Source organism: Rosa chinensis, chromosome 1, assembly GCF_002994745.2.
Source record: "Rosa chinensis cultivar Old Blush chromosome 1, RchiOBHm-V2, whole genome shotgun sequence".
Taxonomy (NCBI): Eukaryota; Viridiplantae; Streptophyta; class Magnoliopsida; order Rosales; family Rosaceae; genus Rosa; species Rosa chinensis.
Genome location: NC_037088.1, coordinates 42,035,717 through 42,107,050, shown reverse-complemented (window position 1 = coordinate 42,107,050; position 71,334 = coordinate 42,035,717). Strand labels below are relative to the sequence as shown.

Below are 71,334 nucleotides of genomic sequence, written 5' to 3'. Positions count from 1 at the left end.
CATGATGAGATTGAATTTTTTTGCAAGAAGGTACAATAATGATATATCATCATTATCATAATATTATCCCTTCTTCACCATCACTATTTTTCATTTTTCTTTCTTTCTAAAATTCTCCAATCAGAATGTTTGTCAAACATTTGTAGCTTTGATCGTCTTCAATGTGTTGTTACGTTCTACTGAATGTTTGATATGATGGGTTCAAGGTTGCTACAGAGAATATGTCTCGGAAGCCCTACATCAATTGGGCTGTCAAACGAGTTACACGGTCTCTCCAGGTGCTTTGGCCCAGATCCAGGACAAATATATTTGGTTCAGTTGCAAACGGTTTGTCCCTTCCAACTAGTGATGTGGACCTTGTGGTTTCTCTACCTCCTGTTAGGAATTTGGTAAAATTTTCTCTATATCTAATTTCTCACTTAGATTGATCTCTTTTCCGGTACTTACATAGGAAAAACTTATCTGCTGACATATTTCTAGGAACCCATTAAAGAAGCTGGGATATTGGAGGGTCGAAATGGTATTAAAGAGACATGCCTTCAGGTATGTTGGCAATGCTATATCACTGTTTTAGTGGAAGGTTGATGGCAGTTCATTTGGTTCGTTTATGGGTTGAGATATGTGCACTGAGACTGCTTGGGTGTTTCAATGAATGAGTGGAGTTGTTTTGTACAGTGGATTATCAATGTTTCAAAGGAATGGATGAACAATGTTTTTCTCTGCAATCTGTTTATGGAAGATTTTATAGGGCCTACATGCATTGATACATTAATGTAGACCAGTTCCATGTTGTGGTAGATAAGCTTCATAGAATGGTTGCTAGTATACTAGCTCCCGCTGGTCTACCACTAGATGCAACTGGTCTACCTCTAATTTGAGTTGGTCTACATTAATCTATTGATGCATTAATGTACCCTAAGGGGCACCTGCAGTTTATGTTGTCCATTGAAAGGGGCTACATAAGGTTGGGGACACTGGTGACTTCTTCTGTTGAACCATTTAGAATTTTGCCTCCTGATTAGTTATTGAACTATTTAGTTTGAACTTCCATGTTTTTGGGTACCAAACTTAATTTATTCCTACATGTATCCCATGGACAGATAAGCATTTGTTTTTCGGTCACCTGATTTGTTCTCTCCCTTTGTGTTGCTAAAGTTGCAAACCCCACCCCTTACAGTAATATCTTGATTATTTTTCCTGTTGCTTGTTGAGTAACATTGTCTTGTATTGGTCTTCTAGCATGCTGCCAGGTATCTCGTCAATCAGGATTGGGTTAAAAATGATTCTCTTAAGACCGTGGAAAATACAGCTGTAACTCCTCTTTCTTTCAACTTTTTTCCCCTTTTCTTATTCTAAGCTTCTTTCATTTTCATGCTTCTACTTAATGTTCCCTCTTTGCTTGTAGATACCAATTATAATGCTTGTGGTGGAAGTTCCCAATGATCTAATTGCCTCGTCTTCGTCTAACGTGCAATCACCAAAAGAAGAGGCACCACACAGTACTGGTGAACCAGACTGTAATGTGCACTCCAGTGGGGTTATTTTAGAAGAATCTGCTATGCCTAAGTGCCCCCAGATAACTTGTGATGCTACAAAGGATTCAGTATCAATTCGCATTGACATCAGTTTCAAATCTCCATCTCATACAGGATTTCAAACTACACAGCTGGTAACTCTCTCTCCCTCTCTCAAACTAAACCCTCGCACAGGAATGCAGTTACAAGTGTGACACATAATTGAGGGCTGTTGTGAACTTTAGTTTTTGCAAATCCCTGTTAATTCCATGCCAAAGAATCAAATGTGCTCTTTCAACCATTCTAATTGGGGTTCTTAAGCATTCTGTGCAGAATGTACTGTCTAACAGCCATGGGCTCTCCTACTGTGAATAAAAGTGAAGACTAAATAAAAAAATCATTCTCATAATTTGAAACTTAACCTTTGTTTTAAGAGAGCAATGTTGGATTTGGATTTTCTCTGGACTGCGCTCTTAATACATTTGGTACTATTAGGATCACCCAGTTGGTTTTCTGATATGTGAACTCTTACACTTATGGAAACGGTCATATAGTTTTAGTGCGCAGGAGCATGACACCATTCTCCTCCCAGTAACACTAGTCTTTGCAGTTTATTGGCTTTTACTTGTTGTTTCAAGTTTAACATTTTCCTTCATACATTCTTGCCTCCAATATATAGACATCCATTCTCAGGGAAAAATGACATATTCTACCATACTCATGATATATTCGTTGGATGCTTAACCTTTTTATTTTATTTTTTACTTTTATTTTTTTTATAGATACCTATTCTATATGTTTTAATCTTTTTAGTCTATTTTTCTTGAGACACTTTCATTGACATTTATACTTTAAAGACTAAATTCTTAATGTTTATTTATATTTTTTAAACTGTAGATAGTCATTTGCAGGTTAAAGATTTAACTGAGCAGTTTCCAGCTGCTACACCCCTTGCTTTGGTACTGAAACAGTTCTTGGCGGATCGTAGTCTGGATCAGTCTTATTCTGGTGGCTTGAGTTCCTACTGCTTGGTGAGTAATGCTGGAACACCTCTCATCGGGCTTAATGTAATTAAATTATATTGATGCTTAGTTTTTAAATTTAACCATGTTTCAAAAATGGTATCAAAGGTGATATTGAGCTTTATATATTGACTGAACATTATGCTTCATCAAAGTATACTTTTCTTCCTTTCAAAAGCAAAAAAAAAAAAGAAAAAAAAAACTTTGCTTTAATACTTAATCTTTTGCTGGTCAGTAGTGGACTTGATAGATCAACTCATACAATTAGATATGTAGTGTGGCCACCAAAAGGTACCAAATCATTGAGGGTTTATCTCAGAGATTGTAGCTTTCTGATCAGTCATAGAGACTTTAGATATGGTCATGGTTTGTCAATCACCAATTTTTGACAAAGTTGAGCAAGCTAGTCTATGAACAACTTTCGTGGTTGCAAAGAGGGAAATGATAGTGTGGCTAGATTTCTATTTAAGTCTCTGGTAATGCTTTACAATTGTGACTGAGGATAGGCTCGCAAAGTTCTGTCCATCTTGAGTTGATTTCAAAAGACCAGCGACAAAGGGAACTAAGATTGCTGAAATTTTCATTCTTTATGGAACTGGCAACCTATTTGACTAGGCTGTAAATATTAGATCACGAGTTTGTGCACAACCTAAGCATCGTCTTTGTGATACGTACTTATTCAGTTGGGGATAGGGCATGTTCTAGTCGGAAAGGATGTTTAAGTTCACATATTCTAGTTGAAAAGCAAATGTAACAAAATATGAAGTTGGGGAGCCAAGTGCTACGCATGATTTGGAGAGTTTTTCTTTGGTTTAGAAAGTTGAAGATAAATTAGAACCAGCCCTTGGCTACGCATGAAGTGTCACTTGATCCCCTACTCAATTTTAGGAAGCATGAACATGTCAAATCTACTCGAGCAATTTAAGTAACTTGACAAATGGCTCTACTAACCTGTTGTTCTCTCTTAGTGGAGCATTGCATGATATAGTTTTGCATTTTGAAAGTTTGTTGCTTATTCTTTTAGTCAGGTCTTTGGTTTTATTTTTAGACATATTTGCTGGTAAGAAAAATGCAAATAATTCAACAGGTACTCTATGTTTCTTTAACTTGCTGTTTCACTCTTATTGTAGGTACTACTAATTGTGCGTTTTCTCCAGCATGAGTATCATCTTAGCCGACCTATCAACCAAGTAATTCCATTTGCCACGTTATATATTTGTTTTGTTAGTATGCTATGGTTTCTATTGGATGACCATATATCATACTAGCATTTATAATCTTCTCTTTCGTATGACATAGTAGGATACTTTGTACATATATAGTTTTTCCATGGATCATAATACAATTGTACTGTGGTTTCTAACTCTGTTTTTGTTGTAAAGGGTGTGAAGCTATGTGTGAAAACATTTATTGAACTAAAGAAACAAGAATATAAGTATTGCATATTTAAAACCTTAATTAAAAATTAGAAAGTAATGGATTTATATGCATGGTGTCAACCATTTTCTCTCTGCTGCGTATTTTAACTTGTTTCCCGTCTTGCATTGGGCCATTGCCTTTGCTGCCATGGCATAACTGTAGTTGCCTAGGTGAATGCTTGTTTGATTTAATAGTGGGGAATTTTTTTCACTAAACAAAAGGGATATTTCAGGACTTTAAAATGTTTTGAACTGGCTTTTGCCTCGCCAATGTAAGTAAAAACACCAAATATAGAAATCCACAATTCCTGTAGTGATAGAGTTTTGATGGGCTGTAGACACCCAGACCAGACTGCTTTTATGGACCCTAACCACCCAAAAGAAATTCCATGCTCTTGCAAAGCACTGAGTAAAGATTCCAGATATTTTGTGCAATGCTGGAAATAGTATTCCATGTCCTGATAGTTTTTCTCCTGGCTTATTCTGGTGAATTTCATGTGGCTGGGTTTAGTTTTAAGTTCCATTTCAACTTCAGTACTTTCTGTCCTTTTCTTTTCCACATTTGTGCCAATGATTATTACTAGATTGCTTTTGCTTAACCGCCATACTAATGATCTTGCAGAACTTTGGAAACCTTCTGATGAATTTTCTTTATTTTTTTGGGTAAGCCAATTGCTGATAACGATTTCTTCTGGTTTATTAATTAATTAATTTTTCTATCATTTATAGTGCTTCTTCGATTTAGCTTTACATTGATGATAAGCCTACTTTTTTTTAATTTTTTTAATTTTTTATAAAATAATACAGGCATTAAATGGCTATTGTTTAACATTTGATATTTTTCATCCCTAGGAATGTTTTTGATCCTCGGCAAATGCGTATTTCCGTACAGGGAAGTGGTGTTTATATAAAGAGGGAAAGAGGTTGCAGGTAATGATGGGATCCTTTGCTCTCTTATCTGTGCATGACATATGGATTTCTTGTCTTCCGCTACTTATATCTTGTTCGTCTACTCCATGTAGCATCGACCCCATACACATTGATGATCCCCTTTATCCGACTAATAATGTCGGACGCAATTGCTTTCGGATACATCAGTGTATCAAGGTAAACTGTGTTATTTTTTGGTTGGGTTATCATGATATTTGCTGATCAATTCCCGATTAACTTGTGCAAAAACCTGATGTTTGTTGAGAGAAAACTGCTTAAATAAACAATTGCAGTTGTCAGTAGTCATTACTGATGAATCAGTATATTTCACAAAAGTCCACATGTTGAACTGGGTATCATATATTGAATGTTATCAAATAATGTCAGGATTCTGGAGGAACTCGGTTTCAAGGATGGGGAGGTATACCCCGTCTGGAGACTGGCCCAATTCTTCACATATATGTACATATATATTTTTTATTATTATATAAAAATTACTAAATACTAATGAAACCCAAGTAACACTTCAATTAGCTGCCTTTTCATTTCTCTGTGTCAATATTTTGATCATCAGATTTATAGAATGAAGTATGTATATACGTATGCTTCTCACTTCAAGACTATCATTGGCTGATGTAGGCGTTTTCAGAAGCTTATTCTATTTTGGAGAATGAGCTTGCTTCTCTTCCTAATGATGATGATGCATCTTCAAGTCCCCCATATAGACTGCTTCCTAAAATTATCCCGAGTATTGATCTAACATAGGCGTGCTGTTGTATGGAGGTCATATGTGGCAGAAGGTAATCTTGGATTGAAATGATTCTTTTGCTTAATTGTAATTTTCTCATCTTTTTTCAATGATTTTTTCTTTCCCTCTTTTGCTCCGGCAGGTGGGCGGGAAGTTGACAAAAATTACAGGATAGCATCTACTTCTTTCATCGAGCTGGGGTTACTGTTGGAAAGGGAAAGTGGCATTATAGTAGGTAATTTGGTTATGGTTTTACATCTCTCATCTTTTTGTTTTGTTTACTACGTACTCTCTTTTGCTTATACATGTCTTGCTGGTGATATCAATTTGCACCAATATTGACACTCATTTTACCTATTTAGAAGTTTAATACAACTTTTCTTTCAACCATTACCTTAGAGACTAATTCTTCAAGATGCGAATTGACTTTCCTATGAGATTCAGAAGGGACTTCGATGTAGATTTTGGAACTTTATTGCAGAATAAAGTTTATATATCTAATGAGTTGAAAATTAATAAGATGCTCAAGTGGTATCCATTATAAAATATAAGGTTACAATAATGTAGAAGTACTAGGGATTGTTTCTAGTTACGAATATTGTTGGTTGGTTTTGTAGTTTCAAGGGTGTGCCATTTGATTTTAGAGAAGGTTATTGCATCTTAAAATGTGTATTTCATCTTTGATGGTCCTGACGTAGGTGCTACTGCCAGTCTGCCGCTAAAGATGGATACCATACAAGTGTCCTTACTCATCTACTTTGGCAACTTAACATAATAACAGTAGCAAGAAATGACAGAGCACAATAATCATGATCATTATGTCATGGTCAATTTCTGCAGGGATTGCTTGGTTATTTCCTTCTTCCTGGGTGGAACTTAACCCAAGTTCATATGCCCATTGTGTCTGACCTTTTTTACCCAATTCTCTGAAATGGTGGGGAATTGGGGACCTATTGTTGTGAAATAGTGCTGAACTATTTCCTTTCTCCATAAAAGTACCCTTTTCCAGTCTTCATTCTTACCAAGCTTGGACTGTAGCTTGCTATGGTTGAAAGCCCATTTGTTATTTTTTCTTTTCTCTGGTTATATTAATTATTTGGTTGTGGTCCTTGTGAATTTATTTGGTTTTGGAAGCTATGTTTTGCATGAAAAATGAGAGTGGGTCTTTTCTGACAAATGTGCCAAGAGAATGTCAAAAAGAGGATTTTCACGTTTTCTTTCAACACTGGAGGATTTGGATCATGAGACCCTGATTTTGTTGTACTGTGATTATCATATCTTTTCTTATTATACTCGTTACGTTATTTTCAGTTGAAATGGGGAGTTTGCCAGCTGCAGTCTGTGTACATCTTCGAGTCTGGTTTGACTTGTCAAATACTGTGCCACCTCCCTTAATTAGTAGGTGCAACATCAATTCTGGGCTTTTATTCTTGCTACATTCGAGGACTTAAACTTAAAGACAAGCCAAGTAAACTTGTTTAGATTTTCCCTGACATAAATAAAGTGTTGGGAAAGTGCACTTACTGTTCTCCGGGTTGGACATCTCCACTAGCAGAGTCAATTTTTTCATACACTGGTGAGATGTATGTTTCATTCCTTCGGGTGGAAGAATGATCAATGAAGCAGAATCAGCTTTCTAACCATTTATGGGAGATTGCTTATGGTAATTCTAATATAAATTCCAGAGTCTGCTTATTGTGCTGTAATTTTAGGTTCTCCATGTTTGTGCTATATTTGGGGTGATGGTCAAGTCACTTTTTGATTTTTATGTTGTGTTTACATGGTGTCTTCGGGTTTATATCAAGTTCTGGTTAACCAGCTGCTAACTAATCGTGTCAGATAACTTTTGAAACCTGATGTGGTTTTTGATGGTGTTGCCTGGGGATAACCAAAAACTGGAGATTAAGAGCCGTAATCTCTATACCATTTCACCCATGATTCTCTTCAATGTTCTGAATGCTGGCAAAACCAAGAAAATAAACATTTATATTTCTCCGAATTATACTAGGATTCCTTGAACCTTATACGATACTGAAAAGAATATTAGTTCATCAAGTTTGTCGCGTCACAGTATGTTGTTTATGTGTAGCACCACCAATTCATATTAGTAGTGTGATTTTTCATTTATTATTATTATATCTTCTCAAGTAATAGTCAACCTGCGCATTTCGTGTTGTGTTTGGGGAAGCTGCTCATTCTGTGTTGTGTTTAGGGAAGCTGCTTATTAGGTTGAAAACTGCCTTCCCGAATTTGGGCACAAAGCATGAGTAAATTGTAGTTCATCATCTATTTTGGGAAGATATATACAGTTACAGTGTTGTCCCATGTTTCACCTTTCTTTGGTCAATTCTTTTTCTCACATATGCACATTCTTGCCGCCCCCACCACTTTTCTTTTAATGATTTTTGTTTTTTGTTTTTGTTTTTTGTTGTTGTGTGTGTTTATACAATACTATTCTTACTCTCCCTGTTTAATTTCTGTGTATTGGTTTCTACTCTCTTTTATAGGACCAGGAGATTGAGCCATAATCATCAGTTCATCACTGGGTACATTGCCTCTCAAAGTCTTGGTACGCTTATGAACTCTGCTCATATGGTTCTGCTACAGGAGTCGGCTGCAGAAAGCAAGGTCAGTCAACTGATTGTGCATCCTCTACTGTTCTTGAACCTTTTATGCACTTTTGATTAGGACGTAAGTGTAACTAACCATTCTGTACTCTTTACTTTTTTGCTTGCAGGTTAGGTACAGTCGATGTATTTAAAAGATGGACGTCATTCGTTGTGTGGTATACTAGAAAGCTCGAATTTCTGCCAATTACATTCCTAGCCGAATGTGTTGCTCAAATGATCTTACAGCGTAGTTTTGTCAGATTGTTTTGCCATTCTACAAAATGGTAGGATGGTTATAATGTTGGCCGCCGCAGAAAACAGGTTCACATTGCATCATGCAGGTCCGACATCAGAAGTTCAGAACCAGCTCTGGAGGCCACCACACTGAATACTGTTCATCTAGGCAGAACATCAAAAATAGCTGTTTAACTATGTCAAAATCAGACTGATTGATCAGCTCATTAGCAAATAGGTTCTGTATACTGAAGTGAAAACTGTAGTTTTATGTAGATTTGATCTGTGGAGGCAGTTGGATGTCCTTTTAGATTTTAATTGAAGCGAGGTCGCAAATCAAGAGGGGAACGTCAAACCTCCTAGCTCTGAATCAGAGAAACTTGCTCGCATATTCCGGTTGCCTGGAATATTGTACTGAAATACATAGCAGAACGATGAAATCTTACTTGTAAATAAAAATATATTAGTGTTCATAACATACAAGTGCACTTTGAATATATGGTGATGATTAATTTTTTTTTTCTTTTCTTTCTGCACCTTCTATACCTTCTTGAACCTGGAACGTGAAGATATATCTTCACTTTCTGTAACTCCATCTAAATTCACCGAATTGTTCAAATCCAAATTACTGATTACTTGCCATAGGTAGCAGGCCACTAGTTATAGTCAATAGAAGTAATCATCGTTTTATGGTAATACAAAGGTGTTGGGGAAAGGTAGTGCGTAAAAAGGCCAATAGTGAAAAAAGTGAGTGAGACGAGAAAAATGTACATCAATTAGAAAATTACTACATATATAATGCAATATTTGCAACCAGGTTTTCATATTTGCATACTGTTCAATTGATCACTGCTAATGATTTCTCGCAACTGCGGTGCATCCAAGTGATTGCTTCTTTTGAACTAACATGGTGGACCGAGCCTCAATTAATAAACAAAAAAATCCTTGCAACCAAGTTTGCAAAATGATTGCCCCGTCAATCCTCATTATCTTCAGAGAAGTAATCAACGTCTTTGGGTGGACCTCTTCTAAGTCTGTCTTGCAGATCCAAGTTCTTGGGCAGTACAAGCTCAGTTCCTTCACCTGACATGGAGAAATATCGCTCCAGCACCATCTGCAACCAGATAGGTATTAAGACAAGATATATTTACTGCTTCGCTTTATATATATGGACTATGGATCAGCGAGTTTACTAAGCCTAAAGTACTTATGATGAAAGAGTGTACCAGAGACGGTAGATTTTATTGCATACCATGGGCCAGTAGTTGTAGGCTGCGTAGATGATCTGTTAGTAGCCCCATAAGAAGAGTACTGTAGGTGCCATTCCCCTGCTGCATGAATAAGCTCTTCCGGTCCCAAAACTCTCTCTCACCATGTCTGTGTAGGTTACGATTCCTCCAAAGCCACCACACTAGAAAGCCAAAAGTTTCTAGCTCACTTCCAATTGTAATGCTACTGACATGAGAGAATAAATCAAGAAAAGAAGGCTCCTTCCATGTTTTATATACTTCACTCAAGAAAGAAAGCTTCCAAATACTCTCTGCTTTTGGGCAGTCCCAAAAGACATGAATCACTAATTCGATAGGAGCTCCGCATTGCCAACAGGAAGCATCAGAGGCAATCTTCCTTTTGACTAAAGTTTGCGCACAAGGAAGAAAATTATGGCAGATCTCCAGACTAGAAGTTTAACCTTTTGTGGGATATTCAAATTCCATATTTTCTTCCAAAGTTCCGAAGCAGTAGAACTAGAGCTGGCCATAGTGGGGCATTTCCTTGCTTGCAGTTCACCACCCAGTAGCCTGACTTGACTGTAAATGTTCCATTCTTTGTGAAATGCCAGACCAGCTTGGCCGGGACTCTGTGCAACCCCATTGGCATGCTAAGAATCATCTCCGCTTCGTGTGAAAGAAATAAGGACCTAACCAAAGGCTCCTGAGTCCGTAAACCTTACAATCCATAGGAACACTCAAAGGAGAAACGACTTTCAAGCTAGTTGGACACGGCATCCACCTATCACCTTTAATAATGACTCTTTTCCCATTACCAATCCGCCATATAGTGCCACCATCAATAACCTGTTTACCCCACAATAAACCTCTCCAAACCGCCGAAGGATTAGTCCCCAAAGTAGCATTTAGAAAACATGTTTCTGGAAAGTACCTTGCTTCCAACAATTAACTCACCAAAGAATGTTTTCCCCAGAAAATTCTCCAAACCGTCTTCGCAAGCATAGCCTGATTAAAAGCTCGTAGGTAGAATCCCAAGCCTCCATCCTCCCTCCTACAGTCTCTCCCAGATACCTTCCATATCTTCACTTTCAGTAACTCCATCTAAATTCGCTGAATTGTTCAAATCCAATTTACTGATTACTTGCCATAGAGCAGGCCACTAATTATAGTCAAGAGAAGCAATAATGTTTATGGTCATACTAAGGTGTTGGGGAAAGGTGGTGTGTAAAGAAGAAAACATAAAAAGGTCGAGGGTGAAAAAAGCGAGTAAGACAAGAAAAATGAACATCAAGTAGACAATTACTACATGCATAATGCAATATTTACAACCAGGTTTCCATATTTGCATACTGCTAAGCTTCAGGCTTAATCAACGAATCATTCAGACCAAAAGAGAGTATTATTTGCATACTGCTCAATTGATCACTGCTACTGATTTCTTGCAACTGCGGCGCATCCAAGTGATTGCTTCTTTTGAACTCACATGGTAGACCGAGCGTCAATTAATAAACAAAAGACTCTTTGCAACCTGGTTTGCAAAATGATTGCCACTTCTCTCTTGTATATGCTCCTTTTGACTGAATACACCAAAGACATTAAAAAGACTCGGCGTTTTACAGTTACAGTGAATAGTCAATCCTCATCGTCTTCAGAGAAGTAATCAACGTCTTTGGGTGGACCTCTTCGAAGTCTGTCTTGCAGATCCAAATTCCTGGGCAGTACAAGCTCAGTTCCTTCACCTGACATGGAAAAATATCGCTCCAGCACCATCTGCAACCAGATAGGGATTAAGACAAGATACACTTTCAATTATTTACTGCCTTGCATATATGTGCACTGTAGATCAGCAAGTTTTTTAAGCCTAATGTACTTATGATGAAAGAGTATACCAGAGACAATAGATTTTATTGCATACCATGGCAGCGTAGGCATCAATTTTGCTTTGACGATCAGACCTGCTGAGGCCCCTGGAAAGAGACTAGAGCAAGTTATACCCAGGCATACGGAGGTACCCTTCATTGGATGCATCTTGTTTAATGTCACATATTCATATCTTATGCCATAGAATAAAAACATTTACGCACTTCCTCTATCAAACATGTTTTTGATAACATGGCATGTCAACTAGAAACCACTTAAGAAATGACAACAGGTTCTCTAATTTGGTGCAAAGATTGATTAACAGACTAAGCGTATGGAATCTGTATTAAGTATATGCAACACTCCCAACCAACAATTTCCTCAGTTTAAATGAAGCATTTATTGTTGCATAGTGAAGTAGATGATCCTGATGCAACACGCTTCGTGGTTGACCCAATGGTTTATCTAAAGTTGAAGTCTCATACTAATTCAAAGTCAACGCACAAATTACACGAAGAAAATGACCAATATTTTAATATCCTAATGAGTTCAGAGTGGTGTTTAGCTTTATTTCCACTGAAATTCAAAACACCGTTTTTAAGGTTCAAATATTAGATGAAAAGCCACCCAAGATGAAAATCCAGAACCATTGTCAAGCAATGCAAAGAAATACTCAATCATCAGCAAAGGCGGGTTTGGTTTAAGGAATTACATGTTAATCATTCGATCCATGGCTTCGATGGATGTCCCATTTTCATCTTGCAGGTATACTCTCCAACCCCTGAAATGAAACACTTCGATTAACATTCCATTTTCTAAAAGAAATAAAAGTCATAGTGCTTATAATAAGGAATAATGAGAAAGAAATGTCATAGCAGTAAACTTTTGTTTCAACCATTCAAATGCAATCCAAAGAGATTGTACATACACACAAGCATTCAACAACCACAATGCAAGTAAAAAATCACACGCAACAAAAAACCACCATTGACACTTCTTTGAAGCGAAACTACTCATACCGACACGATCAAAATCTTCAAATCTATTTTCTCATGCTAATTCTCATTTGCAAACTAGATAAACAAATCAATATATATCAGTACTAAAAAAACCTCTCAGCAGCAGTAGCAGCAAGTCTGCCGGCGACACTACGAACTTTGTTAGACTGAGGTGTCTCTTTCCCATCACTCGATTTCGGAAGCCCGATTATAAACTCATCAGCCTCCTACACTATCTTTCCTCCTCTCATTATTCAATTCTATCATACACAAAAATAAAACAATTTATTTTTCTTTTCAAAAATTAAAACTTATCAGTACCTCTTGCTTTGCAATCTCAAGGATTTTAACCTCAAGCTTCTGCCCTCTCAAATTCAACACCTGCAATTCAAAAAAGTTGAAGTCTTTAGTATTTCAAAGCTGATAGAATGAAAACGGGCAATTAAGAATTGGCGGGAAAATTACGGTGAGGGGACGGACGGAGAAGCCTTTGCTGAGGGCGAGGCCGGTGCGGGACAATCCCAAGTCTACCCCTACGCTAAAGCCTCCTCTCCAGTTGGAGTCGCGCTTCCGGCGGAGGGCATTTGGGGGAATTTCATCGATGGAGACTGCCCTTATTGCAGGGCAGGGTTTACGGGTTTGGGTGAGAGAGAGTTGAGGAGAGGTGGGGGCGGTTTTGAGGTTCAGAACGGCGGCGTTTTTGATCGGAATGAGGAGTTCGGTGTGCGCCGGGAGAGCAGCTCCGAGTGGGTGACGAGACATTTTCTGAGGACCCAAGTGAGGTGGGATAGGCTTTGTAGTTTGAAATCGTTTATTCCCATCCTTGTGTTTACCCGACGAACGTTTGTCGTTAAAATCTGCCCATAAAAAATTAAAACATAAAAAATATGGTTCCAGTCCTTGTTTATTTGTTCTTTGTTGTAATTCCTGGTTGGATGCTGTGATTGCGATGTAATTACAGTTTATTTGAATGAAGCTATTTCCAATCCTAAAAAAAAAAAATTATTCTTAGTAAAAGCCTCCTTGAAAAAATAGAGTAAAAGAGATGGACTCCTAGCTAGAGTGATAAAAATGAACACACCTTGACAACGGCATATTCGTCGGCAAAATTCTTCTTTAAGAAGAAAAAATAAAAATGAGTAGTCAACGAATTATTAGTACTTAAAAGTCTCTCCATAAAAAAATAAAAGGGATGGACTCCCATCTAGAGTTATTGCTTTCCCACAACTCTATTTTCAAAGTTTGGATTGTAAATTCATGAATGGAAGAGAAGCAGTAAGCCTAGTTTGAAATCCAATTTTTTCGATCCTCTATTCTAAATTAGTTGATATTGAAGTTTAAGCTCTAATTTTGCCGGGATATGAGAGAGAGAAGCAAATCCTGAACGGATATCCATATCCAAAACATTTGTAAGAGAAATCCAAAACAAAAGGCATACCTTTTCTTTCATTTGGGGGCAGAGTTGCAGAATGATGCGAGTTCAATGGCCAATATAAAACTGTACTATGGCTTAAATGAATACATCTTACTGGGGTCATTGAAAGAATGAAAGGTCTAGCTTAGAACCTTGCTAGTCCAGTGGTTTCTCCAAAATAAAATATGCAACTGGATCTATTCAGTTGGCTACTCTTTCTTGGACTCTGGCCCTTGCATTTGGAATTCAGGTTCTGGCTGAACTGGAGGCCGAGGCAACTTCACATTCTTCAAGTGATGCTTTTTCAGAAACTTGCTTGCTTGGGCCTGCGTTCTCTGCTGGCGCCACAACTGAATCATTTTTAGGAACACTTTCCTCCTTTGCATGAATCTGCAAAGTTCCGTTCCCAGTGTTTGTGTCTCTGTTTCCGGCTGCTGGGGCTTCAGAATTCAAGGTGCCAGATTGCGGCTGACTTTTGGCGCCCACCATAACTGCATTTTGGAACCCATTTTGACACATCGCTAGTAATCCTTGGATATGTGACTGCAGTTGATTTTGAGTTGCAATATTTGTTCCTGGAGCTGTGGCCACGGTAGATGTAGGCCCTGGAGCGGGTGCTATTTCTTGTGCTTGGGTTTTAGAGAGCATATAAGACATCAATAGTTTGCCCAACAGGACCTCAGGATCATTGCCACCTTGCTGGACTTGCGCCAAGAAGACCTGCGGATCAATGACACCTTGCTGTACACGAGGAGGGCTAACTTGCTGTACATGAGGAGGGGCGACTTGCTCTACATGTGGGGTGGCTTGCTCTACATGAGGGGTGACTGAAGTTGACGCAGCAGTTAAGTTAGGTGGGTAAAGTGCTTGAAGTCCCTGTTCTCCATACAAAGCTCGGTGGCTTTGAAACCTCTTGAGGGTTGCTAGGTGCTTTTTACCACTCAAATGACTATCAAAAACCACCTGTGACTCACACTTGACATTGCACAATTCACATATGAAAGGAATCACTTTGGGTTTAGGAGGCTCAACTAGTCTTCTTGATCCTTCATATGTCCTCATATACTTAGCCCCTCGACCCCCTCGCATCCTACGCTTGAATCCACGTCCCCGAGCTGCAAAGTGATCCCTGGACTTGTTCTCAGGTTCTTCAGAAGCTTCAGAATTTCCCACTGCTTCTCTTTGATCTGTTTCATTTCTATTATCATCAGTAACTTCTTCTGAGGTCAGTTTTTCTTCTGAGGGTTGCTTTTCCTCAGATCCGTCAACTTTCTCAGTCTGACCAACTTCTGGTTTTAATTCATTGTTGGGCATTTGTGCATTCTGCTGTTCAGTATTGACTTTGTTGTGTTTCTGCAACTCCTCATGAACCTGCAGAATTTTTTTATGCCGCTTTCCATTTTTATGCTGCTCAAGGGTTTCAAGAGTGTTGCAGTCAACCCTACAAAGTTCACACCAAGCCATACGAGGAAGTCGCCAGAATGAAGCAGAAGACACTTGTGTTGGTACAGGTAATGGTGCCTGCAAAGGGACCAATGCTGAAGGCGACTGCTTTAAAGAAGCTGCGCCTTCAGCTGGTACAGATGCTGAATTTGGATTGCTCGATGCAGCACCATACAGTTGAAAGTGCCTACCACCACCCTGGCCACGTCCCCTACCATGCAAAGGTGGTGCCGAGCCATCTGGTCCATGACCATGGTAACCCAAATGGCCCCGACCACCCCCTCGGAAGGGCCTATTGCCCCTCCTTCCTCCACCTCTATATGGAGTTTGCCCAATCTGCAGAATAGAATTTAAGGATAAAGCAATCCATGTAATGATATTATTACTAATGGTTGCAGAAGAGGAAAAAAGAACCTAATAGTGACAACTTTGAAACAAGATGCACAAAAAAAAAAAAAAAATCAAAAAGATAAAAATCAGGTAAAATCACGATACGAGTTTATTAAAGACTGAAGGGAAACATGTAAAGCAAAAGTCAAACAAGACTGACAATCTTCAAATTCACTTTGAGGAGACAACATGCAAATTTACATATGAAAAGTAAACCGTTCAACAACGGGGTTAAAACAAGAAGCTACAAACAATGCCTCAAGTCATAAAGCATTAAAAGAGAAGGATTTTTTCAATTACTATTATATAGAAAGAATCAAAATAGGTATTGACCAGTAATCTTTGGGTCCGTTACAACCACAAAAAGTCAGATGTCATTAAAGATTTTCTCAAAAAATGAAAAACAATGAACTCTTGTCCAAAAATTAGAATTATGTATGCACACAGTACAATCCTTCACAACATAAAAAGCTGACATACTGTAGAGCATAAGTTAGATTAGCACATGGGTGTCAAATATCCAACAACACAAAACGTCAGAACTTCACAAATATTATTAGGTCGATGTTACCCAACTCAAATTACAAACTAAGCTGGGACAGTAGTCTGTTAATCTAATAGTTGTTGTTGTTGTTTTTTTATTTTATTCATTTATTTTTATTTTTTAGCAATAATCTAAAATTTGTTTATTTCAGTAAAATCTCTTCCAGTTACAGACATCCAAATATATCCGGTCCAAAATCACATATACTACACTAAAATTTCAGGCGAAACAGATAACAATACCATACTCAAGAAAGATGGTTGTATATGCCAGATACATCCTCTTGTAATCTTGTTTATTGCTTTGGTTATAGCATCTCCTTTATTGAGTAATAAGGAAGAGCACAAGCGCGCTTGCACACAAAACCAACCGCTTGTCGACGTTGTCATCTACTTCCTAGAGGCACACAATAGATGCATTTATCCTTTAAAACTAGAATATATATGCACCCCATCCCGAAAGCACGGACGAGCCATAGGCAGGAAAACTTGCACGTGTCAGTCTCCAAAAAGAGAAAAAAAAAATGTGATTATGACCTTGGCCCAGATAACGCCATTCAATTTGAAGAATGTAATCAAGGTGTGAATCGTAATCTATGGTTTAATAACCATTGCTCCAACATATTTTTTGAAGAATAAACAAACACTCCAGCTGACCTCCATCACCCATCCATCCCAAGTTTCTCCAATGAGAAAACTGTGGCTACCTCAAGATACAAGTTGATCTAGCAGTCTTTAGTAACACCTCAATCCCTGAAAACTGGTTCAATCCTCAATTAAGTCCAAACCTTGTTGAGAACAGAAGTTCCATACAGAATCAACTCCGTGAGCACCGCTAAGATAATTTAACTGCTTACCTTAGGGTTAGTCACCAATATGTGCCAGGCAGTTTAGGTACCCGAACCAGTACAGAGGTGAGTTGACATAAACCCAAACAAGGCCACATAAAAGTATTTGAGAATGAATGATACTGAACTCTGAAAGAAATCAGTGAGCAATGCCTAAATTGCGACATGAACTCAAAACCCACCTTGCGAAAAAACTGTGGCACAAACCTAATGCAACTCACTCTGTCTTTCAGAATTTTTGAAATAAAAAATCTGGAAATTCAATGGCTCTCAGCCCTGCTGTCCCTTGATATTGTGATTGAAGCCTGACTGCCTGAGGCGCAAAGCAAGATGTCTAACAGAGTAATTGGTCACATTACAAATCTGTAGAATCTCCACCCTCCACATATTCTTAAAGAAGAAAAGACAACAGACATCTCAAGTCCATTTGAGCTTATTGCAATAGAGAATTACAACCATCTACAAGAATAGATCGAGCTCAAGTCAATTTACAGATGGCTGTTCATTGAAGCTAAACTAAGCTGGGCTAGTTGTGTTTCACCATAATGTAGTCAAGGCTGATTGTTAAGCAGAAAGTTCTATGTTCTAGACTACATTAATAATATCCTTAAGAGTGGGATGCCATCTTGCAGAGTTAGTTGTAGCATTGAATACACTTTAATTGTTTTCTGCAAACTAAACTTCGAGCATTCAGGCTGGCAAACTAGATTGTATACAAACCAAACCAAACCAAACCAAATGTTTGCAAGTTCCAGTACACCTACCTAAAGGTTATAGAGTACCAGAACATGGAAGTGCCAATGATTTATGGTTAGTCATTGTAGGAAGTAGGAACAAAATGACTTGTGTACAAATCTAATTTCATGCTTAGGTTATTCAGGCTGGGAAACAAGTTTGTGTATGAAATGAGCTGAGCTCAGGACACTCTGCTATTTTGCTCCACTAATCGCTATGACATAACATATTGTACCCTTACCCCATGTTATTATTATTTTCAATATAAACATTCATCACGAAGTGTATTGCAAACATATCATTATTCCAGAAAGAAAGAAAAAAATCTCTTCGCAAGAAAAACATAGCATACAATTAAGCACACAGCAGTACATGCTAGCATTCTTCAAAAGCATAGCACATATACACATCTAATTCAACAAAATCCTTTTGAATAAGCAATCAAAGTAGCAAATTTACATGTCAAAACCCCATCTTCTAGGGCAGTACAGCCTCTATTATTTCATCTGTCAACATTGCCACTACTAAGGGCATAGTGCTGATTCTTTGTGTAATCCAATTTTTATCAAAAAAAAACAAAAAATCATTAGTATCTCAACATGTACTTCATGCTTCTGAGAATTCCACACACCCTTGTAACATTTTTATTCGGCCCTAGGTTCTCTACATCTGCCTAATTCGGGTTTTTGAGAACTTGCATACAACCTCGCTTTCGTGACTAGAATGTTCTTGTTAAAAGATTTGTTCTATACCACAATTTTCAACAGCTGACATAAAATCTATAATGAAGCTCTGGATATGGAATCAACATCAAAGATAGCATCTTTAAAACTATATGCAAAATCCAAGATTGCAAATTTCACATCTTTAACAACAATGAATACAATTTCATAATATTACCAAAAAAAAAAAGAAGGAAAGAACTTTAATTTCAACCAAAACCAATAAATGCAAGCACTTACCGGTGGTTGCGAGGCTACCTGCGCCACCTCCACCTTCCCCGGAATCTGGGTTATCTCCGAAACCGCTGCCTGACCCGAAGCCGAACCCGAATTGATTGGCTGCTGGTGCTGATTCTCCACAACCCCATGTCCATAATACGCATTCTGCAACTGGGCGGCGTCGGAATCCGCCGGCTGCGGCGGAGGCGCCGGAATCGGGACGCCGGGAGGATGAATCGAAGTGGGTTCTTGGTACAATTGGGGGTTAGTGGTGTAATCTTGGGATGTGGGATTGAAATATTGGTAGTGGTGGTTTGGATCATAGGAATAATAGTATGAGTGAGGATCATAGGGTTGAATTGTTGAAGGGTCATATGGTGGTGGTGGTTGTTGAGGTTGAGATTGGTATGGGTGCTGGTATTGGTTAGGGTCAGGTTGAGGGGTTTGTGTGTAGGAGTAATCCATGGTTATACAAACTTGATGTGGGTTTGCGTGTTACTTTTTCTCCTGGAGAATGGAAGTTTTGAAGGTCTTCATCTTTTAGGGCGGTCAATGGTTTGGACTTTGGATCAATCTTTTGTTAGTTTGGGACATATGTAATGGGCACACTTGTTGAGTTTAAGGGAGGTTACTGAGCCCTAGAATTTCTCAATTTCTGACCCAATGTCATGATTACTTATTTATTTATTGCCAAATTTAAAATTTAAGAGAAACATTGTGTTACCAATTTTAAAATTAAAATATCAAAAGCACACTGTAAAACCACATGGTGTACTAAAGTTAGTCGAAAGACTTAGCATGGACTTTCTATGTTTAGAGTTCAAGTTTCAACTCCCACCAGTTTGTGGTCAGTAGATTTGAAGGGTTTTAGGATTTGTGTGCCTGTAGAAGAGAATTAGTCTGACTTTGCTGAGATATCCTGATGGACCTTAGTCCAAATATTAAGGGGCATTTGGTTTCGTGTGCCTACGACAAAATATTAGTATGGTTTTGTTGGGATACCCTCGTGGACCTAGGTCCAGATACTGATTGAGTGTGTGTGTTACTAACTCGCTACCGTAACTGATGGCTTGCTACCTCGCTTCCTATATAAAAATAAAAAAAATCACCCCATAATATTTTCTCATCTTAGATTGTTCGGCTTTATCTTTGAATTTTTTATTTATTTTGATAAATTAGAACTTAATCTTTTATATTTTGTTGATTGACTCTATTTTATATTAGTCCAATCTTTTATAGAATAATTTCCACATTTTCTATCAAGGTCACCTCACATACTAAATTCTTGTGGAATGGTGATATATTTTAGCTTCGTATATGTTCTCCAAATTTAATAAAAGCATTGATTGGAGTGGTTGAGGCAACATGGATGAGTATCAGTCATTAACCTATACCCCTGATGTCAATGGCATGGCGTACCAGAAATCGTGAAAACTGACAGTGTCGCTCTCAGTTTTGACCAAAACACCTAAATTCTGGAAACAAGTTTGCCCTACCTCAAGTCCTCATCAATACAACCACACGTACTACAGCCACCTCCATGAGATCCCAGCCTCACATGTGCACATGTACACACCGTCTCTCCCCGATCTGGCTTTAGGGTATTATACCAATATTAGATCCAGAGATTAATTGCACCACCGTTTGTCTACCTAATGCATAGGGAAGGGGTAGAGACGGAGAGAGACATTGTGCATATGTGCATGCCCGTGTGTAGAGGCTGCAAAGCTGAAAGAGGGCAATGTTTATTCCTTCATTTTATGTTTTCTAATTTACATATATGAATGAGTAAACGAGATATATAAGTTATAAACGTAACATCCAAAATGAGGTTAGAATTTCGAGACTTGTATCCCATACGAAGGCATGTGGATAGTAAACATGACATTGACTAGGTTGTGAAGTAGGCGGACATCACTTCGTCCCCAGTCATTGTTTCCGTTTTTAAAAAGGTCAGATATCAAAACTTTAAATAGGGTTGCTAGAGGTTGATTCCATACATTGATGCAATCTCAACAGTTTGGAAGAAAACAAAATTACACTTTGCAGAAATGGGGAGGAGTTTTGGTATATATCCAATCACTCGGAGGAAATCCCAAGGGACTGTGAGTCCTAGTTTAATTTACTTCATCATCTCAATTACAATCCTATGATCATCATTTTATAACCAAAAGAAAGACGGGGTTGATGAAAGGAAAGAAAAAGATTCACCACCATTCCAAACACTCCAAGGCTTTGCCTGGGACAGAATATTAAATAGGAATTTTTCCAACTCTCATTTTCAATAATTCACCGTGACAAAATTCTGAACCGAGGTCTTTAAATGGGAGAAATTGTATATCTTATATTTGCAATTTTCCCTGGAGATGTTGGTACAAAAGCTGCTTGCTTTGCTTACAGCCTTCAGGGCCCCTTCTGTACATGAACGGCAACATGGTCATTCAAACTAACTGTTGATTTTTACGTATACATGTAAAACTCCTCTAATGGGATTACGGGGACTTCACCAAAACCAGAATCCTATCAGTGACATCCCCCATTGCATCGTCGAATGCAACGCTCTATAGATTTACGAACTAGTCCCTAATACCTTATAGTTCAACTTCATGAAGGTCATCACCCAAACTACCACTGCTTCTTTCAGACTGCATTGATGGAGAAAAACTAGGCATATATGACAATGGGGACATACCAAGTGCTGTTGGTTTTATTTCACTCCTTACAGAAGGATTGCTTGCTTCACTAAGGCTTCCACTCCATGATGCCACACGACGAGATTCAGGTGGAACAAAGCTACTGCCATTTGTCAATTCTCCTGCTCTCTTTTGTACAATGTTATCCATGCTAGGAAACCGTTGCATGGTCATTGACGATGGTGTTGAGGTTGGCGGAGCAGAGAATGTGTCTACTGATTTTGGAGGATTGTTACTGGTCACAAAAGATTCTTGTGTGCTTCCTTCAGTTGTTTGAACTGTTTCCTGATAGGAAGTTACTGGAGAGGGGATGAAAAACTTGGGATTGGAACCACCCCCTGGTTTAGCAGCTGGAAGAGATGGTGGCTGAAATAAGTTTCCTGGGGTCGCACCGCCTTTGTTGAATGTATCAACATACCTAAGAAATTTGAATACATCGTACATTACAAGACTGGGATTGCACTTCGTAGCAACAGATATAAAGCAGAGCAATGAGGAGAGAGGGGAATAGAGAATCCAGGAGACTACCTTGAGCGAACACCCATACGCCCACGTGCAGAGAACTGGTTTGAACTGGGTGGAACGGGTGGTGCCCCTGAACTCTCGGAAGATGCTGGGCTTTTGATTTCTGGCCCACCAACTGCATGAAAGCTAGTAGTTTTCAGTGCATCATTCATGTTGTAATCTTGCATTCTATTTTGGATAGCTGCAGTTGTTGGCGGAGGTGGTGGTAAGGCTGCTTCCTCGGCTGGAGGTTCAGCACCTTCTTCGACCCATCGCTTGAGTTTCTCATCATAGTAGAATTTATTTGCTTCACCCAATTTAGCCTTCAGAAGAACATAAAACAGAAAAGCTTGTGACGCTAAAGTAAGAAAAGGAGGAAATACTCTCATTCAAATTATTAAAAAATATAACAAAGTTACATACCTGCTTATCTGGCCGGGATTTTATGACCAGTCCTAGAGTCTTTTGAAATATCTGTGACCCAAAACTGAAACGTGACCCACTAGATGCTGATGGCTTTTGTTGCGTTTTAGAGTTCACTTTCTTGGATGAATCGACCTAATTGAACACAAAATGACTGCTGTAAAATTTCTTTCACACCTCTCTGTCAGTGCAACTGAGGTGAACTTTTGAAATCCAGGTTTTGTCTCAAATCTCAAAGGATCAAGGTTCTATCTTGTAATGCATAGAATTGACGTTTTAAATTCACTTTTAATATTCTATCTTCTAAGAGCACCTGCCAATAACACAAAACTTGGAAGTCTTGCGCACTTAACCCTCAAAGAATTAATTTTATTCGATTATGCATCTTTATTCTATGTATCTAATGCATGAATTATATGCGACACATTTTTTTTTCCTCATCTTCTTCATATTACAGCACAAAAGGGTTATTACTGAAAAAAAAGCGTTCCCAGTTGAACACCTACAATTAATTAAAACTTGCAGATGGAAACAAAAACTTCATCTCATGATGACATAATAAACTAAGATTTTTTTTCCCATTCCAACTACCCCAGATAAAAAACTTCAGCGAAGTAGGGCTGAGTACTACGTTCAAATATCACCAAATGAGGGGAAAAGTTGAGTACTGTTAGAATGAAAAAAAATTGGCCCCATCTGCAAGTTTTATTTACTTTAAAAGGTCTAATGAAAGGATGTTAAAGAGTTGAAGAAAAAAAGGAAAAAAGAACACTGCTGGCTAAAAACATCTACCTTACTCGGGCTTTTCCCAAAGTCTGGCTCTGAAATGCTTCTGTTAGGCATATTCAGTTGGTTGCTCTCAGAAGTCCTTTCACTTATTGGCTCCATTGATGCTGAAGGCATTAATGAAGACATAACCATTGTCGATTGACTGTTAGGTACATTTCGATTTCCTGGTTGATGAGCATGTTCATTAAGCTGAGCAAAGCCCGGTGCTGTTGATGGTATAGGTGGAGGTAGTTGATGAGCATGTTCATTAAGCTGAGGGAAGCCTGGTGCTGTTGATGGTATAGGTGGAGGTAGTTGATGAGAATGTTCATTAAGCTGAGGAAAGCCTGGTGCTGTTGATGGTATAGGTGGAGGTAGCCCCCCAACAACACGATGAGCAGTACTATCAATGAATGTACGCAATTTACCCATCAACTTGGTTGGAGCCAAATTTATGCTATAACCACCCTGTACAATAATGTCTCCGTAAGAAAAAATAAAGAGAGAAACATTAATCAAAGGAAATGAATGTGGGAGAAATACCTGCTGGTGGGCTCTTATCCGCTCCTCCAGAGATGACACCAACTCTCTCCATGTGTCCACCTCAGGTGCTCGAGCAGTTTTCAAAGACTTCAAAATTGCTTGACAATATCTGACCAAACAAATCATGTACATAAGCTAAAGGAAAATCAGAAAATACCCATCTAGATGAACAATAGTTGTGCTTACTTCAAAGAATCAGCAAGTTTTCCTACTTCAGCCAGCATGTGGGCATAAATAAGCTTATATGGCTGAAAAGGTAGTAGAAGAAACTGAGGATTTCCAACAACCTTTGAGTATTCATACAGCTCTGTCCTCTGTCAACATATACAGCAAGTTTGTTCAGTTACAATCAGTTGTAGACCAAAAATAATATTATACCAAGTAATATTTTTTCTTGTTTAAAACAAATATTTTGTGACTATAAACTAATGCACAAGAGAATCTACAAGCAAAATGTTAGATTTCAGACTACGTAAAGGAACTACAAAGAAGACATTTTAGAAGCACTGGAAATGAGGCCTAGAGCAATATAAAGCTAGAAGTATTATTTCACGCACTGGCTTATGATTGAGATGTACTAAAACTTTTATTCTAGGCACTATAAAGAAGACATTTTAGAAGCACTGGAAATGAGGCCTAAAGCTAGAAGTTTTATTTCACGCAGATGTACTAAAACTTTTATTCTAGGCCTCATTCCCAGTGTTTATGATAGCCTCTGGTGCACTGACTTAAGAAGTGTATCATTTCCGGTGCTTTAAAAGCACTAGCAATATAAAGCTACAAGCAGAATGCTTTATATTGCATTTAAACTTTAAGAAGTGTGTCAAAAACATGGGAAGAAGATTATCAAAATGCAATTTAGAGCACCTGAATAGCCTCTGGACTGGCGTATGTTCGTGGAAACTTCCAATGATCAGCACCGATAAGACACAGTCTTGAACTGTTCGAATATTGCTCAAGGTTGGCTTCTGCAACTAAATAACATATGTGTGCAGCAGTTATCTGCACAAATGCTTTCTAGTCAGAATAAAACCGTAGAAGACAAACATATTTTGGAGGCATAAAAACATAAAGACAAAACACATAGCATACCTGTCCCCTATCCTTCCATAAGGAATCTCCAAGATGGATGATAACAAGCTCATCATCTTTTGTTCTATTTGCAGTTAAGATGGCTAGATTCTCTTCCCAGTCATCTAACATGTAATTAGCTCCAACCTGTAGCGAGGAAATAATCAAATTAATTTACAAAAAGACACATAAGGAACTATAATAACAGAGGATCATAACTTAGTATACACATATGCAAGGTTTCTATTTAAGTGTAGTACTGTTTACTTAGAAAGTAAAAGATGACCAAAGAAACAGATTTAAGTACTAAAACAGTAGTTGGACAACCAACCAACCCCCACACATCAAATTCCAATTAACTAGGATCATCTTGTTTTTCTTTTGTTTGCACAATTTACCAAATTTATAAATCACCTGTTCGTGCCGTTGTGATAAATTTGTGAAACTAGGAAAACTGCTATTTGTAGTAGCATCGGAAAACACATCTGCTGGCTGCCTGGCGATTAACAAGCACAACGTCCGCAATGGTGATCCTGCTATTAACTGGTTTACAGCCATATGCTTCACAGTATCACAATAAAACTGCCAGCAACATTGAAACAAAACAAAGCGTCAGCATCATATATAAATTAGATCTGGCATGGTGTGGTTTTAATAAAAAAAAGAATCAACCCAATTAGTGAACAATTTATTGTGGATGATATGATTGCAAGAACCTGATCACCAAGTTGCGATGCAATAACAAGTGCTGGTCCCCACAATTGACCTTCTTGTGCGCATTGTAAAGCCTCATCCTTCCTACCAGAGACAAGAAGCTTTTGTACCTCAAGAGCAGTAGCCTAAAGCAACAAAATAGATTTGTTATGATGGTACTTATGAGGTTCTATGGCCACACACACACACACACATACACAGAGAAAGAGAGAGAGAGCATGGCAGACCTGAATTTGTGCTTCAGAAGGCAAGTTATGCATGCACCGCGTAAGAGCACCATACTCGTTACTTCTTTTAGCAGATGCAAAAAGTTTAGCAAGAGCTGATTCTGGATTATCAATGTCCTAATTATATGAAAACACAAGAAGTTAGTAATCATTTCAAAAGGAAAACTGTTGGAAACTCTTGAATAAACAAAAAAAGAGCTCTGCAATTTCAATCTTGAAAAATCGCTAAGAATATAGGGTTTAACCATGAACAAGATATATTTTGTTCTAAAGACAAATGACAACAAAAAAGAAAATGAACTTCCAGTTCACAGAATATCACCAAATGCATAAGTATTAGGAACAACACAGTCATGCAGAAAGACTAAAGACTTAATAACAGGCTATACACACAGGCCATCAATGAAACAGGTCGCAGTAGAATACCTGATTAAGATAACACTAGCTAAGATTGAAAACTTTAAATCTATGTGGTTGTAGGCTTGTACTTGCCATGCAAAGATATCAAATCAAAATCCATCTACTGAGCATGCCCATCCAGAAAGATAGAAGCTTAGCACAACTAATAGAATAAGTGCTTAGAATTCATGAAATGCAGTTTAGATCTTTAGGACTTAAATTAGAAACCCAGTAAAATTTTACACATCCAAACAGATATAAACGAAAAAGTCATTTACAAACCAAACATGGAATTACCTTCAATCTTTGATCGGTACCAAAGGGAGATCGAAGTTTTCCATAAAATTGCCAAGATATTTTTAGTAAAGAGAAAAGCAATCTCAAATGGTCCCCTTTCTTGAAATCCAAGTGAGAAGTTTCACAATTTGCAATTTTGTCATCAATCCATTTGTTTAATTCCTTATTTCCGACATTCCCACCAACTAAAGGTCCAGGAAAAGATTGCTGGCACAAGGCGCTGAAATAATCACAACCATCAGTTCCAAAGTTTGCAGCGTCACTTTTCTCCGTGACAACATCCATCAGATTGAGAACATTAATGACACCTTCTACAGAGCCCTTCACATTAAAAAGAGAAAAAAGAGAATTAAGGATATTACAGTATTATGCCAAAATCACAAACATGAGTATTTGCGCATGCAGTAGGTATTGCATCTCATGAAATTAAAACCAGAAAGTAAAAGGCTTTACCTGGCTTCCATATGTCTGGTTTGCATGAAAAGAACTATTATTTTTCATTAGTATAAGTTTCCCACCAAATCCAAAAGTAACCAGAGCATGTGCAGGTCGTCCAGCAGATGACCTCCCCTCTCTGGCGTCGTGTGAAAACTGAGTTCCAGTCTGGAGTGGCTGCTGGAAAAATTGTACTGGCTTCTGACTACCAAAGTTAGCAGGTGAGAAATGCATCGCTTGGTTTGGCTCCTTGGCTTGATCCTGAGGCTGAGAAAAGTTAGCATAATTAAACCTTTCAAAGCCATCAGTCGCACTACTAATATCATTGCCCTGACTTGGGTCTTGATGAAGAGCAATTGATCCCGAAGGATTGAACCCTGTTTGTTGATTCACAGAATTAAATGCATGCTCAGTTGAAAATTGCCGGTCCATGTATGCCTGTTTCTCAGTAAAACCAACAGTATCACTCTTGGCAACTTTCTGAGCATGCCACAAACTCGTATTTTGCTGATCATAGGCGGTCATAGATCCATCCCAGTTTAAAACACTTTGTTGAATGATTGGACTCTGTGATCCATGGTTGTCAACATTTGTATTGTTATATTGCTGATTATGAACCATACTTGTTGTTGACTGATCAAAAGATGGAGTGAAAGGCTGCAACTGTCTCCATTCCTGATTCTCAGTAAAACCAATAGTTTCACTCTTGGCAACATTCTCAGCATGCCATGTACTCGTATTTTGCTGATCATGGTAGATTGTAGCTACAGAAGGTTCCAACTGCCTCCATTCTTGGATATTTGTGTCATAGTACCAACCGGGGTACTGGGGATCAAAAACCATGTGTGCAGGGTATTCTGTATTCCCATAAGAATGTTGGTTCCAGTTAGAAACTGTGCTAGTTTCAGATGCCTCAACAACGCTTTGAGAAACAGCCTGCACTGCTTGCTGCAGATAAGGAGCATCTGCTTTCTGGGCTGAAAAAACTTCAGTATCTGCAGACTGAGAATTTACATTAAAACTCTCCTGAGCATTTGCATTATTGTTCACCTCTGCATTTGTGTTTGAATTCACATCATAACCCTCCAACGGATACCACTGCTCAGTATTTGGATCGTACCTCCATCCGGGATAAAGATTTTCCCAATTCTGATTACTATTTAATTGTTGCCCGTCTAAGTTTTGATTTTCAGGAGCCCCATAGAATTGACCTTCTTGATGCTGCCCATAGCTAGAAGTACCCAAACCAGAAACTGAGTTCTCCAAAATACCATTACTCATATTAGATTCAGCCCCAGACTGGTCTGTATTACCCAAATTCGCAAATGGATCTTCTTGATGCTTCCCATAGATAGAAGCACCCAAACCAGAACCCGAGTTTTCCAGAACAACATTACTCACAGCAGATTTGGCCCCAAATTGGTCTGCATTACCCAAATCTGCAAATGGGTCTTCTTGTTGCTGCCCATAGCTAAAAGTATCAAAACCAGAAACAGCATTTTCCAGAACACCATTAGTCACAACGGATTCGGCCCCAAATTGGACTGTATTACCCAAATTTGCAAATGGGTCTTCTTGATGTTGCACATAGCTAGAATTACCGAAAGCAGAAACTGAGCTTTCCAGAACACCATTAGACACAATAGATTTGACCCCAGATTGGTCTGTGTTACCCAAATTCGCAAATGGGTCTTCTGAGTTACCTCCAACTTCACTAAAAAAATCTGAGTATGACCCAAATCCACTACCACCAGAAGGATCTGAGTTAAACGAACTCCATTGAACTACTTTAACACCTGTTCCCTCTGACACCGCACTCTTTCTGACTGTATTATCTACAGGACTGTCCTCCCCTTTACCCTCCAATTCACCACCCTCATTACTAGCTTTATCCTCCACTGCCTCATCTCTATTTTCCGGTACTGATGACTTGCTCGCTTCACTGACCATAGGATCCTGGTGTCGATCCAACGAAGCTAACACAACCCCATCGCCGTGCCCCAATTGACCATTAACCCCATCCCCGCGACCCAATCCACCATCAACTGATACAACACTCGAACTCACTGTATCATCCACCACACCTTCCTCCCCTTTGGCCACCAATGCACTAGACTCACTCTCTCCACCAGTCAAAGACTCCTTCTGCAGATCCGACGGCTCCAACACAACCCCGCCTTTCTGACCCAACTCACCATTAACCTGAGAACTAGTTCTCCCACCGGTACCTACATCCGAAACACTCAATTTCGAAATATCTTTAACCACATCAAGCTCAGCTTTTCCTACAGAACTATTAGCATACCCAGAAAAATCAATGTCATCATCATCGATCAATTTGTCAAAGAAATCCTCATCCGTCTGATCCTCCAACTCAAACGCAGAACTGGCCATCTAACACCCTCCAAAATCAACCCCCAATCCCCAATTCGATTCCCACCCCAAAATTTCAGTTACTCCCCACAAACACTCAAACAATCGAAATTCCAACAACCACTACCATTCAACAATCCAAAACCTAAATTCACAACACACAGAACAAACCCAAATCAGAAAGACTAGAACTTTACCTGGTCAGCGAGATCTTCAAAATCTTACATTGACTTTTTTTTCTCTTAAATCGTTGAATTTGCAAAACCACTAAACGGATTAACAAAATTAATAACAAGAAAAAATAAGAAGACTACGTACCTGTTAAACCCTAGTAATTTGAGAGAGAGAGAGAGAGAGAGAGAGAATCAGAGATGGAGAGAAAGCTTGGATCTTTTTTTACAGCAGAGAGTACATATAAACCTTGGAGCACCGCGTCATCACCCACCCGCGAAAGTTTGCATGTAAACTTATCGAGTTCCAGGCGCACGTGACGAGAGTGTTATAAGGGCACGTGACGGATGGGGAATGCTACTGCTACTGGTCTAGTGAGGACAGGGCACCGCTGTGGTCGGTGGAGAGGCTGAATCTGATTTGGATTGGGAAAATATTTTGGACTCCTTTTGGTTGACTGCCTTCTTTAGGTATTTTTCATTAAAGGGTGTGATTCCTTTTTTTCAGTGAAATCATGGGTTTAAAATTTAAATGGTATGGAGATGCGGATTTTAGTGAGATGAAGCGATAAAAGTTATAGGGAAATATTGTTGATTATAGAGTAATTACAAGTTTGACTCTTTAAATTGATGGATGGACTTTTTTCAATCTAGTTTTCTTTCAATAAAGTTACTTTTTTTTATCTTACTTTTATAATTTTTTACTTGTGATCAATGTGAATTCTAGTTTGATTGAAAAAGATGGATACAAATATTGATGGATGCATATTGTAATCGTATGAAATAGACACAATAAATGATTCATTTATCGCGGTCTTTGGGACATTAGAAATACCGCATTGATTTCAACATCCACCAACATTTGATATTTTGTGTTAATAATCCTGCTCAAGTGGTTAGTATATACTCAGTCGTGCTCAATTGCCGTAACTTTACTTTGCTCAGTCATTCAAATTTACTTTGTTTAACTTTACTTCCAAAATTCTTTCTTACAGAAATCGTAGTTAACACATCCTCATAAATTTTGTTCAAAAAAGTCCACGAAAAATCTTATTTTATCAAATTTATTGCTTCACCATATGGATAGTAACTAAGAGCATCTTTAGACAAACTAACTGAAAAGTCATTTTGGCTATACTTTAGAAATATGTGTGCGTCAGTGCTCTCTATTTTAGCTAGTTTTGAATTTATATTATTTTGTAAATGAAGATTAACTAGTTTAAATGTATTTACAAACTATTTATCTTCTTCATCTACTCAAGATAAGGTTGCATCATGTGAGATTTCGGAAAAGTGGTCGTCTATTTTTGAAAGGAAAATTAATTTCGAGCTATTTTTATTTGAATTTTGATTATTTTTAAACTCTTTATTTTTAAAACCGGCTCGCTTTTAGGATAATTTGGTAGTATGCATGGGTTAGGGTTAGCCATGATATCCTGAAACCAATTTTTTTGGAAAAAAAAAGCTGAAAATTGATGATGGGGTTGAAGAGGTGATACACTAGTAAATTGTCATACAAATTTTTAAAAGCTTCACTGCTAAGTTTCATATGTTGCTCCTTATATTATGTTGTTTGTTTCAGCGATAGCCCATCATATCCAAAAGCAAATGAAGAGTCTTTAACACCATATGAACCAATAAGTGATACATTAGAGGATGATAAGTTCCAACTTTTTTGAATCGAATGAGGTCAGCCATTTATTGAAAAAGAAAGATTACAACAATATGATGCCAAAAGACATCAAGAAGAGAAGCAAACAATATGAAAAGAATACATATGAAATATAAAAACTTAATAACGCAAGAGCAGCAACGTCAAGACGCCACGCTGATTTTACACTACGGATTGCAGCCGTGTAGTGAATTGAGTAGTCGGTGGTTTGACTACCCATCGAACTCCAACACACAAAATGACATAAATCAACTTGGCGCCGGAATGAAGGCACTCTCCCACCTAAAGATCGAAGCCGGTCAAGGTTGTCAGAACATGACCATGTTGGCAAACGATCTTTCATGTACAAATACCATAGAATAGGGTCCTGGATCCAATACCAATAAAGCACAAGAGCCCCATTCCAATGTACAAAATAAACAGCCCACAAAAGATAAGGGGTTGCAGACCAAACCCAATGTCCACTCGGATCCCAGATCCGAAACCATTTGCAAACACCACTCGGATCCCAAATCTGGATCCAAAGTTGCGAGGGTCCAAAACCTGCTGTTCTTATCAACCAGTGCCGACCCCAGCCTAAATCCATCTGAGCCCAGAGCCCACCTGAACGATTCCCAGCCCCCACAACATCTGGCCAAACAACCCTGCCACCGGTGCCACTCCCCAAATCCGTCAATCCGCTAAACGATAGCCCGAGGACTGCCACACCACCCTGGCATCGAAGAACGTCGTCGTTGAGGACCCAAACCCGGACTCCAACCCCAGCCAGAAGAGATCCACCAGTGGGGTACGACACCTACACCGTTTAGCAAACCGGCCGGATGACAGCCCCGTTTTGGGCCCACGCAATCCCCACCTCTTCAGCAGCACCGCCGGGAAGAGGAGACCCATTGAGATCACCAAAGCTTCTACCTGGATCCCACTTTTCCCAGGAATCACCACCTACCTCCGAACTCGTACCAACAGAAATTTGGCTCGCCAACACTGCCCCAGCAGCACCGAAACTCCTCTCCAAAGATGCACTGCCTTCGAAGACAACGTAGACAAAGATGAATAGGCCGAAGCCTAAAGGTTTCTCCATGACTGGAGTAGGTGTAGGTAACAACGAACAAACGCCGCCGCACCACAAACCCTAGCAGAGCGCTCTGCTAGGTCAAACTAAAATAAGTTCCAACTTGAAACGTATTATATTTTGGTGAGATTTAACCACTTTCTTAATTTGTATGTAAAGAATTTGTTAGAATATCCATTTCTTTTGAAAAACATAAATACAGAAGTTTGGTTAAAATACTAGCTCCTACTCAACACTTCCACTTTTGAAATATGTATATATTAAAATCAGGTTAGAATACCATTTTTCATAATATGTAAAACGATAACATATTCCGTTAACATATCTTATATTGTCATTTCTACCCTATTGCGTATAAAATTTAAGACAAAAAAAAAAAATACAAATTCCAGCATCGCGCAGGTGAGCTGCCTAATTTCAATTAAAATAAAGTCTTCTCTTCTTTAAAAAAAAAAAAAAGTTAACGATCAAATAAAATAAAATCCTTGCAAGAAAAAAAAACGACATTAAATAAACAATACATGTTTTTGGGTAAAGAGATACTTGATTAATGGCAAAACCCACCATTACATACAACAATTAAATAAATCCATTCCCGTAAGAAACCTGCAAACCAAGGTTTAAGATACAGACAACTTTCCATCAACTTCAACTGCTCCGACCGCCACACATACTGATGAAATGTCAAAGAAAGCAGTCATCTTTAGTGGTCTGAGTGCCAAGCCCTCCCTTGGTCAGTTAACCCTGGATGATAATTGAAAAGAAGCCACAAAATCCCCGAAATCTCTAGGGCTAAACGCCCCATTTTTGGAGTCAATAAATACACACACACACACACACACATATATATAAGATATTATCCATGTGGCAAGAAATGAAAAAGAACCGAGAAATGGAAACCAACCAGTGATGCGGCAATGGCCGCAGGATGGTGGCCCTAAAGGGGCCACGTCTTCTTCTGTGATATACATGGTCACTTTCTTGTTGCAATCGAGTTTGATTTGGAGGTGCCACAGTTTTCTCTATCTACTGTGGATTACCAGATTATGAGTCATAATTTATGACACTACCATGCATCTTGAGAAAAGCTTCCATGTTTATGTGGAATTGGGGCCCAAGGGAGGGGTTGGCACTCAGACCACTGACGATGACTGCTTTCTTTGATGCTTCCGCAGTATGTGTGGCGGTCGGAGCAGTTGAAGTTAACAGAAAATTTTCTGTATCTTGAACCTTGCTCTGCACTTTTCTTAGGGGATATTTAATTGTTGTATGCAATGGTGGGCTTTGCCCTTAATGAAGTATCTCATTTACCAAAGTATTGTTAATTTTCTATTTATTTATTTACAGTCGTTTTTTTATTTCTTGCAAGGATTTTTTTAATTTTATTGTTAACTTTTTTTATTTACGGTCTGAGGGCTTGGCACTCAGACCACTGGTGACAAGATGATGATGACTCCTTGACTCTTCTTCTATTAAAAATTAAAAAAAGTTGAACCCTTTCTGAAAAAAAAAATATTTGAAGAAAAAATCAAATAATTTTCTAAACATTTTGGAAGGGAAAGAAAGACAAAAAATGATTGAAAATATGCATGGAAAATCCCTTATTTGTCAAAAGGGTGCAGATTGACAGAATTATGGATGAAAGATCTTTAATTTGACAGAATTGTGAACGCAAAATTTCCTTGACGGAAAATGTATAAATTGATAATTTATCTTAACCCTACCAATCTTTGTTAAAAAAAAATGTTTAGAGTACATTAGCTGAATTTGAATGACATGTTGCAATTAAGCAAAATAAAAAGGGGAGTAAACTTCACACTCTTTGTTTTACATTGTACACTTCAAATTTAGAGCCGAACATTTTAAAAAGGGAGTTTCTATTAATACCTCCAAAATTGGTATTTAGACATCCCCACTTAATAGACCTCCAACTTACTTTTATAAATAACCAATATGCTATCTACACCTCCCTAATTTTCCCATAATACTCATCATCCAATAATATCAATAAAAACTTTTTTTAGAGTGTTCTATTCATATACCTCCAAATTCGGTAGTTAGACCTCCATCAATTTTTGAACATTTCATAATATTATTTTACTCTTGATACAACTAAGCTAAAAAAAAAATAAAAAATTAAGCTTTCAGTTGATAGCTCTCTCTCTCTCTCTCTCTCCCCCCCCCCCCCCCCCCCCCCTTTTCTTATTGTTGTATTTTGTAGGCATATGCATCTTTAGAGGCCAAGAACAGTTCATTTCTTCAACTTCTTAAGTTTCCCTCGTTTCATATATTTGCTCGATGGAAACAGTACACTCCAATGGATGAGTATGATTTTAAGAGAAAGTGGTCTTGGTGTTTTGGTTAGAGAATATTGCATATCCGAAATTGACACTACAAAGTAAGGAACTGGTCTGTTGATTTCTCCACTGCATTGTAAGGATGAAGACCATAACAAAAACAAAAGGGAAAAAATGGCATGAGGATGACCGTTTGTTGATTTCATACCTCTAAAAGGGAAAAGACTTTTTAAATTTTTTTTTCTCTCTCTTTTGTGTCTTTATTGGTAATTGACATGAGTTGACAAAGTCAACTATCTCTTGAAAGAAAGAAAAAATGTTGTTGAAGGATATCGACATAATGTGTGCCTCTACAAACTAGGGTTTAGAGTTGTAATAGGAATGTGTTCTAGGTATTCAATTGTAATCAGATTCTATTACCTTTTTGGGTTCCTTGTAACTCCCTATTTAAAGGGCTCCTATTATCAATAATAGACACAATTCCATTCTCCTACAACACGTTATCAGCACGAATTCTAACCCTAGCCGAAAAAAATACCCTAAGCAGCCTCACCAAGAAAACTGCCGCAAGCAGCCTCACTGCCGCAAAGCCTGCAGCCTCGTCTGCAAGCCTACTGAAGCCTCTGCCGCCCTAGCCTCCTGCCACGCCTCCTGCAGTCCACTACCGTACCCCCGCTAGCTTCAACGCAGCCATAGCCCAGTCCGCTCCAGCCCTATCCCGCTCGACTCCCTGCTGCCCAGCCACACTCGGCCTCGCCTCCCTCCAGCCCGCGTTGCACACCGCTCCAGCCACCTCCTGCACACAGCCTGCAACCCTGCGCACCAGCCCGCCTACAGCCCTGCGCACCAGCCCGCCTGTAGTCCTGCGCTCCAGCCCGCAGCCCAGTGTCGCTGCCTGCCGTGCCACTGCACCAGCGCCCCCGAAGCTGCTGCCTGCCTTGCAGTTTCTGCCCCGCCACCTACAGATTAGGAGGAGGAAGAACAGAGGAAAGAAAGAAAGAAGAAGAAGACCGAAGGAAAAGAAAGAAGAAAAAAAAAGAGAAAAAAGAGAGGGGACCAGGCCCAAGAAAAAAAAAGAAAAAAGGAGAGGGGACCTGGCCGGCCTAGAAAAAAGAGAAAGAAAGAAGAAAAAAAAGAAGAAAAAAAGAAGAAAGAAAGAAGGAAAAAAAGAGAGGAAAGCCCAAAGAACAGACGGCCCAGAAAGAAAAAAAACACGCATGCTCCAACACGCGCGTGTCCTCAAGCCAAGAACCATCACGTAAGTTTTTGTGAATTAAAGTTGTTGTTTTCATGTAGGACAAAACTTGGCTGACCAGCCGTGGTCAGCCGTGGCTGACCAACACCAATGAGGACATGACATGTGTCCAATTTTATGTTATTTTAGCAGAATAATGGTACCCACAAGACTGTGGTGATGACGTTGGGTAGAGAGAGAAGAGAGAGGCAGCATTTTGGTATAGGAAGATAAAGTGAAATTGGACACATGTCGTGTCCATATTGGTTTTGGGCAGCCAAGGCTGACCATGGCTGGTCAGCCAAGTATCTTCCTTTCATGTATTTTAAATTCATTTTATTTTCTGCAAATATTAGAATATATGTTGCCAAATGATTTTGATATTTAACAAAGCGGAATTGTGGGGATTCACGCTTAACGAACTAAGAGTGTTCGTAATTAAACGAACTAAGAGTATTCGTGTGAACTAAGAGCGTTCACAATGCTTGGACTAAGAGCGTCCGTCAGCATCAAATTGTGATCATATTAAAACATTATTGTTTGGTCTAATCCAAAAGAGATTCTTGGAAATTGATTTCTTGGTAGCATAGCTCGGAAATCTTATTGTTTTAGTTTTCGTGGAAGTTTAACTCCGAAACTAATATATCTTCTCTTCTTATTTTCAGGATGTCGAATGAACCTAGACTCGCCTTTCCCATGCTTGACTCAATAGGCTCGGATTACCACAGTTGGGTAACCGATGTTGAGAACCATCTCACTTCAAAGGGAATATTACCCATAATCTAGGCACCTAACCCGGATCTTGTGTTCGTGCGAACACCTACAAAGCATGCTCAACCAGTTATCTTGATGCGACGCCATATGGACAAGGCACTCAGATTGGAGTATATGTCGATCAAGAATGCAAGAGAGCTATGGGTAGTGCTAGAAGAGCGCTTTGGCAATGTCCAAGATTCCCTCCTCCCTGACTTGAAGGTTCAATGGAACAATCTGCGCTTTGCTGATTTCAAGTCTGTTGCTGAATATAATTCAGAAGCTCTTCGCATACAGTCCATGTTGAGGTTTTGTAGACAACCTGTCACAGAGCAAGAGTTAATTGAGAAAACTCTCTCCACCTTCCCCGTTTCAGCCATTGTGGTATTAAAGCAATACCGTACTGAAGTCAATGCTGGACGGATCACGAGGTTTCATCAGCTTATCAATGTTATATCTGTAGCTGAGAAACATGATAACATACTCATGAGGAATTATAATTCAAGGCCCATTGGAACTAAGAGCGTTCATGAGGCGAATTATAGTGCACCAAAAGGAGGGCGCAAGGAGCAGTACCCTAAGAATGGGGGATATGAGGGACGTATGGGCCCATATAACCGCCCTAACCAGGAAGGAAACCGCAAGTTTGGTGTGGATATACGTGGTGGTAATGCCACACATGGGAGAGGAGGTCGTGGTATCCCTAGCCGTAATGGTGGCGCCATGGGTTATGATGGTGGCACCAACCCTCCTAGGGAACGCCGCAACATGCACCTTAATTAAAGGGAGGCAACCACAATGATGAGTGTCATCGATGTGGATCAATTGAGCATTGGTTCAAGCAATGCAAGGCAAGCAAGGAACTAGCTGAAAGATACAGGGCATACAGGGACCTGAGAGAGCAAGAAGTGTACCTTGCAGAAGAAGAAGAAGATGGTGGAGATGTCAATCTCACTATAGAGGACTTCAAAGCTGAAGATGAAGTGCACAAGGATGCAACATACTTTGATTAGATAAGTCCTTTTATTTTTCCAAGAACTTTTGTAATGGCAATTTGCCTTAGTCAATAAATGACAATTGTATTAACTCTTTCTTATGTGGCGGACCCAATAAAATGTGATGTCTAGGAAAGTCATTGAGATTATTGGTACTTAAGAGAGCCTCGCTCCACCAACGTCTCTCTCTACTTTCCTGGTCATATTTGATTGAAGTTACCAAACGGATAGAGTGACTACAATGTGTCTTACTTTGATTTTACTTTGGATTAGATTTTGGAAACTTTGATGTAATCATTGGCTATTAATAAAGTGTCAATTCTTTTACTTAATGTGTTGGACATACCTTAATTCGAACTTTATAAGAGCTAATGGTTTTCATGTGGAAACACATTATGAGAATGGACAGAGTTCCTTTGCATCACCTCTAATGACTACGAACATAAACGAGTATTAGAGAAACTTATGTGTCGCTCTAGTGGGTTGTATGCAACCACTATTTGAGTTATTGAATCCAACCATATCATGAGAGACAACTTATGGGATTTTGACACATATAGGCTTTGACATGATGATCCGTGTATTAAAGACTTTACACGGACATCCATTTTCAGAACGAAGAAAAGTAAGAACCAAGAATTGGTTCGAGGAGCTGCACATGCACCTCATGGGGCCATGATTGTGCAAAGACCGGCCATACATGGCCGGCGCCGCCTACCCCCTGCGGCAAATACATGGCATTGACGCCATAAACTCCTCTCTCTACTTCTCAAGTCTATTGTGACATTATGTGTTACACCCCGTATCCAATTACTTTTTTTTTCTGAGTCTAAAGGAATTATTATACGTTTTACTGTCTTTGATTTCAGTTTTTATCAATTAAGGGGTTGCTAGAAGTTGACTTTTTATGGGTTAACAATTTGAGGAAATTTCCTTCACGTAAGTTGTAGGGGATGTTAAACTGAGTCCGTGGACATGTGGTACACTTAAATCGGAGTTCGTATGTGAAAGTTATAGCTTAAAATGTGGAAGTTACTGTTTATGGTAATAAAAATATATATATGGAAAGTTACCACTGTAGGTTTCCATTTTCGGAAACCCACAGTAACTCTCTCTCTCCTCTCCCCCGACCTCTTCCTCATTTTCACCGATTTCTTCTTCCTCCTATTTCTCCCTTTTCCGGCCGACCCATGACGGAATTCGGGCATCCCCAAGCTCGTCTCCTCCCCCTTGTTGCATACGTGGTGGTGTTTTGCAGAGATTTGGCCGGAGGAGCTCGATTTTGAGCTGTGAAGGTTACTGTAGCAATTTGTGGTTTTTGCCGATTTCCTGGGATTCCGGCCACCTCCGGTCACCAAACGGACATCGAAGGTTGGGTTTTTGCCAAGGATTATTTCCCCTAAGGTCTTGCATTCCAATTTGCAGTGTAGAATGAGAATCAAGAAGAACCCGATTCTAGGGTTCTTGGGTTTTCTGGGCTCGTGTTCAACGACCAAATTGGAGCTCTTCAAGGTAAAATTGGAACTTGTTGTAGTTGTGAAAAGTATTGGGTCTGTTGAGTAGGTGGTGCTGCCAAAATTTGGTGGCCATTGGTGGTGGTTGCCGGTGGCGCGTGGGCCCACGCGCGGCCACTGTGGGTGGCGCGTAGAGCTGCGTTTTAATTACCGTTTTGGTTCCATAAATCCTTTAATGATTGTAGAAGTTTATACATGAAGTTTGGTGGAAATTGGAGGAAATTACGATTGAGCATGAATTGTTGATTATCGATTTACGTGAATTCGATCACCTATTTTCTTTTAAATTCACTTTAGAATTTATATATCGATGAATGAATATTATTGGAGAATTACGGATGGTTTCGATGTGAATTAAGGAGTTAGAGTTTGAAGGGGGACGTTTTAAATTTCAATTTCTAATATTCGTAAAGTTAATTTCCATCCTGTGAATATATTTTTTATGAGTGCTATTCATACGAGAGGAGTATTCGTAAAGTTAATTTCTAATATATTTTTTATCCGTCCTGTTAATTTCTAATATTCGTAAAGTTAATTTCCTTCCTGACGAGAGGAGTATTCGTACGAGGAAAATACCGAGCGATGTCAGGATTGATCATACTGTGAGTGGACTTTTATTTTCAAAGAATGATGCATGCATTTATTTATTTGTTTCTGAGATGATAATTTGTTTATCGTATTACTTTCTCGAGCATATGGTTATTTTCTGAAATGATTTTAGATATTTGATTATTTGAAGATTTCATGGCGTGCGGGGTCACGTCATTGGAATATGCTTATTTTCTCTTATTTATTTTTGAATTTGAGTTTATCTTGGCGTGTGGGACACGTCATGGGAATTCTTTTGCGAGAGTTGGGGAAGCCTTATGTATTTATGATTTTACTGTGGTTTTCGGATTTTCTTTTGCCATACTTTGGGTGACTTATCATTGCTAGCTTTGATCTTCCGCCTTTGTGGCGAGGTGATGGAATCACCGAAGCCCTCCGCCTTTGTGGCGCTGGTTACTGTCTCTGTGACAGTAATTCTGAAGCCCAGTATCCTATCGCTACACTTAGTGGCGTAAGGGTATATTACGGGAGTAATGGGAGTAATTTAGCTGGGGAGGCTATCACCCGAGCCTGGGAGGCTCACTTGTATGACTATCGTCTTCCCCTACTCACTTTACTATTTTTGATTAGCGGGGCTAGTTCGATTTTCGTTTAACCAGCGGGGCTGGTCTTATTTTCTTGAGTACCGAAGTTTCAATCTTTTCATTTAGTTTTTGACTAGTGGGGCTAGTCGGTTTTTCTTGTACAGAACTTCTCTTGTTTTGTTTTTCTTAAACATTGCACGCATCGGGAGTTTATAGAGAAATAAATGGGGAAAGTATAAAATTTCTTTTGGTTAAAATTGTTTATTTTTGTCCACTCACGCTAACTTGTTTTCAATACTTTTCCCCTGGGCCCTTCGGTTTCAAATGCCCAGTTTACAGAATTGCTGCTCGGCGTTCGGGAGTGAGCCATCACATTCCGTAGGTTACTTGTTTAACCTACTGTACTCTATGTTAATTTACATCGTAGAATTGCTCTGATTACTATGGGATTTGTGACCCAGACTTGTAATGAATTATATTTGAGATCTACGACCTAACTTTGGTGAATTGTGGTAACTTAAATCTTGGAGTTTCTTAGACTTGAAGTATTTGATATACTATTATTCTCTTTGAGTTTGAGTTGGTTGAATTATGGGAGTAGGGTGGCTCCAGGAGTATGTGATTGGAATTTTTTTTTGGAAGTGAAATTTGTTTTCCACAGGTTTTTGGGTTGTCCATTTTTAAGGGAGGTTATGCCGAAATTTTTGGTAAACCTTCTTTAAAAGTGTGTCCCGCAGGGCCACTTCGGATTTCAGGGTGAAATCCGGGGCGGGCCTTGTCATTATGGCTTAACCAAAACCTTCATTAGTTGATTATAAAGCCCATGTTTCGTTCTGTAAAGCTTGTTATTTAGGATTGAGACCATCCAATGCAAAGGAGATTGAGGAAATAATTCCATTCTTACAAAGAATCTAAGGGAATTCTATGGATTTGATCAACCAACTTGCGGACTGTATAGATGTTTTATGGTGTTGGTTGATACGCAAACACGCTGGTCACGTGTTGTGCCATTATCCACTCGTAATGCTGCTTATACTACACTCCTAGCACATAACATATGGCTACGGGCTCACTACCCAGATCATCCCATTCAGTCAATTTGACTTGATAATGCTAGAGAGTTTACATCGACAATTTTCGATGACTATTGCTTATCATTGGGTATTGATATCAAGTATCATATTCCCATGTACACACCCAATTGGTCTCGCGGAAAGCCACCATTAAACGACTACGATGGTAGCCCGGACATTGGTAATGCGCACCAATATTTCCGCTTGGGTTATGCAATATCGCATACAGCTATGCTAATTCGTCTACGACTCATAGCAGCCACTCAACTTTTATTTGCGTTACAGCTAGTAACTGGGTTCGAGTCTAATATCTCGTATTTATGCATATTTGAGTGTGCGGTTCATGTGCCAATTGTGCCGCCACAGCGCATCAACATGAGTCATTGCAACGAATGCATATATATATTTGTTGGACATGAGTCTCCAACTATAAGTCTGCTATGTAGAACCCTTAACAGGCGATCTCTATTTCGCTGGATTTGCGAATTGTCACTTTGATGAGACAGTCTTCCTGTCGTTAGGGGGAGATTAGAACGTCAATGTTCAATAGGAACGACAGGAATTATCGTGGTCTGTCCCCACTAAAAGTGACGAGATCACATATACCTGCTGCAAACATACCTGCAAGGATTGATGTCCCCACAAGAGGACATGGTGCCACCCAGCAGATGGGTACGGTAACACCACTATGGATGGTGGTATGGTGAAGCCACAAAGGTGGCATAATGACGTCATAGGCCATGGGTTCCGCTAGAGAGAGTAGGAGACCCATAGGTTCGATGGATTCTCACCCTAAGAAGAGAGCAAGTTTGGCACAACTTGATCCATTGATCATTGATACTCAAAATCCGTCTCATGAGAATATTTTGGATTGTGGTTATGTCCAAGAGACATCTTTGGGGGATGCCTCAATGTTAGAACCAATTCCTGAGAATATAGAGATCTCTACGAACTACACTAGTGTACATGAGGACGTGAAATTATTGAGATCAATGACATCGAACCTTACTCCGTTGAAGAATGCCAACATAGAGAAACTTAGCCTAAATGGAAAGATGCGATCCAGGTTGAATTGGATTCACTAACGAAGAGGAATGATTTCGGGCCTGAGATGCCAACACCTCCTAACATAAAACCTATTGACATTAATAGGTCTTCGTTAGATAGCGTGATGAGAAAAAGAGATGGTAATCTCACCTTATGGCGCAAGGTTTCTCACAACACCCTGGAATCGACTACGAGAAGACATATTCTCTCGTAATGGATGTCATTGCACTCCACTACCTTGTCAGTTTGGTAGTTTTCAAATAACTGAATATGCAGCTTACGAATGTGGTCACTACGTATCTCTATGGGGATCTAGATACGGAATATAATGAAGGTTCTTGTGGACTTTTTTTACCCAAGTCAAGTGGCTCTAGACCACGGAGCGTATTTGCAACGAGGTTGAAATGCTCACAAAAATGACTACTTGATTGAGAAGGGATATGATGAACTATGCCCACGCGTTTCCATGACAAGTTCTGGATTTGCAATTGTCTCGGTTTATGTTGATAAACATAATTGGAACCCTTGAGAGTTAAGGGAAACCGCTGAACACCTGAAATCCGAGTTTGAGAGGAAGGACCTTGGGAGAACACGGTTTTGTCTAGATTCATAACTTGTATACCGTGTCAATAGACATTTTTGATAAAGTCAAAGATGCACCATGGTCGTCCGTAGTCTTGGCCCTAAAAGGGATCCGTTTCGTCCCAGGGATGATGACGAAGATGTGTTAATAGCAGAAGTGCTTACTTATGTACAATATGCGCATTATTGTACTTAGCACAATACAAGACCGGACACCTCAATTATTATGAACTTGTTGGCTAGACATAGCCCTGCGCCAACGCAACGCCATTAGATTGGTATAAAGACAATCTTTCGATATTTGAGAGGTACGATTGATATGGGCTTGTTCTATCCCTACAGAGAGAAAAGAAATGACGGAAGTGTGGGATTGGACCCCACAAGGCAAAATGCCACCTTCCGTGCTCCTCCTCCCCTCCATCAAAATGACAACAAGCACTTCTAAATATTGAAGTGAACCAAATCCGATAAGAGGATAATGTAGCAGACTTATTTACTAAGTCGTTACCAAAATCCACCTTCGAGAAACATGTGAAGAGCATCGGATTGAGAAAGTTATCCGAACTCCCATGATTGTAGCAATCAGGGGGAGATATTGACTTCAGGGGGAGGCATGATGTCTACATGTTCGATCTCGAAGAGTGAAGGACGTGTTGTGCTCTTTTTGTCCTTCGACCAGGGTTATTTTTGTCCCACAGGGTTTTTGTTACCTGGCAAGGTTTTTAACGAGGCAACGATCAAAGCGTCATCACCAAGTTTGAGCGGCACAAGGGGGAGTGTTGAAGGATATCGACATAATGTGTGCCTCTACAAACTAGGGTTTAGAGTTGTAATAAGAATGTGTTCTAGGTATTCAATTGTAATCAGATTCTATTACCTTTTTGGGTACCTTGTAACTCCCTATTTAAAGGGCTCCTATTATCAATAATAGACACAATTCCATTCTCCTACAACAAAGGTTCAAATACCAATTTTGGAGGTATGAATAGAAGCTCCCTTTTAAAAATAATGTTCTAAAAAAGATTTTTGAAAAAAAGAAGAAGGAGAAAATGAGATTATATTTTTCAAATATGAAAAAGTGTTCTATAGTTTAGTTATCGAAAAAGAACATTCTCCATATTTTCTAAATTGGAAGAAGGAAAAAGTGAAAACGTCATATTGTTGTTTTCAGTTTCTTTGAGTGAAAATTGGCTGAGATGCAAGGATTGATTGTTAGTCCTTGCTCTCACACTGGGGACGAACTGATATAGGGGCAACATAATTATGAGAAATTCTTCTATGCATCGGTAGTGCAAGTGACCCAACACATATTAAGTGATCTCAACCTTTGATATATTTATAGTCAACCTTTTTTTTAATAACCAAAAAGTCCAGTTGATGTTATCTAGCCATCTATTTCTGTTGGTGTGAGTGCACTTTTGTGCTTTGAATCCATAATTATTCATACCCCAGGTCCTGATGGTATCATCACTGGTCACTGGTAATGTTTGCATCACGAATCGAAGTTAATATTATTGAATTAGTATATGATTTTTCTTTTTCGTAATTTGTATCACTGATAATGTTCGCAGGTATGGCCAAGTCATTCCAGATGAGGTGATTGATTTGTTTAACCGGGGGATTTGGGGTGGCTATTCAGAATAAAGACATCAGGGAAAGACTGTGAGGTTCATGTGTATTATTTTCTATATTGTCTGCAAAGTTGATATAGACTCTGCAAAGTTCATATAACCATTTACTGCACTCTTGCTATCATCCATTCAGTAGAAACGATATATAGACTCTGGTGATGAAATGGGACACGATTCAATATCCTTTCATTTCAGCCATCTGCGTCTTGTTTGCTGTACAGTTTGCACTTATGTGCACATTATAAGCTCTACATGTGCTTTCAAATTGCATGTGTGGTTTTGTTGGTAGAAAAGTGGCTGCACTTTTAGTTGTCCCAGCAATGGGTTCTTATAGAGTGCTCCTTGGAGCTATGGCCACTCAATAACTGAAGAGTCTCTCTCTAAAATTCCTGTCTTTTTTTTTTGTTTCCAAATTGAAACCTAGCTAAAATCCTCGGTTTTGTTTGGCCAAAATTTATGTTCGTTCAATAGTATCCTTTTTTTTTGGCCTGCAGTTCAATGGTATCTAAACCACAAACCCATCTCCGCACTCGGAGCCTCTCTTGAAATCAATAATTTCTGTTTACCCTCTGGAACTTTTCAGGTTGTTCTAGTTGTCAAGCTGAAGTGGGAAACAAAATCCGGGGGTTACTTGAGAAGTTGAAGTTGATGAAATAATATTAGAAAACACAGTGTGCGCTAAGTAACACAAGATAAGGGGAGTGCGAAAATTCTTGAGTTTAATGACAATTTATTTGACATGATTTATAAACTGCTTTGCTCATACATCAAAGATGGCTATTATCAAACATTTATCCAACCTTCTGTTAGTGTGAGTCATAGTTCCCTATTAGGAATAGACTAACAAGGGAATATATTGTTGTAACTACTTACCTTGTATAATAGTAGTAGTACATTGTAGTACGATTGTAATCTGTTTATATACACCACAGAATGGGTGTAATTTTAATATCAGAAAATTCATTCTCAATCTTGTTCTATTTGACTTGGTATCAGAGCAAAGATCCGAGAGGACTTTGTCTCTTATTTTCTAATTCTTTAATTTGAGGAATTAATTCAAAAAACCCCATTGTTAAGGTTATTGAATCTCTTAACGGCGTTATTGGGATTCTGTCGTCGTTATCTTCCTAGCATCACCGTCCGTCCAAGAACGATCAGTGCATCTTCTTCTTGGATATCGTTCAGACCGGCCTCGTCTCCCCAGACTGCCTTCGTCTTCCTCCGGCGCTGAAGATCAGCCTGTCTAGCCAGCCATGCCCCGAGACCCTTTCATATCACACCAGATCGTGTATCGATCGATTCTCGGTGTCGCCATCTGCGTCACTTTGCTGCCCTGCCCAGACCGACGTCGCTCCTCGTCGTTGATCCCAAACCGCCGTCGCTCCTCGTCGTAGATCGGGTTCTTCAGTTCGTAGCCCGTCGCAGCTCTGCCCAGACTGCCGTCTCAAATCACGCCAAGTTCAGACCTGTTTATCACATCCCAGGTCGTCACCGTCGTCTAGAGTCTGCCCAGCTTCGTCCTTCGTCGCGCGCACTCCTGCTCCGTCGCCCAGCCCCGCTCTGCTCCGTCGCCCAGCCCCGCTCTGCTCCATCTCTGATCGGGTTGTCTCTTCTCCGGTCGGGTCTCATTCGATCGGCTTCGTCTTCAACCTGATTGGGTCGCCTCTTCTCTGATCGAATCGCCTCTTCTCCAGTCAGTTCGATCGGCTTCGTCTTTGTTGGCGATCTCCGTTCAGACCAGTGTCCTCTCTTCTCCAGTCACCTACTTCAGTCGACATCCTTCCTAACTCGGCTACTCCAGTCGGTCAACTCGCCTCACCCAACTCAGCCACACACGTGGGATAACAGTCAGCCCATACCTCAGGTTCCAAATAAAAAAAAAAAAAAATCAACTGTTATTATTTGTTTATTTCCGCTGCGTACTTTGGGATTTATATATATTTTCTATTGTATTATTGCAATGGGTGGTGATGACAGTAAAAGTCAGAGTTCTAAGACCAATGAGGCCCAGAGGGTTGAAGTGTCTGTGCGAAGTTCAGATGGAGGTTCTTTTAGGGATTGTGGTAAGATTGGTATGGCTTTAAAGGTCTCTAACTTTGTTGGTTCTGATACATGGATTATTGATTCTGGTGCCTCTGATCATATGACTTATGATAAATCATATTTTACTAACTTGTCTTCCCCACCAGTGTCCTATGTCACCAATGCCAATGGTGAGGCTTTTCCTGTGTTAGGGTCCGGGTCAGTGCGTATTACTCCCACTTTAGAGCTTTATAATGTGTTATATGTACCTGACTTGTCTCATCACTTGATATCTGTTCCACAGTTGAATACTGAGTCTAAATGCTCCGTAACCTTTTATCCTATGTATGTGATTTTTCAGGATCTTCTCACCAGGGAGATAGTCGGTCGGGGGTATCTGAGGGGCAGGTTGTTCCATCTAGATCAGACATACGCGGGAGAGAAACCAGGAGCACAGTCCCGAGTCGCTTTGACTTCAAATTCTGATAAGATAAGTGAAATTTGGTTGTGGCATCGCCGTTTAGGGCATCCTTCTTTTAGTCTTATTAAAACAACTATGCCTACTCTGTTTCTTGGTGTGAATGAGTCTGCTTTACATTGTAAAACATGTGTTTTGACCAAGAGTCATCGTGCTACTTATTCTCCTAGAGTGTCTAAGAAAAGTGTTATTCCTTTTGAGTTGATTCATTCTGATGTTTGGGGACCTTCTAGAGAGCCCACTGTATCGGGTATAAGATATTTTGTGTTGTTTATTGATGATTGTACGAGATTGTCATGGGTTGCCCTTCTTAAAACCAAAGATGAAGTCTTTCCAGCTTTCCAAACTTTCCGTACTCTTGTTCAAACACAGTACCATAGCACCATTAAAGTCCTTCGTTCTGACAATGGAGGGGGGGAATATGTTAATCATGTTTTCCAAGAATTTTTTAACACCCATGGGATTGTTCACCAAACCACATGTCCACAAACACCTGAACAAAATAGAGTGTCTGAAAGGAAAAACCGTCATTTACTTGATATGGCTCGTGCTCTTCTCTTTAGTGCCCATATGCCTAAGTATCTTTGGGGCGATGCTGTATATGCTTCCTCCCATCTTATTAATCGTCTTCCCTCTAGTGTCCTTCAGGAAAAAATTCCATTTGAGGTTCTTGCATCTCATGTCTCCTTACCTTCATTTCATAATCTTCCAGCTCGTGTCTTTGGTTGTGTTGCTTTTGTCCATGTTCCTAAGAACCAGAGGTCTAAATTGGATGCCCGGGCACTTAAGTGTGTGTTTGTTGGCTACGGAGGGTATCAGAAAGGGTACAAGTGCTTTCATCCACCTACCAGGAAGTACTATGTCACTATGGATGTCACTTTCTTTGAGGACATGTGTTACACCCCATATCTGAGATACCTTTTTTACTGAGTTGCATGAAATTCCTTATGGTTACCGTTCGCGGTTATAATTTTAACGTTTAGGGGGTGGTTAAAAATTGACTTTTTGTGAGTTAATAATTGAGAAAATTTCCTTCATGAAAGTTGTAGAGGGCGTTAAACCGAGCGCGTGCATATGTGGTACGTAAAAATCGGAGTTCGTATGTAAAAGTTATGAGTGAATTACGAAAATTACTGTTCATGGTAAAATTTGAATATATATGGAAAGTTACCCGGGTAGGTTTCCAAAACCGGAAACCCACCCCTCTTTCTCTCTCCTCTCCCCCGATTCTTCTCCCTTTCCCTTCGGGTTCTCCTCTTCCCCTTCGATTCTTCACTTTCCGGCCACCATCCGGCGTGCAACCGGTCACCACAGGGGCGCCTCAACCCACTCTTGACACTAGTGACCTAGGATTTTGGAGTTTTGGCCGTGAAAGTCCGGATCGAAGCAAGGTTTGCTCCGGTTGCAGTTTTGGGATTTTGCCGATTTCCGGCCATTCCGGCCACCTCCGGCCACCAGATTCACATCGAAGGTTTGGTTTTTGATGGAGATTATTTCCCCTAAGGTAGTTCATTCCAATTTGCATTGTAGAGGTCGAATTGACAATTTTTTCATTTCTAGGGTTCTTGAAGTTTCGGGGCTTTCCTTCACCGGCTTGATTCGACCACTTCGAGGTAAAATTGGATGATGTTGTAGTTGGGAAAATTGTTGGGCCTGTTGTGTAGATGCTAGTGCCAGAATTTGGTGGTCATCGGAGGAAGTGGTTGCCGGCGCGTGGGTAGGTAGCGCGTGGTGGTGCGTAGAGCTGTGTTTTAATTGCAGTTTTAATCCCATATACCCTATAACGATTGTAGAATGTAATGTATGAAGTTTGGTGGAAATTAGAGGAATTACGAATTGAGTTTAATTGATTAATTAACGATTTATGTGAATTCGATCGCCGGAATTCTTTCGAATTCACTCTAGAATTTATTTATCGGTGAATGAATATGGATGGAGTATTAAGGATGGATGTTGTAGAGGGTTGAGGAGTCGGATGTTAGGAAGGGGGATGTTTTGAATTTCCAATTATATATATCGTAAAGTTAAAGTTCCGTCCTGTGAATTATATGTATTTATGATTGTTATTCGTACAGGACGAGAGGAGTCTCCATACGAGGAGAATCACGAGCGACGTCAGGATTGACCGCATATTGTGAGTGGACCTTTGATTTTAATTGATGCATGCAAATTAAATTCCGCAAGTTTTAAGTTATTGATTTATCAACTTAATTATCGAGCATTTTATTTTGGTTTGGATTATTGAATGTTCTATTGGTTTGAACTTTTGAATTAAGATTCATTATGCTCGATTTGAGGATTTTGATTTTTGCGGATTCGGAAATTTATACTATTGATTTTATATTTATAATCAGCTCTTTGAGCTTTTTATGAGATTTACGAAATAAGAATTCGAGGAAGCAAAAATTTATACTTCTTTATACCCTACTTATTGGAACTTGAGATGATCTTGGCGTGCGAGGTCACGTCTTTATACACTTGGATTCTTATTTCGTGAGATATGTGGGGAAACTATACAGATTTATTGGCTTTCGACGATCTTCTTCCTCACCATACGTGGGTCATGTGCTCAGGTCTCCTCCTCACTTACTGTGTGTTTGTGAGTGGCAGTTGAGGTAGCTTTCTCCTCCTCACGTGGGTGGTAGTCGAGGTGATATTCTCCTCCTCGCACAATCTATGTGTGAGTGGTAGTTGAGGTTATTAGTTCTCCTCCTCGCACAATCTATGTGTGAGTGGCAGTTGAGGGTAGGTTGAGCCTAAGGGGCTCCATTCCCGTATGGTGAACCCATTTTTCCCCATATTCTTTGTTGTTGTTCTTGACTAGAGGGGCTAGTCGGGGTTTCTTATTTATTGCATGCATCGGGAGTTTTATGGATATAAATGTGGAAAAGTATAAAACCCTTTTTCTTTCAATTATTTATTTTTGTCCACTCACGCTAACATTTTTGTTTACTTTTCCCTGGGCCCTTCGGTTTCAATTGCCCAAATTGCAGTATTGTTGCTCGGTGTACGAGTGTGAGCCATAGTGACCGCACCTGCTTCCGCCATCACCTTCTGTAGGTTACCTGTTTAACCTACTGCACTCCTTGTCTATTTATATTCCTAGAATGCTCTGATTACTAAGGGATATGTGACCCAAACTTGTATGAATTATATTTGAGGTCGATGACCTAACTTTGGTGATTGTAGTAACTTTTACCTTTTGGAGATTATGTATGATGTTATTGACTTTGAGATGGGTTTGGTTGAGTTTGGGAGCAGGGTGGCTCCAGGAGTTATGGTTGGATGATTAGAAGTGAATTTTGGTTTTCCGCAGGATTTTGGGTTATCCATTTTTAAGGGAGGTTATGCTGAAATTTTTGGTAAATCTCCTTTATATGTGGGTCCCGCAGGGCCACTTCGGATTCCAGGGTGGAATTCGGGGTGGGTCTTGTCAACATGAGTTATTTTACCTCTTCCGATACAGCTCTTCAGGGAGAGAATTCATTTTTTGAAGAGCTGTATCATGGAGAGGGGGAGGAATCAGAAGGAGGAGAAGAAGCAGGTGGTATTTTGACGGATCCAGTTGAGACCATTAGCTCGCCGTCCGAAGGAGAAGCTCCAAACATCCAAGCACCAGTTTCTATGGCAGAAAATGATGTTGAAGACACAACTGTCCCTCCTACCGTTGCTTCTACCCCTGACCCACAGCTTCCTGGTACTGAAGATCACTCATTTGCGGTATGTCCACCCACTATTACTAGTAGTAATGAGTCTAATGTTGGGCAATATGTGTTACCAAATAGGACCACTCGGGGTCAATCAGCCAAAAGATATGAACCTACCCTTACTGCCAAATCAAAATACCCAGTAGCCAATTATATGTCCACTAGGAGGTTGTCTAAGTCATATGAATATTTTGTGAATCAAATATCTGCTGTATCAGTACCTAACAAAGTGCAGGATGCATTGGGGGATCCAAAGTGGAGGAAGGCAATGGAGGAAGAGATGGAGGCGTTGCAGAAGAGCAACACTTGGCAACTTGTGCCTCCACCACAAGGCAAGAAGGCTGTAGGTTATCGTTGGGTGTTTACCGTGAAGCATAATGCAGATAGATCAGTGAATCGGTACAAAGCACGCCTTGTAGCAAAGGGGTTTACTCAGACGTATGGTATTGACTACGATGAAACGTTTGCTCCTGTTGCCAAGATGAACACTATTCGGGTTCTGCTCTCAGTCGCTGCTAGTTTAAACTGGCCACTCCGACAATTTGATGTCAAGAATGCATTTCTTCACGGAGAGTTAGCCGAGGAAGTGTACATGAGCCTTCCACCTGGGTATGTAGTTGCTTCTCCTGGTGATTTTGTATGCAGATTGAGAAAATCTCTGTATGGTCTTAAACAGTCACCTCATGCTTGGTTTGGAAGATTTTCACAGTTCATGCAGAAGGTTGGTTACAGACAGAGCAACTCAGACCATACCTTGTTCCTTAAGCATCAACAAAGGAAGGTAACAGCTCTAATTATTTATGTGGATGATATGGTAATCACTGGCAATGATACTGTTGAGATAGATAGACTGCAGAGACAGTTAGCCTCTGAGTTTGAGATGAAGGACTTGGGTGAACTTAAGTACTTTTTAGGAATTGAGGTAGCTAGAGGGAGAGAAGGAATCTATCTGTGCCAGAGGAAGTACGTTCTTGACTTGCTGACAGAGACAGGTTTGTTGGATTGCAGACCTGTTGATACTCCTATTGAGTAGAACCATTATTTAGCTGAGTATCCATATCAGGTACCTGCTGATCGAGCTCGCTATCAGAGGTTGGTTGGGCGCCTGATTTATCTGGCTCATACTAGACCAGATGTTGCATTTGCAGTGAGTGTGGTGAGTCAGTTCATGCATAACCCGAGTGAGAGTCATATGGATGCTGTTATGCGAATTTTGAAGTACTTAAAGTCAGCTCCAGGAAGGGGAGTACTGTTTTCTAAACACAGCAACATTCTTGAGGTTTGTGGCTTCACAGATGCAGATTGGGCTGGAAACATCACAGATAGGAGGTCAACATCGGGTTACTTTACCTTTGTGGGAGGTAATTTGGTTACATGGAAGAGTAAGAAACAGAAAGTTGTGGCACGATCTAGTGCTGAGGCAGAGTATAGGGGTATGGCTCACGGAGTGTGTGAATTGTTGTGGCTGAGAAATTTGTTACGTGATTTGGGTTTCAAACTCAAGAGTACCATGCAGTTGTATTGTGACAACAAGGCAGCCATTGACATATCACAAAATCCAGTACAGCATGATCGTACTAAGCATGTGGAGGTTGATCGTCACTTTATAAAGGAGAAGCTAGATGCCAAAATTATTAGTTTTCCTTTTGTTCCAACTGAAGAGCAACTTGCAGATGTACTTACCAAAGGAGTTTCCAGGAAGGCGTTTTATGACTCACTTAGCAAGTTGGGCATGGTTGATGTATATGCGCCAACTTGAGGGGGAGTGTTAGTGTGAGTCATAGTTCCCTATTAGGAATAGACTAACAAGGGAATATATTGTTATAACTACTTACCTTGTATATGTTGTGTAGTACACAATAGTAGTAGTACATTATAGTACGATTGTAATCTGTTTATATACACCACAGAATGGGTGTAATTTTAATATCAGAAAATTCATTCTCAATCTTGTTCTATTTGACTCCTTCCATGAAGGCTTAGGCCACTGCTGATAAACAGAACTAAAATGTGCATCTCTTTATTAGAGTTACGAACTAATCGAGCAAAAAGAATCAAAACCTAAAGCCTTGCATATCCATTGGAGCCATGGATGCCGATTTCTTGGAAATTTACACAATTGGAGAGTGCAGTTGTGAACCTCTCAATATCAGCCCTTGTGTGTGTTGCACTCAAAGTCACTCGTAGCCTGGGGGAGAAGTATGAATAAAGATGTGTAAGTGCTGAACACAGAAACAACACAACCCAACCATTATGGAGTGCATAGTACAGACCCACATTTGTCCAAGCATACGTTTATGCCAAAGTTTGATTAGAAATTATTCAACATTTGATATCTGGTCGTAGTTATATACTAGTCCCATTCATTTTGGCAGTATATTCACACTATTAACCTTTGTACAGAATATGGTAGAGTTAAATCTGTACAACTGCCTGAATACAATCTACAATCTAGACTAGACTCAGATACATTGTCAATTTAGTCAAGGGGTACAACTTTTTCTGACTTAGACAAGGATTGTGAATCAGGTAGCTAGCAAAGCATCATTACAGCAAGAACAAGATGCAGCTTGTTCAATCCAAGCTTGTAAGTAACAATAGCAGAAGGAAAAAAGTCAACATAGACTTGCTACGAACCTGCATAAGTTGGGCGGCACCGTTGGGGGTCTGATTGCAGTCACATGGAAACCCGGTCCAATGATGATAAAAAAAGTTAGTCTAGTGGGATGTAGGTGAAAAATAAGCTGCATACAAACAACTGTGTGTGTGTGTAGAGAGAGAGAGAAACAGAGAGGGAGAGAAACAAAACCGGCTCGCTTTCAAAGTCTTCTCTTCGCTCCCTACGACAAGCGATATTATTGGACTTTATGGGAATTCCAGTGAGAGCAGAAAATCTTGCACCCGACTCCAAATTGCCCTTCTACGCCATGTTTCCTTTCGACAATAACAGCAGCTGCAAAGTTATATTTTCTATTCTCAACAACAATATAACCGGAAAAGGAAAAGGCTAGAGGCACACCAAGTGAATCATCAATGCCAAATTACTGCTAGAGTGTAATGTAAAAAGAAGACTGCTATATTATGGGAAATATCTAACATAGAGCTTGCCACAAGGCTACAACCAAGCTTGAGGCAAGATCGGACCAACTTCAGTGTTTGGCACATTTGAGTTGGGATCATATATATATATATATATATATATATATATATATATATGTCTTTGCAGTAGAATGGCAGGTTATTTGTCTTTGTACTTAAATGCATGATATCACATTTTAAACTAAGCTTCTCACCTAAACCACAAATTCATAGATACTATGAAATTTACATTATTGCCTATTATCAGACCTTGCATACTAACCACTTATGAGAAATCAACCACCCAACTACTTATGAGAAATCAACCACCCAACTAGTGTAAAAGAAGCTTCCATTATACAAAGTATCAGATGTTTGAAAGGAGTCATATTCAACTATAAGAGCCCAAAAGTTCATCAACAAACAAATTCATATAATTTACCATGGGCCTCAGCAGCAATTGGTAATGGTGCAGCAGTTGAAAATATAAAGGAGCGTCCTCGTGACTGTATGAGTTGCTTCCATCTTTTGCTGCCAAATGCCAATCAGAAAATGGCATGAGTCACAGAACTAGATATATGAGTCTTCCAATATAAAGAGATGAAACATGCAAGAATGCATTGAATCAGCTCCTAATTCTTTTAAGATCTACCATGTTTCAAAGAAATCCGGGGTAATCCAAGAATAAAATACCTTTTTCATTTATATTTGCTGCACTATAAACCCAAGATTGACACTTTCAACTATTGTTTACTGAGGTAAAAGAAACCATGAACAATTGCGTACCTGCATGAACAGTTGATTACCAGCATGCAATGAACCCACCATGGCAACCTGCAGCCTTACTCAAAGTGCCAACACATATGTCAACATCTCTTTCACAATGGAATTCCTCAGCCACTCCACCACCATTTTTGCCGCAAACAAAGGTTCCGTGAGCCTGAATGAAATGGTAGATTTTCTTTTTCACTAATATCTAATATCTATATGAAAGTTTATAGTAACAAGAGCCACTTTTTCTTTCATATATACAAATTCAATCAACAGGACTAGTTGACCTCCTGGTGTAATTGGACAATTCATTAGTACTATAATCACACTCTGAAATACTGAACTTTTTATGATCTGGTTTTCCAATGAATATGATGAATTTACTAAAAAGGTTAGCGTAAAAAATATGTGTACAGTAGTATGTACAAGACAGGCTTGAAAGTTGAAACACTTTTGAACTGTTTGTGTTCCCAATAACTCAAGAGTACTTGCATCATCAATGACTAACAGAAAGTCATGCTGCTTGCATAGCTTCACCAGCTCGGTCATTGGTGCAAAGTCTCCATCCATTCTAAACAAGCTGCGGTGGAAGACAAATGCAGATCACAGAAACACTTAATATAAAGACAAAATTGATCCCAACTGAAATTATGGTAAAGAGAGCAGCTTTAAAATAGGATCAGTTACCTATCAGTCACAACAACTTTCTTCCGCATTGTGCAACTGGATCTGTCAAATCACAAATGAATTTCTAAGCTATGGACACAATAAAGTATGGATCCAAGAAGAGAAACAAAAGTTCAAGACCTACAACAATGCCTTAAGGTGAATCATGTCACAATGTCTATAGATGAATATCTCTACAGATTTTTGTCTTTCAGCAAGATGAATACCATCAATTATTGATGCATGGTTCAGTTCATCAGAAAAAATGGCAATCTTTTCATTAGTTAAAGGTGTTTTTCCAGCAGCCAAGAGAGAGCCGACATTTCCCAACACTACCATCAAGGCCATATTGGCTGCAAACCCTGTAGGACAAAGAAGGCAATCCTAGTGGATAAATTTTAAACAAGATTGCATCAGTTAAATACCTAAAAGTAATCTAATAGATTACGAACAAAATGCAAAACAATAGAATCACACGTTTTAGTACCACACAATTATGTCCACAGTTTTATCTAAAGACTTAAACTTTGCAATACCAAATTAGAAGTCACACTCAGTCAACTATCCCATTGGAAACCTAATCAGTGAATTTGAACTTTAAACCGAAAAAGGCGATGAAAAGTATTCACCGCATATATACTAAACACCTCATTGTACTTAGGTCTTATATAAACAATGCAGTGAAGAAACGAAAGCTATAACATCCAAACAGAGCAGCTGATACCTCTTTCTTCTTCAAGTCTGTGAACTCAAGCCCACTAATGTAATGTCAAAACTACAACCTTGGCAGCAGCATTTCCAATGGTGGGATGTGAACTCAAGCCCAGATAATCATTTCCAGAGAACAACAACAGCCTAAATTTCCGGGTATCCTCCTCATCCCCTATAAACTCCAAAAACTTGTAATAGGTTCCAAACTTACATAAAAAATTCCACAAAAACTGTAGTTAGTATTGAAATTTCGAACCGTACCGGAACTGGGGATGTCACTGAGCCATTTCTGGAACGTTGATTCGGGAATGTGGACCTCCACGGAGGAACGGTCCCAGAGCTGCATTTGGTGGAAGACTTGGAGGTCGTCGTCTTCGACGGTGGTGGTTCATTGCGGAGGTAGATGGGTCGAAGAGACCGGAGGAGTTGCAGGCCTTCAAGTTTGTCAAGGGAGTGTTCGACCCAGTTGTCCCAGGAGCTCATTGTGTTTGATTTGCAGAGAGAGAGAGAGACAGAGAGAGAAGCCGGCGGGGGTAGCTGGATTGTTGGAGTGTGTGAAGGTTCGGCCTATCAGCTACTACTGTTGAAGTGTCACTCTCAACTTTAACGGAAAGTTAAATAGTAAATTCAACACACGACGGCTTCCCATTTAACAGTACATCGGGAAAACGACATGTCCCTAACTCTATTCGTCTTTGCCTCTTTGGTAGAGATTTCCCTTGGTTCATTGCTTAGTATTGTAGACATTTTGAGGAAGCTATATTTTGATTGAGATTTCTACGTAGTATTTAGCTTGTCAAACTGTCACAAACTCTGGATGAATTTTTTATTAAATTGTTTTTGAAATTTTAATAGTTGTTTAGGTAAAATCTATTTCAGCTTTACAGATTGATGTTAATTTTATATACCATGCGATATTTTACCATAAACTATGTACAAACATGAGTGACATAACTGTTAATCACTTGATTATTTGGTAGTACGCATGAGTCATTTACAGGTGAGGTAAATATATATGGTATATTAGATAATTAACCCCATCGGCCATCGCCGTGCCGTAATTGACCATTAACCCCATCCCCGATACCCAATTCATCATCAACTGATACAACACTCAGTACTCACTGTATCATCCACCACACCTTCCTCCCCTTTGGCCACCAATGCACTAGACTCACTCTCTCTACCAGTCAAAGACTCCTTCTGCAGATCCGACGACTCCAACACAATCCCGTCTTTCTGACCCAACTCACCATTAGCCTGAGAACTAGTTTTCCCACCGGCACCTACATCCGAAATACTCAATTTCGAAATATCTTTAACCACATCAAGCTCAACTTTTCCTACAGAACTATTAGCATACCCAGAAAAATCAATGTCATCAACTCATCATCATCGATCAATTTGTCAAAGAAACTCTCATCCGTCTGATCCTCTAACTCAAACGCAGAACTGGCCATCTAACACCCTCTAAAACCCTCCAAAATCAACCCCGGCCACTCCTCAATCAAACCCCCAATCCCCAATTCGATTCCCACCCCAAAATTTCAGTTACTCCCCACAAACACTCAAACAATCCAAATTCCAACAACCACTACCATTCAATAATCGGAAACCTAAATTCACTACACACAGAACAAACCAAAATCAGAAAGACTAGAACTTTACTTGGTCAGCAAGGTCTTCAAAATCTTACATTGACTTTTTTCTCTTAAATCGTTGAATTTGGAAACCACTTAAGAGATTAACAAAATTAATAACAAGAAAAAGAGTAATGCTAGGTGAACCACCTAGAGCTCACCTTAGGTGGCAACTGATGTGGTAGATCCATATCATCAAAGCATAATTAGGTTCTGCCATGTATAATGCATTATAATTATGATTAACCATGGTTAGCATAATAATCAGGAAGAAAAAAAAAAATATCAAATAAACAAGAAAGGAGAGTGAAGCTCTAGATGAGCCTAAGCTTGGCTTCGTCCTCCCACCGTAGATATCCTAGCATCAATCATTCAATCTAATACTAGATTCCAGGCTAATGAATTAGATCAATATCAACTCTCTCTCTCTCTCTCTTCGCTGATATATATTCCGGCAAAAATATATTTTCTTATCCTTCTCAATCACGAAGCACTTGCTTAATTCCTCTACTAACTTGAGTTTTTCTAATCTAAGATTTCTAATCGATGAATTTCAATTAACTCATGTTTTCATTTTTCAAAATTCATAGTCAATCTCCCAAACTTGAATTGCTGGTGTTGATTGGATCTAATCGTTCAAGTCGAAATTCATGGTTCTGGGCTTCTGGCAAAGAGATATTCTTTATCAAGCCCTGCAATTATGTTTTTTCACAACACTTGCTTGGTTCAAACAAGCTGGAAGTCATGGATTTTCCACTTGGTTGTTTTGTATGTCTCTTATTTCACCACCCTAGAATCTGGGTTTGTCAATGGGTTTGATTTGTATATAAAATCACAGCTCATGTGCCCTTATCCGAGAATACCTGGGCTGCCTTTCTCCATAATTTTTTTTTTGTTTCCAATCAAGAAATACATAAACATGGATGTCTACCATAAATTCCATAAGACAATAGACATGGAGTGCCAAAATCTTATTCAGATATTTGTAATTCGGCTTGCAAAATTTTTCTAAACTGTGCACTAGTACCAAGCTTAAGAATTTTAATATTCATTAAATCATGGTGATTATGGATCATTACACCTGACAGTACATTACTGAGTGGTGGTATCACCACCTAAGAGCTTGTGGCGAGCAAATTCAATTCTGGGTTACGGCCTGTTTCAGGGTCGGGATCAACAACAAGCATCTGACACATACCTAACTCAGAAATCACATACCCAACTTCAAATTTCCTACAAATTTTGAATTAAGAAACTGAGAACTTGGGAAGTAGTTAAAGATGGCAGATGAAACATATCTGAACTTGAGGAAAAGAAGAGGAGATAGAGCTTGATGGAGCTTAGACACAGTCACAATGGAGCTTGAAAAGTAGTCCTTGTACAAAGTATCATTGAAGAAGAAAACATAATATAGTATCAAATGCTCAAAAGTTTACCTAATATAGTATCAAATGCTCAAAACTTTACAAACGAAGAAGAAAACAATATCCCAATTTCAAAGTATCACTGAAATATGACTCGTCTTGCATTTTAAGAAGCAAAAGGTACTAATCAAACTTACATAATCAAGTTTTCCAACAATATCTTTTTCAATAGATATCATAGCCAAACCACTCAATCTCTCATGTAACATAACAGACCTAAGGTAAGATTTGATCAATTTCAACTTTGAAAAACTTCTTTCTGCATAGGCAACTGTGACTGATATAGTTAGCAGAATCCTATAAGCAATCCAAGCATTTGGATAATAGTCATCCACTTCTTTTATATAATTCAACACATCAATAGCCACCATTGGAAAATATAATTTCCTTCTGGTATGATTTTCAATGGTTCAACCACATGCAATTGGATTTCTTTCTTGAATTGAGAAAGAGATGATCGTTGGCCTCGACTTCAGAAACTTGAATTGAGAAGGAGAGAGATGATCATCTTCATCTATTCGACTGTTCGTTTGCACTTTGCGTATACAGAGTATTGCGTCTAAGCATCTTAATTTATTTATTTTTATTGCAGGCCAACATAATTTTTTTTTTTTAGAGTTTCTATTGGGACCTCTAAATCTGCTCACTTGACCTCACTCTATAACGAATTATTAAATGACATATATAACCTATTATAAAATGACTATTAAGGACAATAATTATACTAAAAAAAAATTATATTTATTTTATGTCTGTTCAAGTAAACCCTAATTTGTGTTTGGCTCAAACTCTAGGTTACTTGACCTAGTGGTAATAGGGTTAAATTAAAAGGATCTAGATTCCTATTCAATGTATGATTACTTTCCTTGTATGATTGAGATTCTATACATTGTAATCTTCTATATAAAGAGGCTCCTATTATCAATGAGAATACAAAGCAATTTACTCTCAATTTCATTTTCCTAAAACACGTTATCAGCACGAAGCTCTGACCCTGATTCCAAAAGCCAAAATCTTTCTTTATCATAGGGCGAATCACACCTATGAATAACCGACGGATTCCATGCGAAAACGCATGTAGAGAACGGAAATGAGTTCCTTTGCAATACCTCTAATGATTACGAATAAAGGCGCATCTTAGAGAAGTTTATGTGTCTCTCTAGTGGATTTTATGTCACTATTCGAGCTATTAAATCTAATAATGTTACGAGAGAAGATCTCTTGGATTTAAACACATATTGGCTTTATCAAGACAGGATAGGTAATCATGGTCATAATATGATGATCTATCTACTAAAGACTTCACATGGACATCATTTCTTTCGAGCGAAACGAAACATGAATCAAAAGTTGATTTCTGGACTAAGTGTGACCGACGCAACTGCCTAGGGCACCGCCTCCGTCTACCACCAGCCAGGGCTGGCGCAGTCCCTATCCATAACGCCATGGATAGCGTCCATCATGGTGATGGCGCCCCAGGTGATGCTGCAATCACCAACTTGCTTCAAATAACATTTCAGACGTCAGGCCTAACCAAAATACTCATTGGTTGCTTCTAAAGCCTCTCGCTCGTTTTACAAAGCCTGTTACTTAGGGAAATTAGGACTAAGACCGCCTTATGCAAAGGAAATGAACATACTCATTCTGTTCTTACATAGAATCCATGGGGATTCTGTGGATTGATTTAACCAACTTGCGGACGCTTAAATATTTCATGATGCTGGTTGACACGCAAACACGCTGGTCATGTGTTGTGCCATTGTTCACCTATAAATGCTGCTTATGCTACACTCCTAGCACATATCATATGACAACGGGCTCACTCCCCAGATCACCATATTCAGTCAATTGGATTTGACTATGCTAGAGAGTTTACATCGAAAGACTTTCGATGGATATTGCAATGGGACTGATGTTAGACATCATATTCCCATGTATACACCCAAATGGTCTTACGGAAATGACTACGATGATAGTCCGGACATTCGTAATGCGCACCAATCTCCTTATATCCGCTTGGGGTGATGCAATATCGCATACAACTATGCTAATTCGTATACGACCCACCGCCACTCAATGTACCTCTGCGTTACAGCTAGTGACTGGGTACAAGTATCGTACTTACGCATATTTGAGTGAGCCATTTATGTACCAATTGTGTCGCCATAGCGCTCTATGATGGGTCCTTACAGACGAATGGGCAACTACGTTGGATTTAAGACTCTAACAATCGTCCGCCACTTAATGTCCTTGCAAGGCTATCTCATTACCGTTAGATTTGCGGGTTGTCACTTTGATGAGACAGCCTTCCCATCGTTAGGGGGAGATAAGAACACGGATGTTCAGAAGGAACGACAGGAATTGTCATGGCTTGTCCCCACTATGTCTCATCTCGATCCCTGTTAAAGTGACGAGATCACACAAATATGCTGCAAACAAGCCTGCAAAGAAGGACGTCCCTACGAGAGGACGTAGCGCCACCCTACACGGAGATAGGCATGGCGCCAACGCCAAAGAGAGTGGCACTCTAGCGTTACAGGCCATGGCCCCAGCTAGGATGCGTGGGAGGCCCGTAGGTTCGAAGGACACTTTGGCACATTCCAATCCTTTGATCATCAAGACTCAAAATCTGTCTCATGAGAATCTTTCGGGTTAGGGTTATCGTTGGGGGACGCCTCAACGTCAGAACCTATTCCCGAGAATATAGAGCTCTATGAAACTTACACTAGTGTACATGAGACGTGGGATAGAAACTCCATCATAATTGATTATGTAGTTGCGCATTTCATTGCACATGAGTTTGTTTAGTCAGATGAATCGAACAACGCTCCGTTGATGAATGAATGCCAACGTAGAGAAATTTGGCCTAAATGGAAAGATGCGATCCAGGTTAAGATGGATTCTCTAACGAAGAGGAAGGTTTTCGAGCTAGTGATGCCAACACCTCCTAACATAAAACCTGTTGACTAATGGGTCTTCGTTAGAAAGCGTAGTGAAAAAAAGAGATGGTAATCTCGCCTTATGGCGCAAGGCTTCTCATAAAACGCCCTGAAATCGACTACGATGAGACATATTCTCTCGTAATGGATGTCATTGCACTCCACAACCCTGTCAGTTTGGTCGTTTATGAATAACTGAACATGCAGCTTACAAATGTGGTCACTACGTATCTTTATAGGGATCTAGATATGGAATATACATGAAGGTTCATGGTGAACTTCATTTACCCAAGTCAAGTGGCTCTAGACCACGGAGCGCGTTTACAAAGAGGTTGAAACGCTCGCTAAAATGACTATTTGATTGTGAAGGGATATGCCCAAGCGTTTCCATAAGTTTCGAATTCCATCGCGGTTCATGTTGGACATGATCTTCATTAGAAGCCCTTAAAGAGTTAAGGGAAACCGTTGAACACTTAATTGAAATCCGATTTTGAGATGAAGGATTATGGGAGAACACGATTATGTCTCAGTTTAGAACTTGAGCATCGTGTCGATAGATGCTTAGGCATTTTGACAAAGTCAAACCTTCAAGCACCCCCATGATCATCCGTAGTCTTGATCCTGAAAAGGATCCTCTTCGTCTGAAGGATGATGATGAAGATGTGCTAGAGGCAGAAGTGCCTTACTTGAGTACAATAGGCGCATTATTGTACTTAGCTCAATGCACAGGACCGGACATCTCATTTGCAGTGAACTTGTTAGCTAAGGTATAGCTCTGCGCCAACGCGACACCATTTTGATTGGTGTAAAAGATATCTTTCAGTACTTGAGATGTACGATTGATATGGGCTTGTTCTATCCCTACAGAGAGAAGATGGATTCGGACCTATCACACACTAGAAACGCCGCCAACGCTAGCCTGCGTTCTCTATCCCCATCCCAAAACGATATAAGTGTTTTGGAAGGTTTTGCTGATGCTGGGTACCTCTCTGACCCACACAAAGGACGCTTCCAAACTGGCTAAGTGTTCACCATGGAAAAAGACTGTGATATCTTGGAGGTCTACAGAACAGACTGTAGTCGCTATATCTTCAAACCATGTAGAGATTATTGCTCTTCACGAAGTGGTTCGTGAATGTTTATGGATTGGATCCATAATCACGCATGTTCGAACAATTGTGGTTTGAAGTCTACCACAAGATGAGCCTACGAGCATTTAGGATAATGATGTTCGTTTTGAACAAATGAAGCAAGGCTACATCAAAAGCGACAACACCAAGCATAATCAGCAACAACAGACTCTCCTCAAATACCAAAGTGAACTAGGTTCGATTTGAGGATAATGTGGCAGACTTGTTTACTAAGTCATTGCCCAAATCCATGTTCGAGAAACATGTGGCAAGAATTGGCTTGCGGAAATTATCTGAACTCCCATGATCGTAGTCATCAGGGGGAGACGCAGACATCAGGTGGAGATGTCTACATGTTCACCTCGAAACGTAAAGGGTGTGTTGTGCTCTTTTTCTCCTTCGACCGAGGTTATTTTTGTCCCACTGGGTTTTTGTTACTCGGCAAGGTTTTTAACGAGGCAACGAGAGAAGCACCTTGTTTGGGCAACACAAGGGGGAATGTTCAAGTAAACCCTAATTTGTGTTTGGCCCAAACTCTAGGTTACTTGACCTAGTGGTAATAGGGTTAAATTAGAATGATCTAGATTCCCATTCAATGTACGATTACTTTCCTTGTATGATTGAGATTCTATTGTAATCCTCTATATAAAGAGGCTCCTATTATCAATGAGAACACACAGCAATTTACTCTCAATTCCGTTTTCCTAAAACAATGTAGACTTTCCAATTCAATAATATTAGATTGTATTCCTTATTATTTTCCTTAGCTATGTTCATTTTCCAATTTCACTACATACTCATTAAAGCATTCATATATATTTAATAAGAATTAAAAATAAAAAATTACATAGTAGCACATGACCAAAGATGTAAACACAGTAAACTCACTTTCAAAAAGATTTATACAAATAAGGACATGAGCCCAGGCCTAAAAGTCAAATGATGCAAGTCTGATTCCTAATTTTAATGAAAAATGACCAAAATGCTTAGTTTGATAAAATATTTACACGTATGCCACTGATCCAATACCAACACCCCAAAACGAAAACCCCAAAATGCTCGTGTTCTACTACTGCTCTCATTCTCAAGACCCAGCGACCCGGAAGAAGACCCAACTGAAATTTCCATTTCTGGCGACCAAATGATGGCGGACCACTGGTGTCTGGTTCGTCTCCTCAGCGTCGATCTACTTCTAGGCCTCTAAAGCCAGGCCCACTCCTAGGCCGATCACAATTCTAATCTCCTCTTGTTCAGTCCGCCACTGCCCTCGGAAGCTTCGCCTGCGGTTTTGATGTCGGCGTCCGAGCCGTTCTGGATGCCGGCGCCTGCCCTAACCTCTTCTTGCTTTTATCTCATCCTGATGACAAGGTAACTTCATTTGATCGAAAATGTTTAAGTATACTGAAAGCATTTGATTGATTTGATCGTGTTATCAAATCTAGTTTACTGTTCTTTTTCCTCTGTTTGCTTGCTCTGTAGCTTCATTGCTTCAAGTTTCGAATTATGAATTTCTGGTAATTATAGATAAAATGATGAATGTAGATGACTTTGTTAATTGTTCAATTTTTCATTGAGTTACTAGTTTGAGCCAAAACAGAAACTGACTAGCATTGCTGGTGCGAAATGGAAAGTTTTATATAGTAAATGTATTCTATCTGCAGTAGTCAAACTATTTTAACTGTCATTTCTAATCCAATGAGTAATCAAGGACTGTTGAGATGGATGATTGCCTCTAGTTCACCTTTAATCAAACGCTTATGATTTGTAGTTAGTGTCAGGATTTAGTTGTATGACCACTCGTAAATGTCACCCATTTCAGCTGATGTTAATGCTTCTAAGATGCTACTATATTGGTTTTAGAGTTGTGGAAAGATTGAATCATTCATGATTCTCATTTGAAACCACGGAACGTTCTTTGGAATCTGAACTTGGATTTTATTTTTTTAATTTGCAAGATATATATATATATATATATATATATATATATATATATATATATATATATATACAGATCATATCCAGAGCGAGGCATCGCTTTGAAATTTCAGAGCGAGGTTAGGGTTTAGGGTCACTTTTCGGTCGCATATCCACATCTCAACTGTTCAGTTTCTAGGTACTAATGCATAGATCATCTCTACAAAATTTCAGCCAAATTGATGGTCGTTAAGGCATTGATAACTGCCTTAAAGCTAGTACGGTTCAGGTTGGACAGATTCAGTTCGTCCATTGGTTTAAGCGAGTTAGATACCTTAAAGACCATCAATTTCGTTGAAATTTTGCAGAGATGATCTATACATTAGTACCTAAAAACTGAACGGTTGAGATGTGGATATGAGACCGAAAAGTGACCCTAAACCCTAACCTCGCTCTGAAATTTCAAAGCGATGCCTCGCTCTGGATAGGATCTGTATATATATAAATATATATATATATATATATATATATATATTGACTTTTGTGCCAACATGCTTTTCAATTTGAGATGTAGTTGAAAAAATTTGGAATGTTCAGGGCCCTTCGACCTTCGCTCATCTGATAAGAGCTGCCCCATAAGACAAGAAACCTGTTATATTGAACTCTTACCTCTTTTGGCCCTTTTACGCTTGATCCTTGCCTTACCACTCTAAGGTTTTAAAATTCAAGCAACCATAGAGCCTACCGTTTAACCACCATAGGCAACAATCACTAACCTGCTAAATGATAACCTGTAATATCAGAAGTTGATAAGTTTCATTGGCTTCCAGATTGTTGCAGGCAAATGCCAAAGGGATGGTCTCAGGGGGCCTTTTTATTGGATTAAGAACAGAAACACAGTCGAAGCTTTGGATGACTCTTGTGAAGTGAATATAAAGAAAAAGTCTTCCTTTCTTTTGCAGAACAAATATTTTTCATACGGGATTAGATAACCCAAAGCCAAGAGCACTAGCAATAGCAGGGGAGAGGAAGCAGATCAAGAGCAATATGACCAGCTTTGCTTTGTTCTTGTTAATCTGCTTTCTGTGAGTATTCTTTGAGTTTTTTTATTTACACTGAAATCAACTTGGATTGTCTTTTATCAATATATATGTACATAGTTATCAAGTCTTAAGATTTTTTGTTTATTAATTCTGCAAGTATGAGTGTAACGATTGTAGTAGCAGAACACGAGTACGAGGGCAGTAGCAGGATTGGATGAGTGCAGTAGCAAGATTAGGCTATGACGAGTGCAGTAGCAGAACAGAGTACAAGTGTAGTAGCAGAACTGGGCGAGTATGAGTGCAGTAGCAAAATTAGGCGATGACGAGTGCAGTAGCAGAACACGAGTACAAGTGTAGTAGCAGAATTGGACGAGTATGAGTGCAGTAGCAGGATTAGACCAGTGCAGTAGCAGGATTAGGTGATGACTAATGCAGTAGCAGAACACGAGTACAAGTGCAGTAGCATAACTGGACTAGTATGAGTGCAGCGAGTGCAGTAGCAGGATTGTAGTAGCAGGATTAGGCGATGATGAGTGCAGCGAGTGCAGTACCAGGATTGTAGTAGCAGGATTAGGCAATGAGCGATTGCAGTAGCAGGATTAGGCGATGGCGAGTGCAGTAGCAGGAGTGTAGTAGCAGGATTAGGCGATGACGAGTGCAGTAGTAGAATACGAGTACAAGTGCAGTAGCAAGCAGCATGATTTGAACAAAAAAGAGTTTGGATTAAAGAAAATAATTAAGATTTAGTTATCCATGTATGAAGGTTAGAACTGTAAATGTTTTATTGACATATGGCAACAAAGTAACATAAATAGATTATTCTCAGAAAAAAAAAAGGGTAACATAAAGGGATTTGAAGTTAAAAAAGTAGTTAAGAGTCAAAAAGTAAATGAACTCATGACATGTGGCAAGTGGATGGCAGATTGTCCTTATTTGTAAGATTTAAACCTTATAAAAAGATTAAAAGTCAAAAGAAGTAGTTAAGAGTAAAAAAGTAAATTAACTCATGACATGTGGCAAGTGGATAGCAAATTGTCCTTATTTGTAAGATTTAGTCTTTATATGTTTAATTCAATCTTTAAAGGATGTATTTGTTAAGTCATCTTTTGTCAATAACTTATATGTAATTTGTTAAATTAAAAATACGATTGAGATCATGTGACATAAAAATGTATGATATATATGTTGAACGCATATTGGTGAGGGAAAACAAAATAAATCCTTTTATGATTTATGACCTAAATCCAAATCAATCCATTATATATGCAAAAAAAAAAACTAAAAATAGTTAAATAAATAATCATGTGGTACAAAAAATATAGAAAAAAAAAACATTAAAAAAGAATGATTTTTTTTTTTTTGAGAATAGAAACAAATGATTTTTTTTTTTTTTGCACAACTAAAATAGAAATTAAAAAAAAAAAAAACATAATAGTTCATGGCATTTTCTTATTGATTAGACATTAATTTTTGAAACTCAAGTTTGATTAAAAAATGTTTATTTAGTTAAGATTTATAGAGAGATTAAATCATTGAAATGACTAAATTTTTTATTTTAAAGATAATAATTTATTTACAAATTATATGAGTGAGGTTATTTGAGGAAGTTTAGTGAGGTTTAGTAAGTAAATTTAGTATTTGAGAATTTGATAAGAGGTGTAAAAAACATAGAGGTCAAGTGAGTAAATTTGGAGGTTCTAATAGAAAAACTCAAGGCCCCTGAAAACTGTGGCCCAAGGCTATAGTTAGGATGGAGCTTGAAGAGGAAAGAAGGCATAACACGAACCTAGTGTAAGCAATCTGATTTAGGTTTTTAAAGTTTTATGCTCTCTTTTTTTTCCTGGTTTTTAAGGTCAAAAAATGTCCAATTTACCCCCACATATCCAATCTAATTACCAAATAACATATCCAAATCAAAATATGTGGGTATTCAGTATTTACAGCGTATTCAAAATTGGGTTCGTAAGATAAGCATGTCCGGGCGTATCACACTCGTTTGACATATCGGTACGGGATACATACTCATTTTCATGTATCCATGCTTTGTAGATAGAAAGCATGCGAACGACATATGCATCAAATAATCATTATGTACACGCATACCTCTTGGTAGGCCTGGCAATTCAGCCCATGACCCGTTAGCCGCCTATTAACCTCGCTAAAAACCAATTTATTTCCGCCTAATAATTTAACATGTTAATGGGCTACCAACCCGTTAGTTAAGGGGCGGAAATGGGCTGCATGATAGAACTCATCGAGCTCGATTAGAAGAGATAAAAAAAAAAAACCTCGCTTAGATTTTGAAGGAAAGCCTCACTGCCTCACTTCACACAATCTCACTTCCTCGTCACTCAGTCGAGTTTGAAGGAAAGCCTCAATTCCTCTTCTCATCCTCGCTTCCTCAATTCCTATATTCGTTCATGAAGGATTTCTCTTTCAATACTCCAACGCCATTGTTGAAACCCTCAACTCGACCACTTCAGTTGACAGGACCCGCCCTAGATTTTACCTTGAAATCCAAAGTGGCCTTGCGGGGCCCACCTTAGAAGAAATTCTACCAAAAAATTTAGCAGAACTCCATCTAAAAGTGGACTACCCAAAACCTATAGAAAAACATTACACTTCTAAAATAATCCACCCTTAATCTTCTGGAGCCACCTTGCTCCCTATACCACAACACCTCCCATAACACAAAACAATTCTGAACTTAAGAATATTAATCTCATAGGTTATCAGAGCAATCTAATGTACAGGCGTACAAGAGAATAGAATACAAGATAAAGGACCAATACTTTTATAATGTGGAAGCTATGACAGCTATGCCTCAACCCCATGTACGCTCAACCTCAAGCTAAACTGGCCTGCAAACTGGGCATTTGAAACCGAAGGGCCCAGGGGAAAACATTCAAAAACCGTTAGAGTGAGTGGACGAAAATAAGTAATTTCGGATGTATAAGTAAAACTTAATGCTTTCCCCCAAGTTATTCTCTAAAAACTCGCATGCAGTAACAATCTTGGAAATACTCTTAATCATCATCTTTACTGCAATCTTAATCACGTAAAATAGAACATCTTGCAATCTCTTAAAATCTCCAATCTCTCATATAAGTAATCATATTTCAAATATCTTGTTAATAAAACCGACATGTAGCGAGATTTCACAATATTTCCAACTAAATCCTTTTCAAGAAAACTCATTTGATGATTAGAAAGGACTGCTGTCTAATCATCTCATGTCATCTGGGAGGGACTGCCACTCAGATGACGCATCAGAAGGGACTGCCAACCGGATTTAGGAGGCGGTGGGTAGAAGGGACTGCCAACTGACTACCTCATGTCATCTGGAAGAGACTGCCAACCAGGTGACGCATCAGAAGAGACTACCAACCGAGATGTAATCTGGAAGGGACTGCCGACCAGACTATTACCTAGAAGGGACTGCCGACTAGGTAATGCATGCATGCGCTGACTTAGTTGCCTCCTCAATAAACTGGAATCAACCTCCTTAAAATAATTGATTTCGGAAGGAAACCCGTTATTAATCCAATAAGTCATCAATAATTCACCAAAAGCATAACTTAAGAATATCTTGATAATTCAAAACTCAATAAATCCTCGAAAGCATAAATCATTGGTAAATTAATAAATGCTTTCGGAAAGAAATCTCAATAAAACTTCAAAGCTGATAAGTGCGGAGCTCAAAACTCAAGAAATCTCGATAATTCGATCATGCTCAAATATTTGCTAAATCATTCATACTCGTAAATCACCATATAAATCAATATTCAAAATCATTAATTTTCACAATATTTTCTTAATCAATCACTTTCCGAAAATCATTTCCCAACTCAAAAACTCATAAATAAATAGCTTGAAAATCTATTGAAAGCCCTTGGGAATGAAATCCACTAATAATCCCGTAACTCATAGAGCATACTAAATCTCAAGAAATCAAGCTCATAAAATCATAACGCTCAATAATTCAAATAATAAATTAAACCTCAATTAGAAAATAATAATATACTGCATGCATATTTAATTTAAAATAAATGTCCACTCACAGTACTATTTCGGCACGTCGCCCTGTATACAATTATAATTCGTGAATAACAATCCGGAAATTAAATACGATTCCCACATCAAATCCTCATAAATTAACATTTCTATTTCTTCTTTGATTAAACCAAAACTTTATCATTTGCACCAATTCTTTAATTGAAGGTTTCTAGGGCAAAACTGAGAGAAATCCGATAGTGGAATTCTTATAAATCAATAGCCAAACTATTGAACTACGGAAATTCCGATTAATATCCAAACCTCCTTCAATTTCCACCAAACACCTATCCATAAATTTATAACAATATATACTATCCAACATACCAAAACAACTTACCAGGAAAGGCCGGACGCGCCCTCACACGCCGCCGGTCAACCAGCATATCTGGCTACCAAATTTTACCAATATCATCAACTCAACATTCTAAGCATCTTTCTCAACTACAACAAATCCATAAAATGACTAGAAGTACCTTAACAATTAACGAGAATTTTGAACCCGAATTGTGAATAGTAACCCAAAATTTCAAATCTTCGATTCTTCCTTCTCGAGTCAAATCGCTGTAAAATACTTGGGGAGCATCATCTACGTCCCAAGACGCTCCCAAGGACTAAGGTTTGTAGTCTGTGGTGGCCAGAATCGGGAGAAACTGGCGTTGACCTCAATCTGCTACAGTGACAGTCATGTTCTTCTCGTTGCTGCACCTTCCACAATTCAAATTAAGCTACCAAACAGACCCAGAAATGAAGAGAAGGAAGAGAGCTTTCCAACGACATCTTAAACGTCAAAATCCGTCGCCGGATGAAGGAGTTATGGCTGGAAAATGGTGAAGAGGTTGGAGAAGAAGAGAGAATCGGGGAGAGAGAAGAGAGAGAGCTCGGTAACGGAAACTTACTACAGTAACTCGGCTATTTATAGACAAATTACCATAAACAGTAAATTTACATTTTCGCTTATAACTTTGGCATACGAACTCTGATTTTTACGTACCACATATGCATGCGCTCGGTTTAACGTCCTCTACAACTTTCATGAAGAACATTTTCTCAAATTTTTACCCGAACAAAAAGTCAACTTTTTAGGGGGCCTAAAATGTCTAAACGGAGCCAAAAAGTAGATGTAAATGTCGTTTACTGATCGAAAGACTCGTAAACTGGTAAATTTAGGTTCGGGACGTTACATCAGTCTTCAGGTACTGCTTAATTTGATATTATATCACAACTCGATGGTTTGTTCTTTTCTATTTTGGGTTCTGATT

The 71,334-nt window shown here is 39.1% G+C and overlaps 5 protein-coding genes and 1 long non-coding RNA gene across 12 annotated transcripts in view; 2 read left to right on the top strand and 4 right to left on the bottom strand.

The window, feature by feature from the left end:
• Nucleotides 1-8,994, top strand: part of LOC112176220 — a 13,678-nt gene extending 4,684 nt beyond the window's left edge. The window contains exons 5-19 of one of the 5 annotated variants that reach the window (XM_024314049.2): nt 1-30; nt 207-389; nt 481-543; nt 1,240-1,311; nt 1,406-1,669; nt 2,426-2,545; nt 3,667-3,726; nt 4,577-4,617; nt 4,807-4,884; nt 4,977-5,061; nt 5,524-5,684; nt 5,775-5,867; nt 6,944-7,295; nt 8,140-8,260; nt 8,370-8,994. The exon at nt 1-30 is cut by the window's left edge and continues 87 nt beyond it. In XM_024314049.2, the coding sequence (XP_024169817.1) occupies nt 1-30; nt 207-389; nt 481-543; nt 1,240-1,311; nt 1,406-1,669; nt 2,426-2,545; nt 3,667-3,726; nt 4,577-4,617; nt 4,807-4,884; nt 4,977-5,061; nt 5,524-5,649 (1,122 nt within the window). In that variant the 3' untranslated portion in view covers nt 5,650-5,684; nt 5,775-5,867; nt 6,944-7,295; nt 8,140-8,260; nt 8,370-8,994. Of the gene's footprint in view, nt 31-206; nt 390-480; nt 544-1,239; nt 1,312-1,405; nt 1,670-2,411; nt 2,548-3,666; nt 3,727-4,576; nt 4,618-4,806; nt 4,885-4,976; nt 5,062-5,523; nt 5,685-5,774; nt 5,868-6,943; nt 7,296-8,139; nt 8,261-8,369 lie in introns of those variants that run through there. The other 4 variants (XM_024314056.2, XM_024314066.2, XM_024314071.2 and 1 more) reach the window with 4 other exon arrangements.
• Nucleotides 8,995-10,973: 1,979 nt separating this feature from the next.
• LOC112176257 lies at nt 10,974-14,139 on the bottom strand. 2 transcript variants are annotated; one of them, XM_024314097.2, is made up of 7 exons: nt 14,001-14,139; nt 13,028-13,419; nt 12,884-12,943; nt 12,677-12,789; nt 12,277-12,345; nt 11,620-11,671; nt 10,974-11,474 (listed from the first exon to the last, which is right to left on the bottom strand). In XM_024314097.2, the coding sequence occupies exons 1-7, from the start codon at nt 14,098-14,100 to the stop codon at nt 11,337-11,339; spliced, it is 924 nt and encodes a 307-aa protein (XP_024169865.1). In that variant the 5' UTR covers nt 14,101-14,139; the 3' UTR covers nt 10,974-11,336. The 2 variants fall into 2 exon arrangements, with proteins under 2 accessions (XP_024169865.1, XP_040370099.1); XM_040514165.1 differs by having other exon boundaries at nt 11,333-11,474; nt 11,620-11,682.
• Nucleotides 14,075-19,503, bottom strand: LOC112176248. 2 transcript variants are annotated; one of them, XM_040514163.1, is made up of 2 exons: nt 18,916-19,503; nt 14,075-15,755 (listed from the first exon to the last, which is right to left on the bottom strand). In XM_040514163.1, the coding sequence occupies exons 1-2, from the start codon at nt 19,339-19,341 to the stop codon at nt 14,223-14,225; spliced, it is 1,959 nt and encodes a 652-aa protein (XP_040370097.1). In that variant the 5' UTR covers nt 19,342-19,503; the 3' UTR covers nt 14,075-14,222. The 2 variants fall into 2 exon arrangements, with proteins under 2 accessions (XP_040370097.1, XP_024169855.1); XM_024314087.2 differs by having other exon boundaries at nt 18,898-19,502.
• Nucleotides 19,504-21,126: 1,623 nt separating this feature from the next.
• On the bottom strand, nt 21,127-29,783 carry LOC112176213 (protein transport protein SEC16B homolog). The gene is made up of 14 exons (XM_024314036.2): nt 29,642-29,783; nt 26,969-29,468; nt 26,516-26,836; nt 25,820-25,936; nt 25,595-25,717; nt 25,293-25,460; nt 24,900-25,025; nt 24,675-24,809; nt 23,994-24,121; nt 23,808-23,916; nt 23,289-23,732; nt 22,497-22,631; nt 22,098-22,396; nt 21,127-21,987 (listed from the first exon to the last, which is right to left on the bottom strand). The coding sequence occupies exons 2-14, from the start codon at nt 29,342-29,344 to the stop codon at nt 21,468-21,470; spliced, it is 5,001 nt and encodes a 1,666-aa protein (XP_024169804.1). The 5' UTR covers nt 29,345-29,468; nt 29,642-29,783; the 3' UTR covers nt 21,127-21,467.
• A 23,149-nt stretch (nt 29,784-52,932) lies between these two features.
• On the bottom strand, nt 52,933-56,499 carry LOC112176201 (8-amino-7-oxononanoate synthase). The gene is given in 8 exon segments (XM_040516827.1): nt 52,933-53,642; nt 53,645-53,656; nt 54,224-54,312; nt 54,588-54,721; nt 55,045-55,132; nt 55,240-55,281; nt 55,943-56,101; nt 56,191-56,499. Coding segments are annotated over 6 exon segments (573 nt in total). The 5' UTR covers nt 55,269-55,281; nt 55,943-56,101; nt 56,191-56,499; the 3' UTR covers nt 52,933-53,421.
• Nucleotides 56,500-64,293: 7,794 nt separating this feature from the next.
• Nucleotides 64,294-66,150, top strand: LOC121052240. The gene is made up of 2 exons (XR_005808623.1): nt 64,294-64,430; nt 65,807-66,150. It is a non-coding gene; the product is annotated as an uncharacterized LOC121052240 (long non-coding RNA).
• Nucleotides 66,151-71,334: the final 5,184 nt, after the last annotated feature.

Excerpts from the sequence above, each read along its gene's own strand:
- LOC112176248 (XM_024314087.2), bottom strand. The coding sequence starts at position 19,341 with ATGGATTACTCCTACACACAAACCCCTCAACCTGACCCTAACCAATAC. Across the intron at positions 15,756-18,897 it reads AGGTAGCCTCGCAACCACCG|ATTGGGCAAACTCCATATAG; the intron begins GTAAGTGCTTGC and ends TCTATTCTGCAG.
- LOC112176257 (XM_024314097.2), bottom strand. The coding sequence starts at position 14,100 with ATGACCCCAGTAAGATGTATTCATTTAAGCCATAGTACAGTTTTATAT. Across the intron at positions 12,790-12,883 it reads TTGAGATTGCAAAGCAAGAG|GAGGCTGATGAGTTTATAAT; the intron begins GTACTGATAAGT and ends AAGATAGTGTAG. Across the intron at positions 12,346-12,676 it reads GCTGCTACTGCTGCTGAGAG|GGGTTGGAGAGTATACCTGC; the intron begins GTTTTTTTAGTA and ends GTTTCATTTCAG.
- LOC112176213 (XM_024314036.2), bottom strand. The coding sequence starts at position 29,344 with ATGGCCAGTTCTGCGTTTGAGTTGGAGGATCAGACGGATGAGGATTTC. Across the intron at positions 25,026-25,292 it reads TATCACAACGGCACGAACAG|GTTGGAGCTAATTACATGTT; the intron begins GTGATTTATAAA and ends TCCTCGCTACAG. Across the intron at positions 23,917-23,993 it reads AAACTTGCTGATTCTTTGAA|ATATTGTCAAGCAATTTTGA; the intron begins GTAAGCACAACT and ends TTGTTTGGTCAG.